Source organism: Oncorhynchus mykiss, chromosome 2 (genome assembly GCF_057628025.1).
Source record: "Oncorhynchus mykiss isolate SJ-2025 chromosome 2, ASM5762802v1, whole genome shotgun sequence".
Taxonomy (NCBI): domain Eukaryota; kingdom Metazoa; phylum Chordata; class Actinopteri; order Salmoniformes; family Salmonidae; genus Oncorhynchus; species Oncorhynchus mykiss.
Window position 1 is genome coordinate 24,432,326 of NC_143023.1, and position 72,089 is coordinate 24,504,414.

Below are 72,089 nucleotides of genomic sequence, written 5' to 3' on the forward strand. Positions count from 1 at the left end.
TCTGATTTCCTCCTAACTGATCATTTTCTGCAGCCAGCTCTGATTGTAGTGTAATAAGACAGACAGGGAGAGTCAGCTCGTCCGTGGTGGTCGGCGAACCCTCAACCTTCTGGCCCGTTAGCCCTGCGTGGCATTGACTGTGCCACAAAGCCATGCTGAAATGGTAAAGTCGATATCCACATTTATAAACACAGGGCTGCTATAGTTATTGTTATTCATGGTCGTAATAATTTGTTTTTAGTTAGTTGTATTGGGGGGAGGATGTGCCATTTTTTTTTTACACTAGTTTCCCTTCTGTCCTTCTCCACTTTCTAAAATTGCGAGGTCTCAAATTCAAAATGGCTGCTACTATTTCCTGCCACCAACATGTCTATCTTGTGCAGTAACTCTGTGATCTGAGTGCCATCACCCCTGTCCTCATTGCTGAGAACATGATATCTCCTCCCACATTTCTCTATACGCCGTTGGAGGGCCTCCTTCACCGTCAATGAACTGCTCAATGGTTGTCTCCCCCAGACAGTCCTTCCATGTGAACAGTATGATGGTGTAAGTCCAGACTCTCTCGCCAAAGAGCTGGACTTGATCCTACACTAATCTTCTGTAGGCATCAATGAATGGCAAGTCCACCTCAACCTCAAGGATGAATGCATGGGGTCCGGGGGGGCATAGAGACACACTGTTCTGCAGTCCATATTTAACAAGTGCAGCCGTATCAGACAAATGAAATTCCACCAGCCTGGACTGTCCACCAGAGTGACCTTCCTCCCGCAGACATCTCCCTCTCCCTTCTCACATGGGGCAGTGCTTCTGGGGGCATCCAAGGCCTCTTTTCCCAGAATGGTGTTCCCCACAAATTTCTTACCAGACCGGTTTGAATCCAGTAACACAGCCCTCAGCTCTGAAACAGAGAGAGAGAAAATCTTGCCACTCACTCCCTTACCAAACAAATCAGTAAACTAATCACAAGGGCCTTTTTACACTACACTAGTTTGATATCATACAAGTTCCAGGACACACATTTTAGTAGTGTAAGGAGACTGATATAGATTCAAATCTCTCTTTCCCAAACCACCTTCGTAGATAGTGTGGGACACATCTACACCACATACCCCCTTCTGAGTGGTACAGCGTAAAGATAATGGCTCTCCGGCGCCATATTTATCTGCAAGAATTCCCTAAATTAGGGGAGACCAGGGCTAAATGTAACACTTTTTGCCTTTTGCTTATTATGAAAAGACTGTTTTAGTTAGATGTATAATATTTTTACACCAACAACATACATGTCTCAGCTACTAATGCACACTGTGACTACTTTTATTTTTATTTCACCTTTATTTAACCAGGTAGGCTAGTTGAGAACAAGTTCTCATTTACAACTGCGACCTGGCCAAGATAAAGCGTAGCAGTGTGAACAGACAACAACACAGAGTTACACATGGAGTAAACAATAAACAAGTCAACAACACTGTAGGGAAAAAAAGTGTCTATATACATTGTGTGCAAAAGACATGAGGAGGTAGGCAAATAATTACAATTTAGCAGATTAACACTGGAGTGATAAATTATCAGATGATCATGTGCAAGTAGAGATACTGGTGTGCAAAAGAGCAGAAAAGTAAATACATAAAAACAGTATGGGGATGAGGTAGGTAAATTGGGTGGGCTATTTACAGATGGACAGCTGCAGCGAGCGATCGGTTACCTGCTCAGATAGCAGATGTTTAAAGTTGGTGAGGCAAATAAAAGTCTACAACTTCAGTGATTTTTGCAATTCGTTCCAGTCACAGGCAGCAGAGAACTGGAAGGAAAGGCGGCCAAATGAGGTGTTGGCTTTAGGGATGATCAGTGAGATACACCTGCTGGAGCACGTGCTACGGGTGGGTGTTGCCATCGTGACCAGTGAACTGAGATAAGGTGGAGCTTTACCTAGCATGGACTTGTAGATGACCTGGAGCCAGTGGGTCTGGCGACGAATATGTAGCGAGGGCCAGCCGACTAAGGCATACAGGTCGCAATGGTGGGTGGTATGAGGTGCTTTAGTAACAAAATGTATGGCACTGTGATTTTGTAGATGACATCGCCGAAGTCAAGGATCGGTAGGATAGTCAGTTTTACTAGGTTAAGTTTGGCGGCGTGAGTGAAGGAGGCTTTGTTGCAAAATGGAAAGCAGACAATAGATTTGATTTTGGATTGGAGATGTTTGATATGAGTCTGGAAGGAGAGTTTACAGTCTAGCCAGACACCTAGGTACTTATAGATGTCCACATATTCAAGGTCGGAACCATCCAGGGTGGTGATGCTAGTCGGGCGTGCGGGTGCAGGCAGCGAACGGTTGAAAAGCATGCATTTAGTTTTACTAGCGTTTAAGAGCAGTTGGAGGCCACAGAAGGAGTGTTGTATGGCTACGTTTCTGGGACATTCCAATCGTTTACAATTTAAACCAAAAGTGGAAAATACAACTAATTATTGTCATCAACTATACCAATCAAAGACCTCTTCTTATTGATAAAAATGAGGTATGATTAGATACATTGGGATTGTTCCACAGGTCAATAATAAAAAAGGAGAGGCGGAAATTATAAACTTTAGGCCTCAAAAAAAATGTTTTCAATAAAACAAAATAGATTTCATGGATTTATATAAAACGTATGTATATAGAAGACACTAACCAATAATTATTACATTGAATAACATCTTTCTGAGTGGTTTCTAAATTTGAGTTATTTAGCTGTTACAATTGACCCCGTGTTAGACTTAGCCCCAGTCTCTCCTACCTTAATACGAGTAGACAGCATTTTGATTCTGTCAGCCAAATAAAAAACATAATGGCTTTTAAAATGTGCACACACTTGAGAAGCGTTGCATTAATCAAGTGTGAAACATCACATGCAATATGGTGTAGGTGAGAAGCTCCTGTATAGAACCATTTTCTGTTTACGGTCAAACTTCACGTTCAAGTGATACGCGCTCATCCCTTGACTAACTTTCAGTGAGTGAGTGAAGACCATGAAAATACTCAAGACTGGTGATAATTTTTTAAAGTTTTTCTGGCTTTATCCGGTCTCTAATTTGTGGTATTTTACCTTGACTCGCTGGCTTGCTAGCTTGCTAGGTAATCAATCCTCTGACATCTGCTATGTAGTAGACGATAACCATCTTATTACGTTTGTTAACTCAATCCTATAGAACATTTGTGGGCAGAACTGAAAAAGCGTGTGTGAGTAAGGAGGCCTACAAACCTGACTCAGTTACCCCAGCTCTGTGAGGAGGAATGGGCCAAAATTCATCCAAATTTTTGTGGGAAGTTTGGGGAAGGCTACCCGAAAAGTTTGACCCAAGTTAAACTATTTAAAGGCAATGCTACCAAATACTAATTGAGTGTATTTAAACTTCTGACCCACTGGGAATGTTATGAAAGAAATAAAAGCTGAAATAAATAATTTTCTACTGTTATTCTGACATTTCACATTCTTAAAATAAAGTGGTGATCCTAACTGACCTAAGATAGGGATTTTTTACTAGGATTAAATGTCAGGAATTGTGAAAAACTGAGTTTAAATGTATTTGGCTAAGGTGTATGTAAACTTCTGACTTCACTGTATATACGGAATGTATTGAAAATGTGTATAGAGTGCATTCGGAAAGTATTCAGACCCCTTCACTTTTTCCACATTTTGTTACGTTGCAGACTTATTCTAAAATGTATTAAATCTGGGTTTTTTTCAAATGTATAAAAAAATAATCACATTTACATAAGTATTCTGACCCTTTACTCAGTACTTTGTTGAGGCACCTTTGACAGCGATTACAGCCTCGAGTCTTCTTGGGTATGATGCTACAAGCTTGGCACACCTGTGTTTGGTGAGTTTCTCCAATTCTTCTCTGCAGATCCTCTCATGCTCTGTCCGGTTGGATGGGGAGCATCACTGCTGTTTTCAGATCTCTCTGTTTGGCCACTCAATGACATTCAGAGAATTGTCCTGAAGCCACACCTGCTTAGGGTCATTGTCCCATTGGAAGGTGAACCTTCACCCCAGTCTGAGGTCCTGAGCGCTCTGGAGCAGGTTTTCATCATGGATTCTGACTAGTCTCCCAGTCCCTGCCGCTGCAAATCATCCCACAGCATAATGCTGCCACCACCATGCTTCACCATAGGGATGGTGCCAGGTTTCCTCCAGATGTGACGTTTAACATTCAGGCCAAATAGTTAAATCTTGGTTTCATCAGACCAGAGAATCTTGTTTGTCATGGTCTGAGGGTCTTTAGGTGCCTTTTGCCAAACTCCAAGCGGGCTGTCATGTGCCTTTTACTGAGGAGTGGCTTCCATCTGACCGCTCTACCATAAAGGCCTAATTGGTGGAGTGCAGCAGAGATGGTTGTCCTTCTGAAAGGTTCTCGCATTTCCACAGAGGACCTCTGGAGCTCTGTCAGAGTGACCATCGTGTTCTTGGTCACCTCCCTGACCTAGGCCCTTCTCCCCCGGTTGCTTAGTTTGGCCAGGAGGCCAGCTCTAGAAAGAGTCTTGGTGATTTCAAGCTTCTTCCATTTAAGAATGATGGAGGCCACAGTGTTCTTGGGGACCTTCAATGCTGCAGACATCTTCAGATCTGTGCCTTGACACAATCCTGTCTCGGCGCTCTACATACAATTCCTAACCTCATGGCTTGGTTTTTGATCTGACATGCACTGTCAACTGTGGGACCTTATATAGACAGGTGTGTGCCTTTCCAAATCATGTCCAATTAATTGAATTTACCACAGGTGGACTCCAATTTGGTACGGCGTATGGTTTATAATTTGACCAAGTGATGGCCTTATTCTAACCTGCTCATCAAAACAGTGTGCAATAAATTGGGCTATTGTATTAGTAGCTAGCTATATTGCTATAAAAGTTTTGGTCTACCTTCTAGCTCGTCTCCATCACTGATAAAAGCAATATTTGCTTTCCTTCCCAACAAAAATATTTGTGGCCAGCTGTTATATTGGTAATCTAGTAGCCAGCTAGTGCGCATACTTGTAAACATGACAGCTTGGTCGTTCCAACTGTTGTTTAGTTAGCTAGCCAGATTTTGTGTACAGTAGCTAGCGAACTACCTAACATTTTTGCTTCAGATAATGAGGATATCAAAAAACTGATGAAAGGTAGCTAGCATAGTTACAGATACTCTTATCCTTGAAACAACATTGGAAACAATTATCTACAGTTGCTAATAGTTACCGGTAGCTACCTAGCTAGCTAGCTTTATTGGTCCAGCGAGTAGGTTAGCTAGACTCTAGCTTCAACGGTAAAACTCCAATATTAGCACTGATCTCTGTATTCATCTTTGATCATTCAATTCCATTGCAGAAGATGTGGGGGGAGAGTGGATGGTCCTCCACCTTATCCTACCTACCAAGCTGTGCTGTGCTCCATAAGTTAGCGATTAGCAAAGCTACCCTGATCCTGTCTTTTTGGTGTGTTTACAATTTGCGGAGTGCCAGAGACCGTATGGGAAGGTGGAAATATGCACACCCGATTAATCAATATTTATAAGGACCCATACGTCGGTGTTGAGGGTGGAACTAGGACAGGAATTAAGTCGTAATAGTGACTCAAACTTCATCTGGAGGGATCTTTTAAGTATACCAATTATCAGTTCACTAAGATGCTAAATATAGTTGATATTCTGTTTCTGGTCTATCTGAATAACTAAGAGCTTAAAGCCACCAAACCTTAGTTAGTGATTACACAGATGATTTACAGCCACAACAGCACTCTGTTTGTCTCCCTGCAACAACACATGTACACACATGCAGGGACGAACACACATATACAATACATACATACACACACTCTCTCACACACACAAACACTGATCCTCCTCTAATGGATGGCTGTGTAGAAGGAAGCACTGTGCTGCAGAGACATCTGCTATGCGTTGAGGACGAGGATTACAGAACATTCCAGACTGCTGGCATTGACACGGCTGTCAGCCCACATTTACCGCTAAGTCCTGACCCAGGCCTCCCAGACCATACATACATACATACAGTTGAAGTCGGAAGTTTACATACACTTAGGTTGGAGTCATTAAAACTAGTTTTTCAACCACTCCACAAATTTCTTGTTAACAAACTATAGTTTTGTCAAGTCGGTTAGGACATCTACTTTGTGCACGACACAAGTAATTTTTCCAATTGTTTACAGATAGATTATTTCACTTACAATTCATTGTATCACAATTCCAGTGGGTCAGAAGTTTGCATACACTAAGTTGACTATGCCTTTAAACACCTTGGAAAATTCCAGAAAATTATGTCATGGCTTTAGAAGCTTCTGATAGGCTAATTGACATAATTTGAGTCAATAGGATGTGTATCTTTGGATGTATTTCAAGGCCTACCTTCAAACTCAGTGCCTCTTTGCTTGACATCATGGGAAAATCTAAATAAATCAGCCAAGCCAAGGTTCATCCTTAGGAGCAATTTCCAAACGCCTGAAGGTACCACGTTCATCTGTACAAACAATAGTACGCAAGTATAAAAACCATGGGACCACGCAGCTGTCATACCGCTCAGGAAGGAGACGCGTTCTGTCTCCTAGAGATGAACATACTTTGGTGCAAATCAATCCCAGAACAACAGCAAAGATGCTGGAGGAAACGGGTACAAAAGTATCTACATCCACAGTAAAACGAGTCCTATATCGACATAACCTGAAAGGCGGCTCAACAAGGAAGGCTGCTCCATAAAAAAAGCCAGACTACGGTTTGCAACTGCACATGGGAACAAAGATCATAGTTTTTGGAGAACAAAAATTGAACTGCTTGGCCATAATGACCATCGTTATGTTTGGAGGGAAAAGGGGGATGCTTGCAAGCCGAAGAACAACATCCCAACCATGAAGCACGGTTGGCAGCATCATGTTGTGGGGGTTCTTTGCTGCAGGAAGGACTGGTGCACTTCACAAAATAGATGGCAACATGAGGAAGAAAAATGATGTGGATATATTGAAGCAACATCTCAAGACATCAGTCAGGAAGTTAAAGCTTGGTCGCAAATGGGTCTTCCAAATGGACAATGACCACAATTATACTTTCAAAGTTGTGACAAAATGGCTTAAGGACAACAAGTCAAGGTATTGGAGTAGCCATCACAAAGCCCTGACCTCAATCCTATAGAAAATGTGTGGGCAGAACTGAAAAGGTGTGGGTGAGCAAGGAGGCCTACAAACCTGACTCAGTTACAACAGCTCTGTCAGGAGGAATGGGCCAAAATTCACCCAACTTATTGTGGGAAGCTTGTGGAAGGCTAACTGAAACGTTTGACCCAAGTTAAACAATTTAAAGGCAATGCTACCAAATACTAATTGAGTGTATGTAAACTTCTGACCCACTGGGAATGTGATGAAAGAAATAAAAGCTGAAATAAATCATTCTCTCTAATATAATTCTGACATTTCACATTCTTAAAATAAAGTGGTTATCCCAACTGACCAGGTACAGGGAATTTTTACTAGGGCTAAATGTCAGGAATTGTGAAACTGAGTTTAAATGTATTTGGCTAAGGTGTATGTAAACTTCCGACTTCAACTGTACATACATAGACACACACACAACACACATATTGTGTTATGTAAGTATTGTGCTACTTAACATATTGTGTTATGTAGCACCATTCGTTATACTTCAAGCTCTACATATCCTTTCAGCCTGTCCTATTTTTTTTGTTCAAGAGTTGGTTTAGTATCGGCAATATCAGGTGATTTATGGGTTAGATATGTGTACCACCCAACAGCACATTGTCACAGCTGTATTTTATATATGGCCAATTGGCCATCTGATCTGTCCTGCAATCCCTGGAGACGGTCACCTTGTCACCGGCCGTTACTCATGGAGACATGATTGACTGGAGAGGCTTCTATCCAGTGCTGCTACACACATACACACACCATAAATGTGTTTGTGCAGCATCAGGAGTCTAATGTTGATGATTCTAATGGACATGACTTAATCAGACAGCCCATAACACTCTCTCTCACACACACTCTCTCACACCCCAGTACAGAGCTGTGAAATGTGGTCAGCAATAAACGCATTGGCTGCTGGGCTGTGTTGACATGTGGAGTGATGATAATGACGTCCATACTTAACATTAAACCCACATTAAGTATGGCCGCCGCTCCCCAACTGCTGTTTCCGTTTCGACGCTGCATTATTTTCCAATGGGCTCTGTGTTTCTCCCCCCACCCCACACCTCCTCTGGTTTTCAACAGAACAACAGATGATTGTGAATAATAATCATGGGAGGATTGTTTTATGCAAGTGTAACGTGAGGAGTGGGCTATGTCAGTGAGTGGTTCCATGTTTACATACATTATTATACATCAGTATGGAGGCAACTGTCAAATTACCTTCATTAAGCATCCTTCTACCTGTTAACTGAGCCATTGGTATTCATCCTCCATCTCTCTTGCACACGCTCGTTCTCTCATCTATCTCTCTCTCTCTCTGTCTATCTCTCTCTCTCCCCCTCTGTTTGATTCTCATATTATTTCTCAATTTCCTCTCTTCTGCAGATGACCTGTAATAGCTTGAACTCATCAGAATGCTATATAACCATCACATCTTTCATACCACTAACTTTAAAGCTTTACACACACACAACCAAACACACCTACACACACACCCAAACACACCTACACACACACACCCAAACACACACGCCCACCCCCAAACACACACACACACTCAAATGTAATTTGTCATTAGAAGTTAATGAAGCGCATAGTTGTGTGCACTTATGGCCATGTCTCATGTGGTAGCTCTTACCCATTAGAGCCGCTGAGCCATGCATGGAAGCCATTTTGGCTGTGCGTTGTCTTAGCTCAGCAAATACTGTATGGCCCAAAACCTGGGAATCATTTTGTGATGAGGGTATTTTGTTTGTTCCAGGCTGTGGACTGGCATAGCCCAAGGGCAAGGTTCCTCTAGATCTACAGTTTGTCTAAAGTCTTAATAATTATCTGTTACCTCAGTTTTACCCTTAAAACAAACCCAGAGAAAACAAACAGGCCTATTCTGTGGTATTATTGATGCTTATGATGCAGTGGCTTTTGATTCGATGTGTGCCGTTTATTCTGTGTATTGATTTTTATGTGCTAGCTAGAGAATATACTGTGTGTGTGTGTGTGCTGTGAGGTGTGTTGATAATATACGTTATCTGTATAGATGAAGTGTATCTGTGTTAGTGTGGGGAGCATGGAGTCGTTACTATGGTCAGCGCAGGGTTATGAGTAAATCAATAAGCAGTAAAAACATACATATATTACAGACTCCCCATAGACTCCTTTGATACCGCTGAGTTATTACTGCCACCGGCCACATCTTAAACATGTCCAATAGTATTTATCTGTTTTAGCATAACTTTGCAGCAGCTACAGAGGGTTTATTAGAGAGAAGGGAGAGGTAGAAAAGCATTGTATGACGTGTCAGCTGTTTCCTTAAAGATGGACTCCTTTTTAGGGACTTTTAAAAGGATTTTCCTTGCTCATGTGGTGTTTTGGACCTATCAGAGGTCGCTTGATTTGGGAGTAATAGTCGGGAACTAGATATGAAACTGATATAACGTTTCAATTTCCTCTATTAAATAGACTAGGATCTTTTATAAACGTGGCTGCTGCTTTTTTGTTGTCTGTTTCCTAAATGTTATATAACATCTCTCTTCCTAGTTTCTGTTACATGTACACTACCGTTCAAAAGTTTGGGGTCACTTAGAAATGTCCTTTTTTTTTGCTTTTCCTTTAAAAAACGGGTCCATTTAAAATAACATCAAATTAATCAGAAATACAGTGTCGGCATTGTTAATGTTGTAAATGACTGTTGTAGCTGTAAACGGCAGATTTTTTTATGGAATATCTACATAGGCGTACAGAGGCCCATTATCAGCAACCATCACTCCTGTGTTCCAATGTTGTGTTAGCTAATCCAAGTTTATAATTTTAAAGCTAAGTTTGCAATTATGTTAGCACAGCTAAAAACTGTCCTTCTTTAGACTAATTGAGTGTCTGGAGCATCAGCATTTGTGGGTTCGATTACAGGCTCAAAGTGGCCAGAAACAAAGAACTTTCTTCTGGAACTCGTCAGTCTATTCTTGTTCTGAGAAATGAAGGCTATTCAATGCGAGAAATTGCCAAGAAACTGAAGATCTCGGGCAACACTGTACTACTCCCTTCACAGAACAGCACAAACTGTCTCTAACCAGAATATAAAGAGGAGTGAGAGGCCTCGATGCACAATTGAGCAAGAGGACAAGTACATTAGAGTGTTTAGTTTGAGAAACAGAAGCCTCACAAGTCCTCAACTGGCAGCTTCATTAAATAGTACCCGTAAAACACCCGTCTCAATGTCAACAGTGAAGAGGCGACTCCGGGATGTTGGCCTTCTAGGCTGAGTTGCAAAGAAAAAGCCATATCTCAGACTTGCCAATTAAAATAAAATATTAAGATGGGCAAATGAACATACACTGGACAGAGGAAGATTGTAAAAAAGTGTTATGGACAGACGAATCTAAGTTTGAGTTGTTCGGATCACAAAGAAAAACATTCCAAATAAAAAATGAAGATACTGGAGGAGTGCTTGACGCCATGTGTCAAGCATGGTGGAGGCAATGTGATGGTCTGGGGGTGCTTTGGTGGTGGTAAAGTGGGAGATTTGTTCAGGGTAAAAGGGATCTTGAAGAAGGAAGGCTATCACTCCATTTTGCAACGCCTTGCCATACCCTGTGGACGGCGCTTAATTGGAGCCAATTTCCTCCTACAACAGGACAATGACCCAAAGCACAGCTCCAAACTATGCAAGAATTATTCAGGGAAGAAGCAGTCAGCTGGTATTCTGTATAATGGAGTGGCCAGCACAGTCACCGGATCTCAACCCTATTGAGCTGTTGTGGGAGCAGTTTGACCGTATGGTATGTAAGAAGTGACCATCAAGCTCTGCAAGGCTGTAATTGCTGCAAATGGAGGATTATTTGATGAAAGCAAAGTTTGAAGGACACAATTATTATTTAAATTAAAAATCATTATTTATAACATTGTCAACATCTTGACCATATTTCCTATTCATTTTGCAACTCATTTCATGTATGTTTTCATGGAAAACAAGGACATTTCTAAGTGGCCCCAAACTAACCATGGTTGTTGTGTGTTGTCCAGTTACTACAGCCTGGATGACATCAGCCACGAGACCATCAACAAGTACCTGTCCAACCTGGTGGAGAGGAGTCTCCGAGACCTGGAGTGTTCCTACTGTATGGAGATAGGAGAGGTAGGGGAGTGTTTGTGTGTACGACATGTATTCATATTAATTAATTTGCCTGTCGTAGTAAGGCAGTGTGAAGATATAATGCACACCGGTACATACTGAGGGAACCATTGTGTTTTGTGTTGATAGATTTAACATGAATCGGTACAGTTGACCATGTCTTCCCTCCTGTCTTCTCGCCCCTCTTCCTCTTTGTCTTCTTTCCTCTCCGTCTTCCTCCCCGTCTCCTCTTATTTTCCTCCCTGTATCCTTTCATCTCCTCCCTGTTTCTTCTCCTCTCTGTCTTCCCTCCTCTCTTCCTCCGTCTCCTCTCCTACGGTCTCCCTCCCTCCAGGATGATTGCACCATTGAGGCCCTGACGTACGGTCGTATCTCCTCCTACTACTACCTGAAGCACCAGACAGTCAGGATGTTCAAGGAGAGGCTGAGGGCTGAGCTGCCCATCCAGGACATCCTCTCGGTCCTCACGGTATGTCTGACTGACTGCTGGGAATGACCACAGAACATGATGACATTGTCTTCATCTGGGCATCAATCACCTCTACTATAGACTGCCCTGGGCATCTGGACAGCCCTGGGCATCTGGACAGCCCTGGGCATCTGGACTGCCCTGGGCATCTGGACTGCCCTGGGCATCTGGAGTGCCCTGGGCATCTGGAGTGCCCTGGGCATCTGGAGTGCCCTGGGCATCTGGAGTGCCCTGGGCATCTGGAGTGCCCTGGGCATCTGGACTGTCCTGGGCATCTGGACTGTCCTGGGCATCTGGACTGCCCTGTGCTGTACTAGACTAGGCTGTACTAGACTGTACTCCATCAGGGTGGGACTACAGCCATTGAATTACATTTTATTTTCTAAATGTTTGAGTGTGTAGTTTATTCTTCTAGTCTATTGGGCATTGTGCAGGCCGATGTCATTTGTTTACCATACTACTGTGCTTCTACATGTGCTTCTCCCATTGTGTTCACATTGAGAGAGAGAGGGATAGACTACTGGACAGTAGGATAGGTAGATGATCATGATTGAGGTCTGGATCTCAGTTCTGTCAAATGAACACCTCTTTATCTGGGCCTCATTAACTCTCCTCATTACTCCTGGGTCTTTTTTTCTCTTCCATATGGTTTTCTTCCTCTTTTTCCCTGTTAATAGCGAGAACCTATTCCTCCTCTCCCTCTACTCCCTGTTTTTGTCTGTTATTCCTAGTGAGGCTGTTGATTGGTGGCTGGTAATTGGTGGGATCATTAGGACATAGTGGTTTCACACCTCTCCTCAATGTCGTTCGTAGCTGTATCAGATAACCCGCCGTGCCCCCTCCACCCTCTGACCCCCCCCAATGATGGCTCTCACCCAGACATTTCGACGAGATGGGAGGGTGAAGGATCACAGATTAGAGAGGAACTGTCGGGAAAGAAATGTGTTGAAAATGCAGAAAAGATTTAGACATTAGCTTCCCCTCTTTTGCTCCCACAATGGTCCCAGACAGCCCCCCCCATCCCTTGTCCACTCCCCCAGCTAGATCCCCCCCCCACCACCACCACCCTTTGAAGGTCTACTATTTCCTCTTCTTTAAGTTCACAAGGGACCTACTATACACACACACACACACCAACCTTCTCCTTTCTTTCCCTCCCTCCCTGTCTGTAAATGTCACTAAAGAGAAAGTGTGCAGGAGAGATGGATGAAGGGAGAGAGGCAGGGATGGATTGCTGGATGGAGTGAGTAGGGGAGTTAGCAGTTAGTGTGTTGTGATGATCTCTGTATAAAGATCTATTGTCTTTATCCCCTGCACATCTGCATGCAGACACTAAACCACTGCCATTTCAATCATTTTAGTCCTGTTTTTCCCCTCATCGTTCCCTCTGTTCCTCAATCCCCCTCTTTTCTAACACTGCATCTCTCTGCTGATGGATGTCAGCTTAACAGTCCAGAGCAGGGTAGGCCCAATGACAAATGTCTCCGCTGGTCCTCTGTTGATGGAAGTGCGTTGGGGAAACTTAACGTACTGCAGTGAATTAGAGTAACACAGAAAAAGAGCCATGCGTGTCCATGCATCTGTCTCTCCTGAACAAGCCTCAACTCAGAACACACCGTCAGCACTAAACACAGCCCGATTGATATGGCATTGTGGTTTTATATTAGACCAAATGGTTTTATATTAGACCAAATGGTTTTATACTAGACCAAATGGTTTTATACTAGACCAAATGGTTTTATACTAGACCAAATGGTTTTATACTAGACCCAATGGTTTTACACTAGACCCAATGGTTTTATATAGCCAATATATATCCTATGAGGAGTGAAGAATAGAGATGTGGGTAGACATTTAGACATTCAACCTAGACTGAGTGTTTGGCTGTTCGACATCAGCCATTCACAGTTTAGCACAGAGTCTAACAATATGAAAGGGAACCACCACTGTACATTGTATTAAAAAATTAACTTTATATTGTGGAAAATTGCTGTGTAGTTGCTGACTGTTCATAGGGTTTTATGAGCAGGTTTGGACAGTTGTAACTTAACGTTTCTTCATTCGCTGAGAGGTTTTTCTGTTAAATATATTTCGGGGGGACAGCTCTCTTGGGTGAGGGGAGCCTGTGATCCTGATGCAGCTGTTTTAACGGAGATGACTGAAACAAAGGATCTAACCACAGAACCACAGCAGGGAACTGACTTCCTCCTCACTTACTTCCATGTCTCTCCTTCTCTCTTTTTCTTTATATCCCCCTCTCTCTTCCCCCTCCCTTCCTCCCTCACCCCCTTCCCTCCCACTCCCCCTTCCCTCCCTCCCTTCTCCAGGATGCTGAGGAGTACGCGGAGCTGCCCGTCAGGCACAACGAGGACCAGCTGAACAGTGAGCTGGCTCAGCGTCTCCCCCTGCAGGTCAACCCCCACAGCTACGACAGCGCCCACACCAAGACCCACCTGCTGCTGCAGGCCCATTTCAGCCGCGCACAGCTGCCCTGCTCCGACTACGGCACCGACACCAAGACCGTGCTGGACAACGCCATACGCATCTGTCAGGTTAGTGGCTGACTATGTGTGTGCAAGATCTGCTGTGTAGGTTTATGTACTGTACCACACACTGCATCCCTCTGGGGACATCCGCCACCCTGCTCCTTTCTGAACAGTGCATCTCTGAAATACTTCCTCTGTTTTCTTGTCCTTTTGTTCCCATCAAAAAGAACAGCTTGCTTTCATACATCCCAGAATGGATCCTCTCTCAGCCCTGGGATTCAGACCCTGAGCACATTGCCATGTGTCAGTCAGAGCACCAGTACTTAGATGTTCTGGGTGGAAGAAAGCTCTTCCCTGTTCATTCAATATGGGAAATGGAAGGCTTGTCTAAAGACACAGAGGCAGTTTCTGCTTAGTGCTTGGAGCCACTTTGTAGCATGGTCAGGACAGAGTGCAGTCGAGGTGACATAGGGATGACATAGAGAAGATATAGACAGGGCTCTAAATTAATGTTTTTTATTGGTAGCACTGGTGCTCCCAACTTTTAAGAAGTTAGGAGCACAACATAAAATCTTGGAGCACCAAAATATATATATATGATTTAATTGATTGAGATATAGCATATTGGGCCTATATGAATTCTAGCTACTTTTGAGGCACATGTTGTGGTATATAACTAATATTTAACCCTGTAAGACATTTGTTTATTGTCAAAAGCTCAAATGTTGATACAAAAACCTGTCATTTAAATGACAGTGTTTGGCAGGTGGGGTTTGTGTACTGCGTGTGTAATAGAGTTTGCAAAAAAAAAGACCACTTGATTGATACAAATCATCAAGATATCATATCATATCATTCATTCTTCCAGGTAAGTCTACTTTGCAGTTAACATTTAAGTTGGAAAGTTGTATGGAAAGCCTTTGGAAATGACTGTTTCGGCGTCGCTAACTGGTTACAGGAAGTGGTAGACAATGCACACAGGCGTTCCCATGCCGTCACGTCTTCACAAAGTTGAAGGGAAAATACAAATCACTGATGCATACTTGAAAATTCTTCAATATTCTTTACTTTGGATTAAACAAATAGGCTTTGGATTGAAGGAATCTACGCTAGGGCACTCAGAAACAATTGGCACAGTGAAGCATGTCATTACAACCATTATTATCTCAAAGATTTTATTTAGTTTTTTTCTGGTTGCACTGGTGCTCCCAAAATAAAATGTCAGATCGCACAGCAAAATATCCAGCAGCATGTGCCACCAAATGGTTGCACTTTAGAGCCCTGGGCATAGACATGTCATGGAGGTGTCTTGGAGGTGTCATGGAGGTGTCATGTGTTGAAACTATTTACATTTCAGTGTGATAATGGATCAGGATATGTTTTTGCTGTTGTTTTTAAAAGACAAATACTGTATCTATTTTGGGTTTCTGACTTCCTAGCATGAAAGTGTTGAGTGTGATGAGGAAGACTGTCATGTTTGATCACAGGACCTCACAGGGACAGCACAGCTTTATCAAGACAGACTGCACTGTCTGCCACTAACCTAACCACCACACACACACTTACTGCTGATAGTTCCAGTACATACACAATACACACACACACACACACACACACACGCACATAATCTTAGAATACACACACACACAATGTGGATCCTGAAGAGCAGGAGGCACTGTCACTCAGGAGGCTGTTGAGGTGTGCAGATAAGTTGTAACTCCTTGTAAAAATGAGCCTTATCAGAGATTCCTCCTAACAACCAGGCCTGCCCAACAAGTGCCCTGGCCACCAGATCCCAGGTCTGCTGGTGATTGGCCATGCCTGGGAGAGATTTGGTCCATGTCTGCCTGTAGGGTCTGGTTCTGTAACCCATTGTTGCTGCCTTTTTATGTGTGGGGGGATGATCTGCGAAGCGCTGACTGTGTGTGTGTCTGGTAGTGATTGTCCGTTGCTCGTTCACAGGCTAACAGAGCCTTTTTCCTCATGTGGCGAGGGTATCATATTCATTAGAGCCAAACGTTTTGCAACGGAAAAGGAAATCAAGTGTCTCTTTTTGGACTGAAGTTTCAGTCCGTTTTCTTCCGTTTGGTGCCTAATGAATATGGCCCAGCTAACGGGGACTCCAGTGACATCAGCCGTAGTTCTGTCACCATCCATTTGCTTCTTCAGCTTCTGTGAAATGTTAATCAGTACTACTTTAATTTGTACTGCATTAGCATTTTGATTAACTCTGCCGGGGCTTCGCCTGTGCACTCAAGGTCCTCTTTAGTCATAGTTACTGCCGGGGAATTACTTTCTGATTAATTAAGTTTGTTAGAATGCAGCGGAGCTTGGCAAACTCTACCTTATGAGGGAGGGAGGGAGCAGGTTAGCGTTTTTCATCTTGTTCTGGAGGGATCTCTGCGGAGTGGTCACTAGCTGGCACAGCAACAAAGTCATAAAATATGATTTTAAACTTAACCTTAACAACACTGCTAACCCTGATGCCTAACCCTAACCTTAAATGAACACCAACAAGCAATATAGCCAATTTTTACTTTCAGCTTGCCCCAGTTCTGCCTCCAGGACAAGACTCAATAAATGTCAACCTGCAAAGGAGGGGGGAGGAGTGTGTTAGAGATATTGAGGGGTGTATTTATTGTGTAGCTGTTTAGCATATGTGCATGAATGTGTAAAGACATATTGAATTTGAGTGTGCAAAAGTGGCTCAATCGTAACGTAACTCATTGTGAGTAAATCTCACACTGATGTCAGTGGGGGATGTTATATAGTCATATAAATGTATGCATTTTTCAACTACAGTATTTCCTGTCTGTCTACAGGCCATGCTGGATGTAGCAGCCAACGAGGGCTGGCTGGTGACTGCTCTCAGCATCTGTAACCTGGTGCAGATGATCGTTCAGGGCAGGTGGCTCAATGACTCCTCTATACTGACCCTACCTACCATAGAGCAGCAGCACCTCTACCTGTTCAGGTAGACATGACTCTACTGACCCCCCCCCCCCCCCACACACACACACACACACACACACACACACAGGATGAGAATGGTGCTAGGACTCTTTAATTAACGCTCTATGGCATGGACCATTTTATAATCCACAGACACTATCAAACTCTGCAAGCATTCTTATCATCAAGCAGCATCAGTTACATTCTGCGCGTGCACATACACACACACACATACACACTAACACACACAGAGAGAGGAAATTCAAGAGTGAGTGTCCAAAGCAATCTTAATTATTTTTACATACACACCATGTGGATTTGAGACACTGTGTCCTGCAGTGAAGAATAATTTTGTGCCAACTCAATAAATATGGTAAGGAGAAAGAAATGAGAGAGGATGAGAGAGGACAGAGGTTCCAGTGGTGACGACACAGCAGGAAGTGTGGTTAGGATTTAAAATCACATGACTAGATCTGCCCCCTGATGTTCCCCGCAGCAGGTGGAGCTCCAAGGGAGGGAAGGGCGGCGCGAGGGGCTTCCACGGACCAATAGAAGGGCTCCCTGAGCTGATTGCCACCTGCGAGGGGCGGGAGAACACCTTCGCTGCCATTGTGGGGGAGGAGCTTCAGCCCCATCAGATCTCCCAGGTAACAACCTTCTAACATTCTGCGTTCCTTCACCTCACTGTTATAGGACACATGCAGATACTGGATGTGTAAAGTGACACTTTCCATTAGAAACAGATGCTTTCTAGGGGTTCATACTCTTCATCATGAACCCTCCCGTCTCCATTGTCCTCCACCACAATGAAATCATGTGAAATACTTCCAAGGTGTCGGCCTCATCTCTCTATTCATGTAACGTTCTCAAATACACTACCAAACAACATATACACACACTCTACCAACGTCAGCCCACACACACACACACACACACACAGTGAGAAGCATCAGTCTGTCGCAGTGGTCCAAGGTACCTCCAGGATCTCCTATTACGGTCCAATGCAAGGGTTTACAGCACCAATCTAAGTGCTAATTGCAGCTGTAATGAGAGCGTCCAGGCGCCACTGCCAGCCCAGCCGCCTTGCCCAATCAGTGTCCCCGCTCCCCCTCCTCCCAGCCCCTCAACGCTCTCCCCCCCATGGCATCGCAGCCTGGCTAATTAAATAACTAGATGCGTGGCAACGTCCCAGTCTGATTCGCCAGGGGACAGTAATCCTTACATAAATAGCTTTTGTTGGGTGAATCTGAGAGGCTTTTCTCCTTCTCTCATCCCAGTCCCTCCCTGACACTGACAGGGTCTTCAGGAGGAAAACACACACACTCTCACACACACACACATACTCAGACACACACATTCACACACCTATCATCCATACGCTCTCTGTCTCTACCTTCCCTCTACCTCTCTTGCTCTCTATCCCCTTTTGGATTTGTGTTCTCCATTTGAGTCAGAGATGTTAAAGTCACCATGACAAAGCTTTAAGAGGCACCTAAGACCATGGGAATTATGTGTGTTTGAATGAATCAAGCTTTCATCAAACGCTCTAGTCTTACCAGATAGATATGTCCATCTTAAACAAGGGTCTCTCTTAAGTCTGATTCTCTCTCTCTTCACCTCTGGCTCTTTGTTTCTCTCCCTCCTATTTTCTATCTCTCTGCACTCCGGTCTGACACATTCTCTTGTCTCTTTCTCCCTCTCTCATTTCTCTGCACCCCTCTCTGTTTCTCTCTTACTATCCCTCCTCCCTCTGCTCTCTCCTCCAGGCCTGGTCTTTCCTCAGCCATCTGCCGGTGGTGGAGGTGCGTCTGAGTGTGAAGGGTTGGTGGGAGGGGTGTGGGGAGCAGACAGAGCGCCCCCTCCCTGCGGCCGGGGGGAAGCTCAGGGATGACAGAAGCTGGCTGGAAGTCCACGCTGACCAGGAGTACGTCCTGCAGGTCTCACTGCAGCGCATTAACACCGGCCAGCAGAAGGTACGTACACACATGTATAAAGGAGCTCACACACATTATTGATGTTAGTTGACTGCTGATAAGTTGATTTGTCGTCATATTTTCCAGAGGAAGCATGACACTAAGGCCCAGGCCCCCAGGTTCCCCAAGAGTAAGGATGAGGGCTGGTTTCTGGTTCTAGGAGAGGTGGAGCGCAGAGAGCTACTGGCCGTCAAACGCATCGGATACTGCCGACACCGCAGCACCGTTTCCCTGGCCTTCTACACCCCCGTGAAGACCGGAAAGTACGTACAGAAATGTTAAAAAGAATTGGAAAAAGTTAAACACATTTTTTATTTGGTGTCTAAGCCCGGTTACTTTAGGCATTTTGGGACAGCTGCCGGTGTGAAAGGGCTTTATAATAAAGTTTGATTCATTGATATATATCCCACCACAAACTCTTACTTCCCCTAGTGACCCTCTCCTCTCCCTCCAGGTGTATCTACACGCTATACTTGATGAGTGACAGTTACCTGGGTCTGGACCAGCAGTATGACCTCCACCTCAACGTGACCCCTGCCTGCATCGCTGCCCAGGTCAACAGTGAAGTCACTGAGGCCATGGGAGGCATGTCCGTCAAGTGATACGTCAACATGATGACGTCATCATGAGTGACATGATGACAGTGACTGAAATGAGCATATACAAATGACAAGACAATGGCCATGAGCGTCTTTAGACGCCAATGTTCGGTATGTTTACACTGATGATGTGATGGTTGGGATTGTGTGACTGGGGGTTAGCCTTAAAGCAGGGATGTCAAGCACATTCCATGGAGGGCCTAGTGTGTGCGGGTTTTTGGTTTTTCCTTTCAATTAAGACCTTGACAACCAGGTGAAGGGAGTTCCTTACTAATTAGTGGCCTTATCAATCAAGGACAAGGGATGAGACAAAAACCCTCAGCCACTTTGCCTTCTGTGGAATGAGTTTGACACATGTGCCTTAAAGGGTTCCATGCCTGTCTGGTAATATAGAGGGAGGGAATGAGGATACAGGGTTAAGGAACTAGGGAAAGTCTGGGTCATGGGCTATAAGAAACTGTTGGGCCTAATGGGACCCTCCTGTACAATGATCAGTCAGTCAATAGAAATACTCATGAAAGACGGGGCTGTGATGTTACCTCATCAACATTGTGTAATACAATGAATACCTATTTTGTTGCAGTATATCATATCATTCCCCAGTCATATTATGTCAATTATATTTCCAGGCATTGGCCTACTATCTAAAACTCCCCAAATCCACCAACTTTTGAACGGGTATTGAGAAAAATAAAACCTGATAAACGGTGGCTTGTTTTACTCAGTTGATTTAGGGACTGGAGAGTGGGGGAGGGGTGGCGTATTTTATTGAGACGTTGTTGAGATGAAGAATAACAGTAGTAAGAGAGAGCAACACAAAGCGTGGTGGTTAGCTGCAGGAAAAACGTGGCATCACTGTGTCCAACAGGGAAAAGCTGCTCCCGGAGAGTTTAGTTTATTTAGGCTGGCGGGGTGGAACTGGAATTCTGTGCAGGTGTGTGAAACATGCTTCCCTGTAGTGCTGTGGGGCTACAGGTACTGCCCCCCACCTCCACAAACCTTAGTTGCCTCCTCCTTTCCTTCTTCCTCCTCCTCTTTCTTTGTGGAAGATTCATCTATAGAAGCTGATCAAACTGACGTAGACAGTCATACAAGGAACAGAAGAACAGAACCATAATACATAGAGGTAAATGTGTAAAGGTGTCTCAAATTGTTTCATTCATTACTATGTTGTAACTGTGTTTATTTTCTTGGGAGAGCTGACAACTATATTTTAGAACCAAACTTATGAGACAAATTCAGCTGCGTCTTTGTTCTGATTTTTGGATTGTCCAATCAATCGAAGCAGATGTAACTTCTCTGTTGATAGAATATAATGACTTTTGAAAAATACTTTTGCTTGGTTTGAAAAGTCTTGAAATAATTTGGGGGGTTTTTAACTTTGAGATAGTGAACTATATATTGTTATGTTATATATATTACACTTACTATCAATGCCAAAAGACATATCATGCAAATAATTACCAATAAAACCTCCTTATATAAAAAGCACACCATTTCATCTCAAACTACACCGCATGTGCAAATACTTTCTCTACTGACACTCTGTCTGGTTCCACCACCATGTCATTTCTATAGGATACAGTCTATCACTGGGGCCATTTTCCTCTGCTAAGGTTTCATCTGAATATGGTCCTAAAGAACAACTCTGTCGGTCAGACATGGGTCAAATAAACATGTCAAACAGTTTCATGTATTTGGTAGTGATTGTGGTGAGCATCATTTAGATGTGTACTTACACCCCTGCGCTGGACTCTCCTCTCCTGTCGTGGTCAGGTTCACCACGTGATCGCCATATTTCCACCTCTTCACTATTGGATCCAGATTTGCAGAATGCTAATAGGCCTATTGTATGGGAATTAAACCATAGGAATGCATTCCCTATGTCTCTGCAAAAAAATAGCATAAGCTACTTTTTTTCAGTCTATGTAGGGTATCCCATATTTGAGCTTAATTCAATACGAATATAATTGTTACTTTATAGCCCAAGTGTGACAGGGACTCCAATGTAATTTGATGATTTTCATCTGAGTAGGCCATATAGCTAAATAGTGGGCTGTGCAGGGCTCAGTGCTAGACCTGTATTTTATTATAGGTGTAGGTTGTTTGGTAGTGTAGCCTACTGCATTAAGGTTAGTTATGGATATTAGCCTAGCAGTGCCTAATGTGATCATCCACATTTTCGAGTTAAAAACTATAGTCTAATCTAATTAATTAGCATAATGAAAAAATCCTCATCAAAATCCTTCTGTTTAAGCTAGCTAGAGGTATCTGTTTATATCTGATATTTTTGCATGGGCTGCGTCTCAATCTACTGCATTGGCCAATGGCGGCCTTCTGCATCTGTGGTGGAAGGTGGTCGAGCTCAGCTGTGTTTGTCAGATCATGAGACATCTCACAAAGACGTCTCTATCATCCTAACGGTTTGGTCTACAAATCAATTTGTTCTCCGTTTTTCTCTACTATCCCCCACAAGTGTCGCTTCATGGAACTCATCTGAAGTCTTACCACTGATCTGCCAACTTTCATCTGTATTATCAGTTAGTGTGTAGCCCAATGACCCCTCTATAGAAAGGTGAGGCTATCATGAACACACACATGTTTTGCTCTTGGACACCTACAAGCCTCACAAGACTCATCTGAAGGTAGCCCAGTACCAAATTGATCTAAATAGTTTAGGGCCCAAAATGTTTGTTTTTTATTTAAAAAATATGTGTTAAAATATATATATTTCCTGATCTTTAATCTATCATATATAGGACAGACACTTTAAAATACACATGACTTTGATTAACTTTTTGATAATCGTTTTTTTCATGTATGAATCTGTTATTCAATGCTTTTCTATAAGCTAATAGCAGTAAGGCCAAATCCAATGTTTCATCAAGTGAGTAAATACTCTTTTTTTTATTAGCCTACCTAAAGGGGTCTTAAAATCCCTAACCAAAGCTAAATGATCCTTGGTATGACCATCTTAAAACATGTTATGTTAGTCAGAGTCGTGTTATCTTAGTAGAACCCCTGCTTTGACTCTTTAAGAATGATATTTTCTGTTAATTTCACAGTGAAATGTAGGCTATCTCTGTGTGTAGCCATTTAGACCAAACGTCGTTAGATTGCCTGACTTGAGGCATACCACCTTACTCTCGATTAAGGACATCAATGACAGGGGGATATGTTACTGTGAATTTCGTCATGTTAGGCTAATAATGCCTACCCAGTGGAGGTAGCCTAGGTAGATGTTTTACTGTGTGGCATCATTTTGAGTCCATCCTGGGGACTTAATAAGCTCGACTATTTTCTATTGTTCTCTTTTCCACAGATATTTGCAGTCTAATTAGTAGTTTTTTGTTTGTTGTTTTTTTAAGGTTAAACTGGCGTCAACTATTCCGTGCATGCACCGCATCCTGGGTTATTTTTCTTCCCCGCGCGCCGCAGGCGATATCTTATCATCCAGGGGGCCGTGTCGAAGTGAAAGAAATACGAACACAAAACATGATGAGAGAAATACTAGAAGAGTCTGGATGGGGTGGGAGAGAGTGCATGGGCAAGGGCACACTTGTCTTTCCGTTGACTTATCCCAATATGGTGTCCACATCAGAGAAAAAAACGGTATATTACGTTCCAAATTTATTTCGCATAGGCTTAGTTGTTTAACCCTGGGTTACAATGCATTAACTAATTATTATTTTGTATATTAACTGCTGTGGCTATAATTAAATATTTTGCCGTTAGTCATAAGCGATTTTATTTTGTGCAATTGTCTGTTTTATCGGAAATTAAACGGAAAGGTTGACATATGGGAAACACTCTTTTCACGCCACTTTGATACTGAAGTGACATTTTCGTAGCAGGTAAGGAGGCTGAGGTTAGGAAAATGGTTGTTAGGGGTAAGCGAAAATACTCACCTAACCTCATACGAAAATCACTAGGTATCGAAATGGCGTGAAAAGTGTCCCGTCGATATATAATCTAGGCCTATCTTTTCCCGTTTTATAGGCCTATATTTTCAACAAAGAATCACTTCAATATTGCAACTTTTGCAATTTTATTAAATATCACAAACGTACATTATTAATCTGTATTGCGTAAAATGTACCCTATATGCGCTAGACCTCTAGCGTTTCAATATCTGCCATCTCGTTTGGCAGTTTATCAACTGCATCAATTGAATAAGCTCCGCGGACTAAATGCGTTGTGGCACTGGTCTATCAACATACATCAGGTTATGTCATGGAATTGAAGTCCATCTATAGTGCATGGTCATCTAACCTGCTATCCCCGAGATATTACATTTGAAAAACATTTTGCATACCTACATTTTTGAACCACTTGACATTTTGAAATTTTACCATAACCGTGTTTATACTTTTTGGTTATTAACCTACTAATTTATTCATCCATAGCCCTAAACGTAGCCTCGATTTCCTTATCATTCCTATCAAATATGAAAGCTTTCATTTTAATCTGGAGAATCAGAAGATAACGTTAAACGACTAGCCCTATATGCTAAATTTGCGTCACACAGCATTAAAACAAGTATCTAAAACAATGTATCGCTATAAAAAAAAAAGTGTATATATCAACGTATAAGCCTACCTAATAAACGAATAACATGAGCCGTATGGCTCTCTATAGTGTCCCAGGATGATTTCAACAAGGCTAGAGGTGATGATCTATACGAGCAAATCCCGGATTCACATCGAGCACTGACACGTTTATAATAATAATGCCCAATAGGGAAATGGAACAGACTACTTACTGCCCAATGAGGGACAGGCTGGCTGGTAGAAACGCGGGGGTGGGCTGTTCTCAGATTATACGGGAGAAATAGGGAGATAGAGTTAAAAACAGAGGAGGGTTTGTAAATTATTTTTGATACACTCGCATCCATAAAGCAGAGATGAGGGAAGTCTAGTGTGCCTCTGCTGTCGTAGTTGAAGTTCTACTGAGGATTTTCGGGGAAACTAGGACATAAGAACAGAAGTGAGAAGAGGTAATATTGCTGCAGATTTCTGGAAAAAAAGTTGGGTTTGGTTGTAATCCGTGCTCCGAGGTAGGTTGATAATCTAGCATGTTTCGATTACTGTATCTGACACTGCCTTGAAACGAAGATACAGTCATTATAGACTAATAAAATGAGTGTGCGTATTGGCACTCTGTCTCTAGGCTAATTACTAAAGTTTAGTAAACCAACCTAATTGGTGCGTAATGCGCATTGCAATCAATGGTCACCACAAGTGTGATGTTCACATTTTACAAGGCCTATCTGGTGCAATTGAACGTATGCAAATCACCATTTTACATCAGTTGGCCTATGCCTATTTGAACAATATTAGGTTCAAAGTGTTAATGTATTCTCGCATATTATTATTATTTTTCTTCAGAAGGACATGATATCTTCGGCAACGGTGTGAAGGACCTGAACTCCTCACAGAGATGTTGGGCCCAAGTGGATGTCATGTACAATGAATCTGGAGCTATGGCCGATTACTCCTCATAATATACAGGATACTCAGATCCTTCTTCGCCATCTTAATCTATCCTGGAAGTAACATGGGAATGTTCATATTTTATTTCTGGATTTAGTCAGGAAGGAGAACCGAGCCGCTACAGTGTTATCTTGACGCACCACACAAGTTATCCGCGCCAGAGAAATACAGTTCGTGAAGAGCCGGCGCGTAAAACAGAATGCATGGGAGTCAAAGCAGTAAAATGATATAGAATTGAGATCTATCTGTATGTTGACTGACTTTTATTGTTTGGTGAATTCACGCCAAGGTCGAAGAAAATAGAATTATTTGAAAATGAAAGAAAAATCGAAAAATGCTGCCCGGACTCGACGGGAAAAGGAAAATAGTGAATTCTATGAGCTGGCCAAACTATTGCCTTTACCTTCTGCTATCACGTCTCAACTTGATAAAGCTTCAATTATTCGACTCACAACAAGTTACTTGAAAATGAGAATTGTTTTTCCTGAAGGTAAGGTTCTCATATTATTACATTAAACGTTGTTACATTATGATGATTATTATTGGGCTATTATAACAACCAACGTTTATATTGATGTTATCTTAAGTGTTATTGGTATATTTAAAATTATTTTTGTGTTACAGTTACGCTTTTTGTTTTTATTTTGATGCTAGATATTCATGTTCTTATGCAAGGCTAATAATTCAATCATAATTCCAAATGTTGCCACATATTATCAAATTACTTTGTTGCCTCATCTATTCACTGATATACATGTGTAATGTGTTATATTATAATTATGTCTTATAATGATGAATCATGTCATGTTATTAACGTTTTTATTCTGCTCTCATTCTGCAAAACGCCTGTGCTGCCACTTCTCCTCATTTACACGAATCATTTGGGAATCAATAAGACTACAGTAATTACTGTGTTTACGTATGGGAGAGGTGTAGGCCTACATGAATCTAAATCAAGCTATATGTTGCATAACATACCTCGTTAGGCCCAATTAAATTCCATTCAATAATCTCTCCACTGTTACATGTGAAGGGAATACTTTTATTTACCTATGTTATTTCCCATACTGATATATGGAATAGTTCTATATTTTAGTTGGTTATATATTGTCAAATATAAGCAGTCCGAGAGAGAGTCAAAATGACATACGGATTTAAGATAACTTTTGTAGGCCTTTCGAAATTGTGGCAATATTATTAACTAGGACTAAAAATACAATTCATTTGAATTTATTCTATCAAAATCTACCATGTTTTTCCAAAACAAACTTGATTCATGCCTAAGTAGCCTAAAGATGGCAACTTTATGCACACAATGTCCTGTGAAATAAGTAGTGTGCGCGCATACATGGATAACTGACCGTTGTACACACCTCTTTGTCTGTGAAGAATACACTGTGCGTGTATTTTTATATTTATACACGTGTAGTCCCCTTTCAGAGTCAGGCGACCATGATGCCCCTGGAAGACGATTAGCCGTCATTTGCCACCTTCTCCCCGCGGTCTCAACGGGCCCCTGTTCTGCGTGACCGCTACAGAGCCGCGCCAATTAGCGTCACCCGAGCGACTAGCGGTCTGATCCTTACGAACATATGGGGGCCTTGTAACACTGAGGGAAAGAAAATAAGCGACTTCTCAAGAATGACTTCTCAAGCTCAGGCTGTTAAGACACACACACAACAAACAAAATGCACGAGAGTATATGGATTGTGGATTTTGCTTAAAATCGATCCCCCCTGTGTCGAATGTTGTTTTTAGGCCTATAGGCCTAACCTATGTATGACGTTGCAGGTGATCAACGATTCATCGCATGCACAGGCGTCTTGGGCGTACCCGTAGATATTATCATATCAATAATGTTAATGCAGTCAGTATAAGAAGTGGAACATATTTCATCTAAATTCTATTTGACAAATTCCATAAGCACAGGCGATTGGTTGTTTTGACATTGTGACAAGTGTCATATCTCGTCTACAGTTATTTTTTATCTTCATCAGTGTTTTACTGAGTTGCGGAAGGACCGCATATCTGGTTTACACTATACATCTACTTCAAATTGGGGGATTCCTCACGAACTAAAAACAAAAATATACCCTGATTTGGGGAATTTTCACGAAATTGAATCCGTAGAAGGGTCCTTTGGAGGAAGAATTGTTGACATATATTTGACATTTGTATATTATAGCATAATTGAGAAATAAAGACTTGAATGTCGAATATTTGTGACATTTTCGACCTTCCCAGGCCTTCTTTAAGGCTCTATAATGTTTCATCTGTAGGTGCTACAAAGCAGAAATTGGTTTCATATGAAGCTTTGCCACTTGCTCTGTGATAATAGTAGTATTTTGATTTCAATGACAATTTTATTACATTAATTTATAACAATTTAACATTTTAGATTATTATAATTTTTTTCAATATAGGCCTATATAGATCTACCTACTCTACAGGCATATCAAAATTCCATAGTGTTAGTTTTACATTTATGGACCATTTTATACAGTGAAATTGACAAAGTAGGCATTGTAGCCAATCGCAGCCCTCCTTTTACTTGCATCATTGCACATCCTGCAAATCACCAGCAGAGGGCGACCATTTTGAATCCATTTTCACATTCCCTCATTGATAATACTTACAAATTACTCTAAAAGTAGCAGAGATCCCACTCTGGAACTTTGATAGCCTGTAGAGTATATTATGTTCAGCCATATATAGAGAAATTAGCCAAATCCAAATTGGTAACCTACATTTTCAATGTTCATGTTTATTTTTCAATATTAATACATTTGTTATACATTTTTATAAAAAATAAATAGCTGATATCACAGAGCTAACAGTAAAGCTTCATATGACACCAATCTTTGCTTTGTAGCACCTACAGATGAAACATTATGGAGTCTAAAAGGAGGCCTGGCTAAGACAAATGTCAGAAATATTCCAACTTCAATTAATTATTTCTCAATCATGCTTTAAGATACAAATGTCAAATATATGTCAACAATTATTTCTCCAAAGGACCCTACTTTCGATTACATCTAGTGAAAATTCCCAAAATCTGGCCACTCCAATCTGCCCCCAATGCATTTTCAATCGATGAGCCATGATCACCATTGAAGTTAAATTGGTACAGAATTCAGGGGTGCAACACATATAGCCTCTCATAGCTTCCTCAACATATGTTAATGAGCCAGAAACAACAATAAGCCTGCCATGCACCCACTGGTGGTTAAAAGGTTTTGGCGCTCCAAAGATACGTTTTTTAATTTTTACTGTTGATAATACCTAAAATGTCAGTTTTCCGTAACAGTGTAGGCTAAAGGCTATCATAGGTTATCAATTTAAGCTCGTTATAGATAGGCCCGCCTACTCTTTAATAGTGATAAAAGAGGAGAGTAGAAAAAAATGTAAACCAGAAATAGTCTATCTAGTGTTACCAGAAGCTCATTTCAGTCACAGTTTGTCTGGGTGAATATAATGATGAGGAAATTCTGACAGACCTATGCTTAATTAGTTTTTTTTTAATCGCCGTTTTAATAGGCTACCGCGCACGGTTTCCACACTTGATAAGGAAACAAAGCATGCGGTCGTTTCCCAACACAAGCATATGGTAAAATAAACTGATGAATAATTGAAGATACAGTCTCAAAGGGAGGGGGGGGGGGGGGGTAGTGGCTGTATCGGGGAATATTCTGTATACTCAGTTTAGGAGGGTCCTGTCACTGATGCGTTTTACGATCCGTATTGCGAGCCATGTGCGTTCCTCATTAAATTGCCTCTGCTGTTTTAAAGGGCTGTCCAAACACACACTGCTGCAAGGAGTGCAAAACAAATCGCCTTGAAACACATAACACAACGTCGAATTAGGCCCGGAAAGTGACAGCGTGTATTGCAAAGAAAGTGTTCCGAGTATTCGCCAGTAAAAGATTATATGAAAATGTATAGAGGTGAGAGGGTTTTATGGCCTTTATTGACAGCGAGCGGTCAATAACCTTTGCTCCACCCCATGTGGTCCCACCGAGTTGAATTACAAGTCACATCAGAGAGAGAGCGGGAGAGACGTGTTGATGCGTTTGTTTTTCTGAAGTCTTCCGCCGCTGTTAGATCAATCGAAAACACAAACAGACGTACAATGCGTATTTGGGCCACCTCACATTTTATTTGGTTCAAGAAAATGTTTTGGCATTAAATAATCAACAGCAAACCATGTGTCTGGTTTATCAGGCGTTACTGACGCAAAAAAAGGCTATATTAAAATCATAATTCCAATATAGACATTATTAGGCCTAGCCCATTTCTTGGAAGGATTTTTAAGCTTTTTGTATTCCTATACCTTGTTGAAACCTGCACAATTAACGGAACACGATATATGTGTGTGTAGACCTACAAAACATAGTATGCTTCTTCTAAGAGGCCCGTGTAAATAATGATCTAAATCTGTTGTAGACGCGCACGTGAGCAAAATAACAAATTGAGCTCAGAGAAACTGGGAGCTTTTTCAACTGCAATTTTATAGGAGACGAATACAATTTTCTAGCCATGCATGCGAGCAATTGAACACTCTTTCAGGACAGGGCTCTCCAGACTAATCTTTGAGTCGTCGCTAACGCCTCTTTTGTTTGAAATGTAGGCCTACTTTTGTTCGGTTTGGAGCACTTCATGTCGCAGGAGTATCTTTAGATCCTATTTCTGAATGTAATGCCCAATTTGGTGATTATCTTAAGCGCGCGTTGATGTCGAAGAGAGCCTAATTCCCTGCGGTAGGTCAAGTGCGAGAACCTAAAGGCCCCAGCTCGAGCTCCCACACAGATTACCATGGCGCGGAGAGGAACAGACAGTCCCACCTATGGGGTCATCACTAGTTACCACAGCCTATTTGTACAATTATACATGTTTTAAATGTGATTTTAAATCTAACCCTTATCTTAACCACACTGCTAACCTTATGCCTAATCCCAACCTTAAATTAAGACCAATAAAACTAATGTATTTTTTTCATACATTTTTACAATATAGACAATTTTGACTTTGTGGTTTTGGTACCTAGTGGTACCTATGGCCCTGCTTACTTGTAATTAGCTTAAAACGTGACGTATTGACACACTAAAAACGGGCCCAGTATGATTATAGTTTTCCCCCCAACAAGCTTCCACATGTTACGTTATTGCCAGTAGGCCTATAGGTCTATCGGTGATAGTCATTCATCAGAAAGATATAAAATGCTAACGGTTAAGAGATTTAGATTAAATCATTGTCTATCGAATAATATATGATTTTCCATATGACACTGAATGGTCGGTCCAGCTCCTGTAGTGAAGAAGCTGCATATTTGAGTTGTGGTTAAGGAGTAATTTGTTTGTTTCAGTTGTGTAAACGTGAAGTGCATTTTTGGTTAATATTAAAATGCGAAACGTTTTTGTTGTTGTTGTGATCTTTGCACGGGCACGTGTTTGTTTTCGTATGGATTTTGCATTGCAATCTCCTCCACCGCACACCCGAAGGAAGGTTTAAACCTTTACCGGGGACAGGAACTCTTATTTGCTTTATCGAATTTAGTTGGTTCTTTCGGGTGTGCGGTGGAGGAGATTTGCACGTCCAATGTCTTGCCAACCTGTTTACAGTCCAGTCATCGCTGTGAAATCAGGTGTGCTCAACTGAACGAATAATATTAGGTTTTTAAATATATACCCAAACATTATATTTATTTCAAGTGTGAATATGAATATTATTATTCACACTAAAATAATTGATTTTAACGCTGATAGCCATATTATTACATTTACACAATTACGTCGAAAATGAATAATGCATCTCAAAGGCATCCTCTCTGTTATGATGATGAGTATTATTATGTCGCTTTTATTATTTTGTCGATTTTATTTAACTTATGTGCATTCATTCTAAAATACAAACTGATATTCACTTATTTTCCCATGTGTGTTGCAGGGCTGGGAGAGTCCTGGGGCCACGTGAGTCGGACCAGATCTCTGGATAATGTTGGGCGAGAGCTGGGATCACATCTGTTACAGGTGGGATCACATATCCTACAGGTGCAGACTTATTTGAATTATGAACGCCATTTTTATCTTTGGAATATAATAGAAATGTAAAAAAAAATGTCGAATGGTAAAGTGTTTTTATTATTGTAAATTCTGTACAGATGGCTTATTTTTTTATTGTATTATTATTATTATTATTATTATCATCATTATCCCACGCGACAGCAGCAGTTGTCGCCCGTTATCCATATTTTAAAGGGAGAGTGATTTTCTTTCTCACATCTCCCTCCTGCTGCTCTCATTCTTGTGGATATAAATCTGGAAATATCTTCAACGCATTCATAGTCACGCGCTGCGCCTCTCTTCTCTCCTCCAGGAGTCTCTAGTTAACAAGGGTTCGTTCCTACATGATCTTAACAACACTAAATGCAACACAGCAAAAGTACCATGGCCTAGTAGTTATAGTATAGTCGAAGTTCTAGACTATAATAATGATATTAATAAGTATGCAGACATTATTAGTGTGTTTCTATTGATAATTTCAAAGTTATTAATAATTTCAAGATAATGAATTTGGATACATTGAACAAAATGTTATTATTATTATTATTATGCTAATTGGTAACAACCTTTTTGATAGTCAACCGATAAAAAAAACACAATGCTACGATGATGTCATAGACGTGTCTCTGGTATTTTTCTTATTTTGTATTGACAACAGATTGATTGATTATTAATTTGAGAAATTAAATAATCGAATAACCTGTATAGTAGCATTAATATGTAGGCCTAGCTAGGCAAAGATCCACGCACATTTTGTCCACATTTGACCTAATTAATATATACATTACATTTATTTTTCAGACGTTGGACGGGTTCATTTTTGTGGTTGCTCCTGACGGGAAAGTAATGTACATATCTGAAACAGCATCGGTCCATTTGGGCTTATCACAGGTAGGCTGCTGCACAATCCGTCTTTATTTCGATTAAATTGATTGCTTTATTTTGCATTCGATTTAAATCGATCCTTGTACTTTGTGCTACAGTAGACATAGGACTATAGGCTATGTTTTACGTTTCTTGAAAACAATGACTAAACGTGTATTTTAACAGGTAGAGCTGACCGGAAATAGTATTTACGAGTACATCCACCCCGCTGACCACGACGAAATGACAGCCGTGCTGACAGCTCACCAACCCTGCCACTCGCACTTTGTCCAAGGTATGGTAGCCTGTGTATGCTATGTTGATTGACTGACTGAGCACTGAATCACGTGTCATGGTATTAACATTATATGGTCGTCTTTAATTGCGTTTTCTCTCTGTCTTTGAAGAATATGAAATGGAACGTTCATTCTTTTTGAGAATGAAATGCGTCCTAGCGAAAAGAAATGCTGGTCTGACATGTGGTGGATACAAGGTAGGCCTATGTTGCTGCCATCTTTCTCAGTGTCAAAGTTGTTCGATTATATTCAGCCATTCCAGTTTATGTTGATGGTGTGACTGAATTGTTGATAGTTGGCACAGGGTCTTTATAATTGAAGCCTATATTTTAAACTTCTCTGGCAAACTGCACTTGGTTTTTGAAAAATCTTTCAAACTGTAGTTTTAGCCCTGCTAGAAACTCTCCGTTCCCATGCAGTCCGTAATAACAGAAATCTCTTGCAATACCTCTAAACTGATTGAATACATATTTCCATATGTGTATTCTTATATATATTGTAGGCCTTCATGCATATTTGTGTGTACAATTCTGTCAGGTGATCCACTGCAGCGGGTACCTAAAGATCCGTCAGTACAGCCTGGACATGTCTCCATTTGATGGCTGCTATCAGAATGTGGGCTTGGTGGCGGTGGGCCACTCTCTACCCCCTAGCGCTGTCACTGAAATCAAACTACACAGCAACATGTTCATGTTCAGAGCCAGCCTGGATATGAAGCTCATCTTCCTCGACTCCAGGTAAATACAACATTTAACCCAACTCACACACTGGAGATGCTTAGTGGTCCCAAATACCTAAGGTTCCACTTTAAACAACTTCTAACGGCTTTGTTGAGCATTCATAACGTCTTCATAAACACTACATAGATGCATGAGTAGTCATACACATCTGAAATAATGAGGAAGATGCAGAAATTGGGTACGTTCTCTATGCATATGTATCAGTAATTCTGAGCGTGTGTATTTAATATTGTGTATGTCCCAGGGTAGCTGAGCTGACAGGCTATGAGCCCCAGGATCTTATAGAGAAGACGCTCTATCACCATGTCCATAGCTGTGACTCCTTCCACCTGAGATGTGCACACCACTTGTGTGAGTTAGGTTTGTTTTGCTCTCCTACAGTTACTATCTCCCAGTCCTCAGAACTATAATTTTCTATCTGTGATATATTAACAGTGTAGTGGCAATAGTAATACAAAAGGCATAACTAACACCACTGTCTGTGCTGAATGTTATACAGATATCTAATGTATTTACAGTGCATTCAGAAACTATTCAGACCCCTTGAATTTTTCCACATTTTGTTACGTTACAGCCTCATTCTAAAATAGATTAAATCGTTTTTTCCCCCTCATGTAAATACACGCAATACCCCATAATGACAAAGCAAAAAATGTTTTTTAGACACTTTTGCAAATGTATTAAAAATAAAAACTGATATCATATTTACGTAAGTATTTAGACCCTTTACTCAGTACTTTGTTGAAGTGCTTTTGGCAGTGATTACAGTGTTGAATCTTCTTGGGTATGATGCTACAGGCACACCTGTATTTGGGAGTTTCTCCCATTCTTCTCTGCAGATCCTCTCAAGCTCTGTCAGGTTGGATGGGGAGCGTTGCTATCACAGCTATTTTCAGGTCTCTCCAGAGATGTTCGATCAGATTTTAGTCTTGGTTCTGGCTGGGCCAGGTCACTCAAGGACATTCAGAGACTTGTCCTGAAGCCACTTCTGCGTTGTCTTGGCTGTGTGCTTAGGGTCGTTGTCCTGTTGGAAGGTGAACCTTCACCCCAGTCTGAGGTCCTAAGTGCTCTGGATCAGGTTTTTATCAAGAATCTCGCTGTACTTTTCTCCGTTCATCTTTCCCTCGATCCTGGCTAGTCTCCTAGACCCTGCCACTGAAAAACATCCCCACAGCATGATGCTGCCACCATCGTGCTTCACCTTAGGGATGGTGCCAAGTTTCCTCCAGACATGACGCTTGGCATTCAGGCCAAAGAGTTCAATCTTGGTTTCGTCAGACCAGAGAATCTTGTTTCTCATGGTCTGAAAGTCTTTAGGTGCCTTTTGCCAAAGTAGGCTGTCATGTGCCTTTTACTGAGGAGTTGCTTCCGTCTGGCCACTCTACCATAAATGCCTGATTGGTGGAGTAATGCAGAGCTGGTTGTCCTTCTGGAAGGATCTCCCATTTCCACAGACGAACTCTGGAGCTCTGTCAGAGTGACAATTGGGTTCTTAGTCACCTCCCTGACTAAGGCCCTTCTCCCCTGATTGCTCAGTTTGGTGGTTCCAAACTTCTTCAATTTAAGAATGATCGAGGCCACTGTGTTCTTCGGGACATTCAATGCTGCAGACATTTTTTGGTGCCTCAACACAATCCTGTCTCAGAGCTCTGTGGACAGTTATTTTGACCTCATGGCTTGATTTTTGCTGTGACATGTACCGTCAACTGTGGGACCTTATATAGACAGGTGTGTGCCTTTCCAAATCATGTGCAATCAGTTGAATTTACCACAAGTGGACTCCAATCAAGTTGTAGAAACATCTCAAGGATGATCAATGGAAACATGATGCACCTCAGCTCAATTTAGAGTCTCATAGCAAAGGGTCTGATTACTTATTTAAATAAGGTATTTCTAAAAACCTGTTTTCGCTTTGTCATTATGGGGTATTGTGATTTTTATTTAATTTAATACATTTTAAAACAAGGATATAACGTAACAAAATGTGGAAAAAATTCAAGGGGTCTGAATACTTTCCGAATGCACTGTAATTGTACTTTAATAATTGCTTTACATCACATGAAACAAAGTGCCTTTTTTTCCATTTCTAAATGCTTTATGAACTATCTGATTGATATTATAGTTTCACGTGACTCGAGTCTAAAATATTATCTGACAAATAAAATATAATCTTTTTTAATTATGTCTTATCAGTTCTAATATATTTTTTGTGATTGCAATAACCTGTTCTACTTAGAACAACATCCATCCTCTAACAAAAATGGCGGCGAAAGAAGTGACAGCAGTTTTACGGTCGCCCAACCAATTGTGCTATTATGTTTTTTCCCGCATTATTTGTAACTTATTTTTTACATAATGTTTCTGCAACCGTATTTTACGGCAGAAAAGAGTTTCTGGATATCAGGACAGAGATCACTCACCTCGGATTAGACTAAGAGCTTCTAGATATCAGGACAGCGATCACTATCTCGGATTAGACAAAGATTTTTTCAACAACAAGCAAGACTCACATGATATTCTCCAAACACCCGGCAGGGCCGACATCCCAGTTATTCGCAAGAGGAAGCGACGCAGGTACAGATGACGAAGAGCCGGATGCCTTGAAAGGACCTGCAGAAGGCGAGTAAGAAAGCTGTCGTTACCATCAATATTACTCGCCAACGTGCAATTGTTGGACAATAAATTAGGCGAGGTACGATCACGAATATCCTACCAACGGGACATCAAAAACTGTAATATCCTATGTTTCACGGAATCGTGGCTGAATGACGACATGGATATTCAGCTAGCGGGATATACGCTTCACCGGCAGGATAGAACAGCACACTCCGGTAAGACGAGGGGGGGCGGTCTGTGCATATTTGTAAACAACAGCTGGTGCACGAAATTTAAGGAGGTCTCTAGATTTTGCTCGCCTGAAGTAGAGAATATTGTGATAAATTGCAGGCCACACTACTTGCTTAGAGAGTTCTCAGCTATACTATTCGTGGCTGTTTATTTACCACCACAAACCGATGCTGGCACTAAGACAGCACTCAGTCATCTGTATAAGGAAATAAGCAAAAAGGAAACCACCCACCCAGAGACGGCGCTCCTAGTGGCCGGAGAATATAATGCAGAGAAACTTAAATCAGTTCTACCAAATCTCTATCAACATGTTAAATGTATAACCAGAGGAGGGAAAAAATCTAGATCACCTGTACTCCACACACAGAGTCGCATACAAAGCTCTCCCTCGCCCTCCATTTGGTATATCCAACCACAACTCTATCCTCCTGATTCCTGCTTACAAGCAAAAATTAAAGCAAGAAGCACCAGTGACTCGGTCTATAAAAAAGTGGTCAGATGAAACAGATGCTAAACTACAGGACTGTTTTGCTATCACAGACTGGAACATGTTCCGGGATTCTTCCGATGACATTGAGGAATACACCACATCGGTCACCGGCTTTATCAATAAGTGCATAGAGGACGTCGTACCCACAGTGACTGTACATACATACCCCAACCAGAAGCCATGGATTACAGACAACATTCACACTGAGCTAAAGGGTAGAGCTGCCACTTTCAAGGTGCGGGACTCCTAACCTGGAAGCTTACAAGAAATCCAGCTATGCCCTGTGACGAATCATCAAACAGGCAAAGTGGGAATACAGGGCTAAGATTGAATCATACTACACCGGCTCCGACGCTCATCGGATGTGGCAGGGTTTGCAAACTATTACAGACTACAAAGGGAAGCACAGCCGCGAGCTGCCCAGTGACACGAGCCTACCAGACGAGCTAAATCACTACTATGCTCGCTTAGAGGCAATCAACACTACGGCATGCATGAGAGCATCAGCTGTTCTGGATGACTGTGTGATCACGCTATCCGTAGCCGACGTGAGTAAGACCCTTAAACAGGTCAATATACACAATGCTGCGGGGCCAGACGGATTACCAGGACGTGTGCTCCGGGAATGTGCTGACCAACTGGCAGGTGTCTTCACTGACATTTTCAACATGTCCCTGATTGAGTCTGTAATTCCAACATGTTTCAAGCAGATCACCATAGTCCCTGTTCCCAATAACACTAAGGCAACCTGCCTAAATGACTACAGTCTGTAGCCATGAAGTGCTTTGAAAGGCTGGTAATGGCTCACATCAACACCATTATCCCAGAAACCCTAGACCCACTCCAATTTGCATACCGTCCAAGCAGATCCACAGATGATGCAATCACTATTGACCTCCACACTGCCCTTTCCCACCTAGACAAAAGCAACACCTGTGTGAGAAGGCTATTCGTTGATGACAGCTCAGCGTTCAACACCATAGTGCCCTCAAAGCTCATCACTAAGCTAAGGAACCTGGGACTAAACACCTCCCTCTGCAACTGGATCCTGGACTTCCTGACGGGCCGCCCCCAGGTGGTGAGGGCAGGTAGCAACACATCTGCCACGCTGATCCTCAACACTGGAGCTCCCCAGGGGTGCGTGCTCAGTCCCCTCCTGTACTCCCTGTTCACCCACGACGGCATGGCCAGGCACGACTCCAACACCATCATTAAGTTTGCAGACGACACAACAGTGGTAGGCCTGATCACCGACAACGACGAGACAGCCTATAGGGAGGAGGTCAGAGACCTGGCCGGGTGGTGCCAGAATAACAACCTATCCCTCAACGTAACCAAGACTAAGGAGATTATTGTGGACTACAGGAAAAGGAGCACCAAGCATGTCCCCATTCTCATCGACGGGGCTGTAGTGGAGCAGGTGTAGAGCTTCAAGATCCTTGGTGTCCACATCAACAACAAACTAGAATGATCCAAACACACAAAGACAGTTGTGAAGAGGGCACGACAAAGCCTATTCCCCCTCAGGAAACTAAAAAGATTTGGCATGGGTCCTGAGATCCTCAAAAGTTTCTACAGCTGCAACATTGAGAGCATCCTGACTGGTTGCATCACTGCCTGGTATGGCAATTGCTCGGCCTCCGACCGCAAGGCAATTCAGAGGGTAGTGCGTACGTATATCACTGGGGCTAAGCTGCCTGCCTTCCAGGACCTCTACACCAGGCGGTGTCAGAGGAAGACCTTAAAAATTGTCAAAGAGCCCAGCCACCCCAGTCATAGACTGTTCTCTCTACTACTGCATGGCAAGCGGTACCGGAGTGCCAAGTCTAGGACAAAAAGGCTTCTCAACAGTCTTTACGCCCAAGCCATAAGACTCCTGAACAGGTAATCAAATGGTTACCCGGACTATTTGCATTGTGTGCCTCCCCAACCCCTCTTTTTACGCTGCTGCTACTCTCTGTTTATCATATTTGCATAGTCACTTTAACTATACATTCATGTACATACTACCTCAATTGGCCCAACCAACCAGTGCTCCAGCACATTGGCTAACCGGGCTATCTGCATTATGTCCCTCCACCCGCCACCCACCAACCCCTCTTTTACGCTACTGCTACTCTCTGTTCATCATATATGCATAGTCACCTTAACCATACCTACATGTACATACTACCTCAATAAGACCGACTCACCGGTGTCTGTATATAGCCTTGCTACTGTTATTTTCAAATGTCTTTTTACTGTTGTTTTATTTCTTTACTTACCTACACACACACACACACACACACACACACACACCTTTTTTTTTCGCACTATTGGTTAGAGCCTGTAAGCATTTTACTACACCTGTTTACTACACCTGTTGTATTCAGCGCACGTGACAAATAAACTTTGATTTGATGTTGCACTACAATCATATCATCCAATTATATTATACAGTTGAAGTCGGAAGTTTATATACACTTAGGTTGGAGTCATTAAAACTTGTTTTTCAACCACTCCACACATTTCTTGTGCATGGCACAAGTAATTTTTCCAACAATTGTTTACAGACAGATTATTTCACTTATAATTCACTGCATCACAATTCCAGTGGGTCAGAAGTTTACATACACTAAGGTGACTCTGCCTTTAAACAGCTTGGAAAATTGCAGAAAATGATGCCATGGCTTTAGAAGCTTCTGAAAGGTTAATTGACATAATTTGAGTCAATTGGAGGTGTACCTGTGGATGTATTTTAAGGCCTACCTTCAAACTCAGTGCCTCTTTGCTTGACATCATGGGAAAATCAAAAGAAATCAGCCAAGACCTCAGAAAAAATTGTAGACCTCCACAAGTCTGATTCATCCTTGGGAGCAGTTTCCAAACGCCTGAAGGTACCACGTTCATCTGTACAAACATTAGTAGGCAAGTATAAACACCATGGGACCACACAGCCGTCATACCGCTCAGGAAGGCGTTCTGTCTCCTAGAGATGAACGTACTTTGGTGCAAAAAGTGCATATCAATCCCAGAATAACAGCAAATGACCTTGTGAAGATGCTGGAGGAAACAGGTACAAAGTATCTATATCCACAGTAAAATGAGTCCTATATCGACATAATCTGAAAGGTGGCTCAGCAAGGAAGAAGCCACTGCTCCATAACCGCCATAAAAAAGCCAGACTATGGTTTGCAAATGCACATGGGGACAAAGATCATACTTTTGGAGAAATGTAATCTGGTCTGATGAAACAAAAATATAACTGTTTGGCCATAATGTCCATCGTTATGTTTGGAGGGAAAAGGGGGAGGCTTGTAAGCTGAAGAACACCATCCCAACCGTGAAGCATGGGGGTGGTAGCATCATGATGTCGGGATGCTTTGCTGCAGGAGGGACTGGTGCATTTCACAAAATAGATGGCTTCATGAGGAATAAAAACTATGTGGATATATTGAAGCAACATCTCAAGACATCAGTCAGAAAGTTACAGTGGGGCAAAAAAGTATTTTGTCAGCCACCAATTGTGCAAGTTCTCCCACTTAAAAAGATGAGAGGCCTGTAATTTTCATCATAGGTACACTTCAACTATGGCAGACAAAATGAGAAAACAAATCCAGAAAATCACATTGTAGCATTTTCTATGAATTTATTTGCAAATTATGGTGGAAAATAAGTATTTGGTCACCTACAAACAAGCAAGATTTCTGGCTCTCACAGACCGGTAACTTCTTCTTTACGATGCTCCTCTGTCCTCCACTCGTTACCTGTATTAATGGCACCTGTTTGAACTTGTTATCAGTATAAAAGACACCTTTCCACAACCTCAAACAGTCACACTCCAAACTCCACTATGGCCAAGACCAAAGAACTGTCAAAGTTCACCAGAAACAAAATTGTAGACCTGCACCAGGCTGGGAAGACTGAATCTGCAATAGGTAAGCAGCTTGGTTTGAAGACATCAACTGTGGGAGCAATTATTAGGAAATGGAAGACATACAAGACCACTGATAATCTCCCTCGATCTGGGGCTCCACGCAAGATCTCACTCCGTGGGGTCAAAATGATCACAAGAACGGTGAGCAAAAATCCCAGAACCACACGGGGGGACCTAGTGAATGACCTGCAGAGAGCTGGGACCAAAGTAACAAAGCCTACCATCAGTAACTAACTACGCCGCCAGGGATTCAAATCCTGCAGTGCCAGACGTGTCCCCCTGCTTAAGCCAGTACATGTCCAGGCCCATCTGAAGTTTGTAGAGAGCATTTGGATGATCCAGAAGAAGATTGGGAGAATGTCATATGGTCAGATGAAACCAAAATATAATTTTTTGGTAAAAACTCAACTCGTCGTGTTTGGAGGACAAAGAATGCTGAGTTGCATCCAAAGAACACCATACCTACTGTGAAGCATGTTGGTGGAAACATCATGCTTTGGGGCTGTTTTTCTGCAAAGGGACCAGGACTACTGATCCGTGTAAAAGAAAGAATGAATGGGGCCATGTATTGTGAGATTTTGAGTGAAAACCTCCTTCCATCAGCAAGGGCATTGAAGATGAAACGTGGCTGGGTCTTTCAGCATGACAATGATCCCAAACACACCGCCCGGGCAACGAAGGAGTGGCTTCGTAAGAAGCATTTCAAGGTCCTGGAGTGGCCTAGCCAGTCTCCAGATCTCAACCCCGTAGAAAATATTTTTAAGTGGAAGAACTTGCACAATTGGTGGCTGACTAAATACCCCACTGTTTTTTGCCCCACTGTAAAGCCTGTTCACAAATGGGTCTTCCAAATCGACAATGCAAATCGACAAAGCATACTTCCAAAGTTGTGGCAAAATGGCTTAAGGACAACAAAGTCAAGATATTGGAGTGGCCATCACAAAGCCCTGACCTCAATCCCATAGAACATTTGTGGGCAGAACTGAAAAAGCGTGGGTGAGCAAGGAGGTCTACAAACCTGACTCAGTTACACCAGCTCTGTCAGGAGGAATGGGCCAAAATTCACCCATCTTATTGTGGGAAGCTTGTGGAGGGCTACCCGAAACGTTTGACCCAAGTTAAACAATTTAAAGGCAATGCTACCAAATACTAATTGAGTGTATGTAAACTTCTGACCCACTGGGAATGTGATGAAAGAAATAAAAGCTTAAATAAATAATTCTCTCTACTATTATTCTGACATTTCACATTCTTAAAATAAAGTGGTGATCCTAATTGACCTAGTTAGTACAGGGACTTTTTACTAGGATTAAATGTCAGGAATTGTGAAAAACTGAGTTTAAATGTACAGTGCCTTGCGAAAGTATTCGGCCCCCTTGAACTTTGCGACCTTTTGCCACATTTCAGGCTACAAACATAAAGATATAAAACTGTATTTTTTTGTGAAGAATCAACAACAAGTGGGACACAATCATGAAGTGGAACAACATTTATTGGATATTTCAAACTTTTTTAACAAATCAAAAACTGAAAAATTGGGCGTGCAAAATTATTCAGCCCCCTTAAGTTAATACTTTGTAGCGCCACCTTTTGCTGCGATTACAGCTGTAAGTCGCTTGGGGTATGTCTCTATCAGTTTTGCACATCGAGAGACTGAAATTCTTTCCCATTCCTCCTTGCAAAACAGCTCGAGCTCAGTGAGGTTGGATGGAGAGCATTTGTGAACACCAGTTTTCAGTTCTTTCCACAGATTCTCGATTGGATTCAGGTCTGGACTTTGACTTGGCCATTCTAACACCTGGATATGTTTATTATTGAACCATTCCATTGTATATTTTGCTTTATGTTTTGGATCATTGTCTTGTTGGAAGACAAATCTCCGTCCCAGTCTCAGGTCTTTTGCAGACTCCATCAGGTTTTCTTCCAGAATGGTCCTGTATTTGGCTCCATCCATCTTCCCATCAATTTTAACCATCTTCCCTGTCCCTGCTGAAGAAAAGCAGGCCCAAACCATGATGCTGCCACCACCATGTTTGACAGTGGGGATGGTGTGTTCAGGGTGATGAGCTGTGTTGCTTTTACGCCAAACATAACGTCTTGCATTGTTGCCAAAAAGTTCATTTTTGGTTTCATCTGACCAGAGCACCTTCTTCCACATGTTTGGTGTGTCTCCCAGGTGGCTTGTGGCAAACTTTAAACAACACTTTTTATGGATATCTTTAAGAAATTGCTTTCTTCTTGCCACTTCCATAAAGGCCAGATTTGTGCAATATAGGACTGATTGTTGTCCTATGGACAGAGTCTCCCACCTCAGCTGTAGATCTCTGCAGTTCATCCAGAGTGATCATGGGCCTCTTGGCTGCATCTCTGATCAGTCTTCTCCTTGTATGAGCTGAAAGTTTAGAGGGACGGCCAGGTCTTGGTAGATTTGCAGTGGTCTGATACTCCTTCCATTTCAATATTATCGCTTGCACAGGGCTCCTTGGGATGTTTAAAGCTTGGGAAATCTTTTTGTATCCAAATCCGGCTTTAAACTTCTTCACAACAGTATCTCGGACCTGCCTGGTGTGTTCCTTGTTCTTCATGATGCTCTCCGCGCTTTTAACGGACCTCTGAGACTATCACAGTGCAGGTGCATTTATACAGAGACTTGATTACACACAGGTGGATTGTATTTATCACCATTAGTCATTTAGGTCAACATTGGATCATTCAGAGATCCTCACTGAACTTCTGGAGAGAGTTTGCTGCACTGAAAGTAAAGGGGCTGAATAATTTTGCACGCCCAATATTTCAGTTTTAGATTTGTTAAAAAAGTTTGAAATATCCAATAAATGTCGTTCCACTTCATGATTGTGTCCCACTTGTTGTTGATTCTTCACAAAAAAATACAGTTTTATATCTTTATGTTTGAAGCCTGAAATGTGGCAAAAGGTCGCAAAGTTCAAGGGGGCCAAATACTTTCGCAAGGCACTGTATTTGGCTAAGGTGTATGTAAACTTCCGACTTCAACTGTCCATGACCACTAATTAATGCTTCATTATTTTTTGGAACAATGATATAAACAAGAATTTCAGTTTCCCTCTAACTCTCTCTCCCCCTCTATTTGTCTCTGTGTCTCCCTCTCTTTGTCTCTCTCTCTATCTCTCTCTCTCTCTCTGTGTCTGTCTCTCTCTCTCTCTCTCTCTCTCTCTCTCTCTCTCTCTGTGTCTGTCTCTCTCTCTCTCTCTCTCTCTTTGTCTCCCCCTCCTTCCCTCTCTCTCTCTCTCTCTCTCTCTCTCTCTCTCTCTCTCTCTCTCTCTCTCTCTCTCTCTCTCTCTCTCTCTCTCTCTCTCTCTCTCTCTCTCTCTCTCTCTCTCTCTCTCTCTCTCTCTCTCTCTCTCTCTCTCTCTCTCTCTCTCTCTCTCTCTCTCTCTCTCTCTCTCTCTCTCTCACTCTCTCTCTGTCTCCCCCTCCTTCCCTCTCTCTCTCTCCAGTGCTGGTGAAAGGCCAAGTGACCACTAAGTACTATAGGTTCCTGGCTAAGCAGGGTGGCTGGGTTTGGGTCCAGAGCTATGCCACCATCGTACACAACAGCCGTTCCTCCAGACCCCACTGTATCGTCAGTGTCAACTACGTCCTCACGTAGGTGCCTCAGCAGAACCCCAGAGGATAACACATGAAAGCATTGTACAACAGTTATTTCTTATGTGATCATTGGTGGATGACATACAGGGCAAACACATCAGTGGGTCATAATATGTGTGCAAGACCCACCGTGTGTATTAGAGGTCAACCGATTATGATTTTTCAACGCCGATACCAGTACCGATTATTGGAGGACCAAATTAAAGCCGATACCGATGAATCGCCCTATTTTTATATATGTATTTGTAGTAATGACAATTACAACAATTCTGAATGAACAATGAACACTTTTATTTTAACTTAATATAATACATCAATACAATCTATTTAGTCTCAAATAAATAATGAAACATGTTCAATTTGGTTTAAATAATGCAAAAACAAAGTGTTGGAGAAGAAAGTAAAAGTGCAATATGTGCATTGTTAGAAAGCTGACGTTTCAGTTCCTTGCTCAGAACATGAGAACATATGAAAGCTGGTGTTTCCTTTTAACATGAGTCTTCAATATTCCCAGGTAAGAAGTTTTGGGTTGTAGTTATTATAGGACTATTTCTCTCTATACCATTTGTATTTCATATACCTTTGACTATTGGATGTTCTAATAGGTACTTTAGTATTGCCAGCCTAATCTCGGGAGTTGATAGGCATGAAGTCATAAACAGCGCAATGCTTGAAGCATTGCAAAGAGCTGCTGGCCTACGCAGGAAAGTGCTGTTTGAATGAATGCTTACGAGCCTGCTGCTGCCTACCACCGCTCAGTCAGACTGCTCTATCAAATCATATACTTAATTATAATATAATAGCACACAGAAATACGAGCCTTAGGTCATTAATATGGTCAAATCTGGAAACTATCATTTCGAAAACAAAACGTTTATTCTTTCAGTGAAATACGGAACCGTTCCGTATTTGATCTAACGGGTGGCATCCATAAGTCTAAATATTCCTGTTACATTGCACAACCTTCACTGTTCTGTCATAATTACGTAAAATTCTGGCAAATTAGTTCGCAACGAGCCAGGCGGCCCAAACTGTTGCATATACCCTGACTCTGCGTGCAATGAACGCAAGAGAAGTGACACAATTTACCTAGTTTAACATTGCCTGCTAACATGAATTTATTTTAACTAAATTTTTAACTAAAATATACTTCTGTGTATTGATTTTAAGAAAGGCATTGATGTTTATGGTTAGGTACATTCGTGCAACGATTATGCTTTTTTCGCAAATGCGCTTTTGTTAAATCATCCCCCGTTTGGCAAAGTAGGCTGTGATTCAATAATAAATTAACAGGCACCGCATCGATTATATGAAACGCAGGACAAGCTAGATGAACTAGTAATTTCATCAACCATGTGTAGTTAACTAGTGATTATGTTAAGATTGATTGTTTTTTATAAGATACGTTTAATGCTAGCTAGCACCTTACCTTGGCTCCTTGCTGCACTCGCATAACAGGTAGTCAGCCTGCCACAGAGTCTCCTCGTGGAGTGCAATGTAATCGACCATGATCGGTGTCCAAAAATGCCGATTACCGATTGTTATGAAATCTTGAAATCGGCCCTAATTAATCGGCCATTCCGATTAATCGGTCGACCTCTAGTGTGTATAGCCTACCCTTTAGCTTTTTCTGTACATCACCAATAAGTCTGTAGTACTGTCAGTGGAAAGAATGGTGCTTTAGGTCTAGGGTGTCTGTTATTTTTTCAGTGGATGGTTATATCTCCTAGCGGGAGTCATGGCACCGCAGAGAGAGATCAGCAGTCACATCTGTCCTTGATTGGTTTGGTCTGATGTGACACCTGGCTCTGGGAGGGTCAGGCCAGGCTTGAGCCTGTTCAAATTTTTACACAGCACCACACACACACACAGACTTCTTTGTAGCTCAGCTTAGCTGTCGTTTCCCTCTCTGATAAGATAATGAGTATTGGCACCCGAGGTTTACACAAGCCTTCACTGCAAATCAATTAACGAGAGGTTAATAAGAAATATATTTATTTTTAGGTTAATAAGAAACATGACACGTTTTTTTTGTTAATTTGCTTAAATTACTTAAGTGTAGTAGATGAGGAGTTTTGACAGGATTGTAAATAGGATCTTTTTATTTGTTGAGTTCATTTATAATGGAACGAAGTTGTGTATTTTCATCTCATCAAAGCCTGTCGACTGTGTTTTTTGTTGTTCTGTAGATGTTAGGATGAAATGTTCTGTTAGATTTCTCTGTCTAATAGGGTGAGAGTTTACAGTAGCTGACAGGAAGGCTGCAGCGTTCTGTCACTGTTTTCAATTAGAATCATAACTTCTTGAAAAACTGAAAGTTGTTTACTGTGACTTTCTTCTTCTGTAGAAAAGTTATGATGTGTGGTAGTGTGGATGTCTGTGTGTAGAATAGTTATGATGTGTGGTAGTGTGGATGTCTGTGTGTAGAATAGTTATGATGTGTAGTATTGTGGATGTCTGTGTGTAGAATAGTTATGATGTGTGGTAGTGTGGATGTCTGTGTGTAGAATAGTTATTGTGTAGTAGTGTGGATGTCTGTGTGTAGAATAGTTATTGTGTAGTAGTGTGGATGTCTGTGTGTAGAATAGTTATGATGTGTGGTAGTGTGGATGTCTGTGTGTAGAATAGTTATGATGTGTAGTATTGTGGATGTCTGTGTGTAGAATAGTTATGATGTGTGGTAGTGTGGATGTCTGTGTGTAGAATAGTTATTGTGTAGTAGTGTGGATGTCTGTGTGTAGAATAGTTATTGTGTAGTAGTGTGGATGTCTGTGTTTAGAATAGTTATGATGTGTGGTAGTGTGGATGTCTGTGTGTAGAATAGTTATGATGTGTAGTAGTGTGGATGTCTGTGTGTAGAATAGTTATTGTGTAGTAGTGTGGATATCTGTGTGTAGAATAGTTATTGTGTAGTAGTGTGGATGTCTGTGTGTAGAATAGTTATTGTGTAGTAGTGTGGATGTCTGTGTGTAGAATAGTTATGATGTGTGGATGTCTGTGTGTAGAATAGTTATGATGTGTAGTAGTGCGGATGTCTGTGTGTAGAATAGTTATTGTGTAGTAGTGTGGATGTCTGTGTGTAGAATAGTTATTGTGTAGTAGTGTGGATGTCTGTGTGTAGAGTAGTTATTGTGTAGTAGTGTGGATGTCTGTGTGTAGAATAGTTATTGTGTAGTAGTGTGGATGTCTGTGTGTAGAATAGTTATTGTGTAGTAGTGTGGATGTCTGTGTGTAGAATAGTTATTGTGTAGTAGTGTGGATGTCTGTGTGTAGAATAGTTATGATGTGTAGTAGTGTGGATGTCTGTGTGTAGAATAGTTATGATGTGTGGTAGTGTGGATGTCTGTGTGTAGAATAGTTATGATGTGTGGTAGTGTGGATGTCTGTGTGTAGAATAGTTATGATGTGTGGTAGTGTGGATGTCTGTGTGTAGAATAGTTATGATGTGTAGTAGTGTGGATGTCTGTGTGTAGAATAGTTATGATGTGTGGTAGTGTGGATGTCTGTGTGTAGAATAGTTATGATGTGTGGTAGTGTGGATGTCTGTGTGTAGAATAGTTATGATGTGTGGATGTCTGTGTGTAGAATAGTTATGATGTGTAGTAGTGTGGATGTCTGTGTGTAGAATAGTTATGATGTGTGGATGTTTGTGTGTAGAATAGTTATTGTGCAGTAGTGTGGATGTCTGTGTGTAGAATAGTTATTGTGTAGTAGTGTGGATGTCTGTGTGTAGAATAGTTATGATGTGTAGTAGTGTGGATGTCTGTGTGTAGAATAGTTATTGTGTAGTAGTGTGGATGTCTGTGTGTAGAATAGTTATGATGTGTAGTAGTGTGGATGTCTGTGTGTAGAATAGTTATTGTGTAGTAGTGTGGATGTCTGTGTGTAGAATAGTTATTGTGTAGTAGTGTGGATGTCTGTGTGTAGAATAGTTATTGTGTAGTAGTGTGGATGTCTGTGTGTAGAATAGTTATTGTGTAGTAGTGTGGATGTCTGTGTGTAGAATAGTTATGATGTGTGGATGTCTGTGTGTAGAATAGTTATGATGTGTAGTAGTGCGGATGTCTGTGTGTAGAATAGTTATTGTGTAGTAGTGTGGATGTCTGTGTGTAGAATAGTTATTGTGTAGTAGTGTGGATGTCTGTGTGTAGAATAGTTATTGTGTAGTAGTGTGGATGTCTGTGTGTAGAATAGTTATTGTGTAGTAGTGTGGATGTCTGTGTGTAGAATAGTTATTGTGTAGTAGTGTGGATGTCTGTGTGTAGAATAGTTATTGTGTAGTAGTGTGGATGTCTGTGTGTAGAATAGTTATGATGTGTGGATGTTTGTGTGTAGAATAGTTATGATGTGTGGTAGTGTGGATGTCTGTGTGTAGAATAGTTATGATGTGTGGATGTTTGTGTGTAGAATAGTTATGATGTGTGGTAGTGTGGATGTCTGTGTGTAGAATAGTTATGATGTGTAGTAGTGTGGATGTCTGTGTGTGGAATAGTTATGATGTGTGGTAGTGTGGATGTCTCTGTGTAGAATAGTTATTGTGTAGTAGTGTGGATGTCTGTGTGTAGAATAGTTATGATGTGTGGTAGTGTGGATGTCTGTGTGTATAATAGTTATGATGTGTAGTAGTGTGGATGTCTGTGTGTAGAATAGTTATGCTGTGTGGTAGTGTGGATGTCTGTGTGTAGAATAGTTATGATGTGTGGTAGTGTGGATGTCTGTGTGTAGAATAGTTATGATGTGTGGTAGTGTGGATGTCTGTGTGTAGAATAGTTATGATGTGTAGTAGTGTGGATGTCTGTGTGTAGAATAGTTATGATGTGTGGTAGTGTGGATGTCTGTGTGTAGAATAGTTATGATGTGTGGTAGTGTGGATGTCTGTGTGTAGAATAGTTATGATGTGTGGATGTCTGTGTGTAGAATAGTTATGATGTGTAGTAGTGTGGATGTCTGTGTGTAGAATAGTTATGATGTGTGGTAGTGTGGATGTTTGTGTGTAGAATAGTTATTGTGCAGTAGTGTGGATGTCTGTGTGTAGAATAGTTATTGTGTAGTAGTGTGGATGTCTGTGTGTAGAATAGTTATGATGTGTAGTAGTGTGGATGTCTGTGTGTAGAATAGTTATTGTGTAGTAGTGTGGATGTCTGTGTGTAGAATAGTTATGATGTGTAGTAGTGTGGATGTCTGTGTGTAGAATAGTTATTGTGTAGTAGTGTGGATGTCTGTGTGTAGAATAGTTATTGTGTAGTAGTGTGGATGTCTGTGTGTAGAATAGTTATTGTGTAGTAGTGTGGATGTCTGTGTGTAGAATAGTTATGATGTGTGGATGTCTGTGTGTAGAATAGTTATGATGTGTAGTAGTGCGGATGTCTGTGTGTAGAATAGTTATTGTGTAGTAGTGTGGATGTCTGTGTGTAGAATAGTTATTGTGTAGTAGTGTGGATGTCTGTGTGTAGAATAGTTATTGTGTAGTAGTGTGGATGTCTGTGTGTAGAATAGTTATTGTGTAGTAGTGTGGATGTCTGTGTGTAGAATAGTTATTGTGTAGTAGTGTGGATGTCTGTGTGTAGAATAGTTATGATGTGTGGATGTTTGTGTGTAGAATAGTTATGATGTGTGGTAGTGTGGATGTCTGTGTGTAGAATAGTTATGATGTGTAGTAGTGTGGATGTCTGTGTGTGGAATAGTTATGATGTGTGGTAGTGTGGATGTCTCTGTGTAGAATAGTTATTGTGTAGTAGTGTGGATGTCTGTGTGTAGAATAGTTATGATGTGTGGTAGTGTGGATGTCTGTGTGTATAATAGTTATGATGTGTAGTAGTGTGGATGTCTGTGTGTAGAATAGTTATGATGTGTGGTAGTGTGGATGTTTGTGTGTAGAATAGTTATGATGTGTAGTAGTGTGGATGTCTGTGTGTAGAATAGTTATGATGTGTAGTAGTGTGGATGTCTGTGTGTAGAATAGTTATGATGTCTAGTAGTGTGGATGTCTGTGTGTAGAACTTGGCTGTTACCTTTGGAACCCTCACCCGGGAAGGGAAAGTCACTTGGCAAGGTGTCTCTGGAATGAACAACATGTCCATCTGTCTGTCTGCAGACTGTCAACTGTCTCAGTCAGGCATGGGTTCACAAAGTATTTTTTTTCTTCCTAATAGTTTTAATTTGTTTGGTTGAGTCAACCTGGCCTGAGGTGCACTGTTGAAGGGGGTGCACTGTTGGCACGATTCCATTGTCTCTATTGCCCTTGGCAAACCTCAATCCAGTCAAGCTTAAGTATTAGAAAGAAAACTAATACAGTTTGAACCCAGGTCTGGTGGACTGTCTTTCTCAGACAGTGGTATTGAGTGTAGGCCTCCGTCATGCATGAGCACTGATAAGCACTGATAAGCAACACAATTTGCTTCAACCCAGTTTTCCACTGGAAATGTCACCATAATGTTCAATCCTCTTTTCACTCAGCATGCGCTTACTTTATCAACTGAACTGCAAACAGTCCAGATATAGATGAAGTCTGAGTCAAGCTCTATTGGTTCTGTGAGTGTTAGTATTGGCTCAGTACAGATGTAGGATCTTAATTTGATCACTCTGTTGCAGGAGAACTTTCCTACAATGCAGGAAATGTAAAACTTGTAATGTATTTGAGGTTTAAAAAGTATTCTGAAGTTTGTAATTTTCACTTAGAAATCTTATAATTATAATCCACATCATAATTCACATTTCCTGTTTCTGCAGGATTATTTTTCTGCTGTAGCAAACTGGCTCATATTAAGAACCTACATCTGTACCTTCTGGTTAGGTCTGTGAAAACTGTGCCACTGCCTTCTAGGATGGGACATTTAGCCTATTTCCTGGTGTGCTGCTGTGTGTAATGTGTATTGCTGCAGATGTAAAAGTGTTCCAGTAAATTAATTAGGCCCATAAAACACTCCATTAACCAGAGGAGGCAGAAGAGGCTGCTCCGTACAGAGGAGAGAAGAAGGAAATGACTCGACATGCACAGCCGCAGACTACCCCCCTCCCCAAATCCATAACGGTGTTTATGAGGTTTTAATTGATAGGCCATAAAGATGAGGAGCGTTTATGGCTGCCAGCTTGGTGAGAGAGTAGGGAGTTTAGAATTTGTGGATGAAGATTTCTCATTCCCCCAATGTGATCTTTTTTTTAAAACAAATGTTTTACTTTTTATTGAATCACATGTACTGTACAGTCAATTAGTACTGTCTTGTGATCTTGTTGAGATGTTTTATCGTGTGAGACATTAAGCTGTAATGAGACATTGTGCAAACGTGTTATTTGCCTCAACGTATCTGTGAGAATAGCATCAGTCAGTCAGTGAATTCATAGTAACTCAGTTCATTAGCAGAGAGAGAGAGATAACAATACAATGTCATCCACTGAGTGTTCATGTCCTGTCTGAGGCTAAATAATAATGATAATAATGAGTTCATTATTTCCCCATACATTTCTGAGAGAATGGCATGGGATTTAGTCAGTTCATCAGAGAACTATCACAGCACCTTTCTCACTGTTCTTATCAGAGGCAATGGTGGGTGATTCACACAGTAGCAGGTAGAGGTGTACTAGTCTACACTGATTAACACACAGCTAGTAGGGAACACAGAAGTTCACCTCTGGTTGAACTGCCTCTATGTGTACTAGTACTGATAACCTCTTTGCCTTGTCCTATTGGCTAGTACTGATAACCCTTCCACCTTCCGTCCCTTCCTATTGGCCAGAGCCTGTCCCTGTGATCCCTGACCTTTCTTAGGCAATACTCTGTGTTTACAGCAAGATAAGAACACTTTATCACATAAAGGAGTTGGTGTGTATGTCATGGACTGAAATGCGTGACCTGACCTGATCCTAGGAGAATACTATTCTGTATGTTTTTGATAGTGTTTGTATAGAACATGTATTTCTTGATTGTGATTGTGTGTATTTTAGAAATCAAAGTTTTGTATGTGTATGTATGTGCATGTGCCTGTATATGTGTCTGTGTGCGAGTGAGCGTGTGCACATGCATGGGGTGTGCGTGCGTGCGTGCGTGCGTGGGTGAGTGGGTGGGTGGAATGGATCAGTGTTTGGCCAGAGTAAACCCTGTCCAGGCTTTTCCATCCATCTTCTCCAACTTGATTCATCATAGTGAACAAAATCCATACAGGGAGGCCTGGGACCTGAAATTGGCCCTGGCATTTCTAACACACTGGCCCATTTTCTTCCTTGACGCCCCTACACCTGACCATTTTTTCCCTTGATGCCACATTATTATCCAGATAATTCTTATTATTTGTGAAAATAAATAAAGTTGGACAGTCCCACTCAGCTAAAAATGTACCAGCCCATCTGGCATTTGCCCGAAATGCCCGATGCCCAGTCCACCCCTGCTTTACAGAGAAATCAATTCCCATTTCCAAGTACTGTCTCCTGGCATGGTGTTCCTGTGGGCTTGGTTTAGCCAGACATAGCCCTTAATCGCATGTGTATTTGAACGGACAGCCTCCCCTCTGTTGTATGTTTGTTATAGGCCTTGTTACAATCCTGATGGAGAAACAAGTCCTTCCGAAAGCCTCTCTACCGCTCTTTCTCGCTCTCACTCTCGCTCTCTTTCACTCTCTCTTCTCTCTCTCTCTTCTCTCTTCTCTTTCTCTCTTTTCTCTCTCACACACAGACACACACACACCATGCTCTAATTACCAAACCGATGTTAGTGTGTATTTGCACCCTGAGAGTGAAAAAAATAAAATCCCCAGGTAGACAAAATGCACAAGCCACACTTGGATAAACAGTCTTATCAGTGGAGCTATCTTGTCTTGTTTAATGATGATCTTTATGTAATCCTAACACATAGTTAAATCAGGAATATACCTGTGTATCTACATGATCTACAGTCCATACTGTATGTGTATGCTTCTGTAGGGATACTGAGTATAAAGGACTCCAGCTGTCTCTGGACCAGGTTACAGACACCAAGCCCTCCTTCCCCTTCAGCAGTGCTCCCACCAGCCTCACTGAGAACCGCAGAGCACCCAAGAGCAGAGTGTCCCGAGCTAAGGCCAAGGCTCGACTGTCCCCCTACACACAGGTGAGGCTCTATAGGAACATACAGCGCTGGTCCTGTACACATCCTTCACAGATGCAACTCGCTATTTGAGCCAGGATACTGCATGATCTGTCAGTGATGGGAGGTGGCTTATACCTGATTTTTCACTTCTTGATTACCTGGGTAATGACTCTTATTTCTCCTCTCTCGCTCTCTGTCTTTCTCTCTCTCTGTCTCTCTCCCTCTCTCCCCCTATTGCTCGCTCTCTCTATCTGCAGTACACTGGTTTCCAGGCCGAGCGGTCAGAGTCGGACCAGGATAGTCCTTGGGCAGGATCTCCCCTCACAGACTCCGCTTCCCCTCAGCTGCTGGAGCAGGGGGAGGGGCTTGGCGCCTCCTGTGCCTACAGGCAGTTCTCAGAACCACGTCCCCTCTGCTACAGCCTCCCAATCACTGAGGAGCACCACCACCACATCTCCAGCGAAAGCCACCCCCACCTCGACAGACACGGCCACAACCAGACGTGCGAGCGGGGCCGCTGTGAGGCAGGGAGGTACTTCCTGGGTGCTCCCCAGGGTGGGACAGAGGCGTGGTGGGGAGCTGCCCGCTCTGTGCTGCCCCTGGTCAAGACCTCGTCCCTGGAGAATGGAGAGGGATACGAGAGCAGCGTGCCCCACATCACCTCCATCCACAGTTTGCATAGTAAGTCCCTATCCCTGGCCCTTTAGCTTGTATTACTGTAGGAGGCTGGAGATGGGTGAACTCCACTGTTGCAGGCTCAAAGACACACAGATTTGATTCGGGTTGGTACAAAAGCCTGCTCACACTTCAGATCTCCCACCTCTGCTTTATTTAACCTTTATTTAACCAGGAAAGAATATTGTGTTTAAAAAACACTTTTGCAATGGTGACCTGGAAGAGGTCAGCAGGAAAATACAGGTTAGTTTTAACCCTTAACCTGTAGGATAACATGCTGCTAGCGCTGCTTAGCCCTGGATATAGCTTCCTGTTGGCTCTAAGATCAGTGTCCTGTCCCTCCCTCTACAGACCGTGGCCAATGGGACCAGGACAGTGTGGTCAGCTCGCCAGACGGGGGCTCCGCCAGTGACTCAGGGGACCGTTACCGCGCAGACTACTTCCGGGTCAGCCCCCAGGAGCCGAGCAAGATCGAGACCCTGATCCGAGCCACGCAGCAGATGATCAAGGAGGAGGAGAATCGTCTGCAGCACCGCAGCAAGCTCCACCCAGGCCCCGACACTCCTCTAGGTCCTGCCAATGGCCTCCCGAAGGGCCCCGGACCCAGCTTCACCACTGACTACCCCCAGGGGGTGCTACATAGCGTGTTGTGCCGTGGCCTGGGTCAGGTGATCAGCACCGCATCAAGCCCTGCTCCTCTCTCCAGGCTCAGCAGCCCAGGGTCTGATCCCCTCCTCCCCAAGCCCAAAAACTACCTCCAACAGACAGGACAGACAGACTTGTCCCCTCTCCCCCAGCCCCTGCACCACCAGCTTGGCTGTCCAGGCCCCTGCTCAGACTCCTCCCCTACCCCTGCCCCAGCCCTCTACCCTTCCCACCCCCAAACCCAAATGGGGAGGCCCTATCTGGACAAGCAAGCTGCTGCCTACTCCCTGACGGGCTATGCCCTGGAGCACCTGTATGACCCCAAGAGCCTCAGGGACTTCTGTTCCTCCGCTGGCTCCACCCACTACGACGTGACTTCACACCTGCGCATGCAGGCAGAGCAGGGGCCGGGACACAAGGGGACCTCCGTCATCATCACCAACGGCAGCTAACGCCTGCTTGTCCAATAACACTAAAGGGATGTCTAAAATGTCAGCCTATTCCCTGTATAGGGAATAGTGTGCCATTTCCCTACATGCTATTTTTGACCAGAGCCTGCGTAGGGCTCTGGTCAAAAGTAATGCACTACATAGGGAATAGGGTGCCATTTCAGATGCACACTAAAACACATGAAGAAGAAACTGGATCCATGGAATATTCATTCTATAGCCCAGCCTCAACGGCCTCTTCTGTGTCTTATCCAGCAAAAACATGTTTCCTTTTCTTTTAATCATTACAGAGCTACATTATTCCATTTGCACTGCCAGAAATAGAGTTTAATTGTGGGAACCTCACCCCTATGGTTGAAGCTGGGTTGTGGATATGTTTTGAGTTAACAGGACAGGGTTCAACGTTAGTGCACTTTTTAGTGTTGGTCAGAATCCCCTTATCACAACACAACTCTAGAGTTAAAGTCAACTAGACCTGGTTAAATTGCTATATTTTTTGTCCGTGCTACAGACGGCTATATCTGTCTGCTAATACAGGACTAGTAAAGGCCCAGTGCACTGCTTTTAAGATAATAATTCAGGGGGTACTACAGCATCCTCAGCACCCCTACTTTCCGTACCTATGATTAAAGGTGTGCAGTATAGAGATGAAGCAAAAATGACACAAAAAAAACTTCACAGACATCAACAATTATGCAAATTCATTCTATCTATGTTCTCCCTAGTAGGTAAGCTATGGATTAAGGGAAGTGTACCCACACTTTCAGAGAAAGCAAAGGGGGGCTTTTAAGGGATACATGCAAGAGATACATATGCCTACATTTACATTGAGACACACAGCAGTTCACCTGGACTGTCAGGTAGCAGGCTTTACTTGGACTAAATGTCTTGTTGGCGTGGATAACAACATTTATTAGTGATTTGGTCTGTAGGGGTATAATATCACCTCAGTGAGGATACCAACATTATATACAACCTCTAATGAACAACCTTATTGAGATGTGATTACTGGTAGGCTAAGGATCAATATGATGGCATGGATTGTCTCATTTGCCAAGTGTAGTGGTAAACACTGAGGGGGAATTTAGCATGCTTTCAAGGTAAACACTGAGGGAGTTAGCATGCTAGCAAGGCTGAGGTGTGAGTTAGCATGCTAACAAGGTTGAGGTGGGAGTTAACATGCTAACAAGGATGAGGTGGGAGTTAGCATGCTAACAAGGCTGAGGTGGGAGTTAGCATGCTAAGAAGGATGAGGTGTGAGTTAGCATGCTAACAAGGCTGAGGTGGGAGTTAGCATGCTAAGAAGGATGAGGTGTGAGTTAGCATGCTAACAAGGATGAGGTGGGAGTTAGCATGCTAACTAGGCTGACGTGAGAGTTAGCATGTGTACCTCCGAGGCATGTCTTGTTAAATTGTCAACAAGGGTAATTGTACAGTTATTGTACTGGAAAGAGATGCCCATTGTTTATTGAACATATGATGAGATGAAGGAAAAATCAAGTGAGGTGAAATGGAGAGATTGTGTCTGATGTGGTTGATCGACTTGTGCACTGTTCTAATATTACAGAATGATGTAGTGGCAACGCTTGCTTGTACCAACATGACATTAGTTAATATTACCATAATAATGAGTTATATGACAATTCATGAAATGTTTTCACAAAATCATGATACATGCAGCAATATGCAATCCAACCAGTTGGGTAGTCAGTTAGACAGCCTAAATCATTATCACATCTGATCATGATAATGCTTGTTTGTTATAAACTGGCATTACCTTTCTCTAACACTTCATATCATGTTTATTATACTGTTTTGTAGGCAGTGTGACACATTTCTAGCGTTCCCCTGGATTCTGTTGTAAATGTGGTTACCATATCTCTTATATTTATAAGTTTGGATTTGTTTTTGTTTTTGTCAGAGTCTGAATTGCGCTTTTCCAAAGTTATTTATGATGTAAATATGCTGAGAAAAAGACACCACTTTGAAGCACAAGGGAAAAGTTGTATTTATTCAATCAAAACAGTCTGCTTGCATATGAGTGTGTTTGATTTAAACAAATTCTATGAAAAAAATTAATAAACAACACTTTTTCCAAAGACAAAATGCTCATTATTTACATGTGTGTTTTCTATTGTAGGCTACTGTAGGCATTTGAGTGTACATGCAATAATGAACTTATATTGGCTATACAGTGCCTTGCGAAAGTATTCGGCCCCCTTGAACTTTGCGACCTTTTGCCACATTTCAGGCTTCAAACATAAAGATATAAAACTGTATTTTTTTGTGAAGAATCAACAACAAGTGGTACACAATCATGAAGTGGAACGACATTTATTGGATATTTCAAACTTTTTTAACAAATCAAAAACTGAAATATTGGGCGTGCAAAATTATTCAGCCCCCTTAAGTTAATACTTTGTAGCGTCACCTTTTGCTGCGATTACAGCTGTAAGTCGCTTGGGGTATGTCTCTATCAGTTTTGCACATCGAGAGACTGACATTTTTTCCCATTCCTCCTTGCAAAACAGCTCGAGCTCAGTGAGGTTGGATGGAGAGCATTTGTGAACAGCAGTTTTCAGTTCTTTCCACAGATTCTCGATTGGATTCAGGTCTGGACTTTGACTTGGCCATTCTAACACCTGGATATGTTTATTTTTGAACCATTCCATTATAGATTTTGCTTTATGTTTTGGATCATTGTCTTGTTGGAAGACAAATCTCCGTCCCAGTCTCAGGTCTTTTGCAGACTCCATCAGGGTTTCTTCCAGAATGGTCCTGTATTTGGCTCCATCCATCTTCCCATCAATTTTAACCATCTTCCCTGTCCCTGCTGAAGAAAAGCAGGCCCAAACCATGATGCTGCCACCACCATGTTTGACAGTGGGGATGGTGTGTTCAGCTGTGTTGATTTTACGCCAAACATAACGTTTTGCATTGTTGCCAAAAAGTTCAATTTTGGTTTCATCTGACCAGAGCACCTTCTTCCACATGTTTGGTGTGTCTCCCAGGTGGCTTGTGGCAAACTTTAAACAACACTTTTTATGGATATCTTTAAGAAATGGCTTTCTTCTTGCCACTCTTCCATAAAGGCCAGATTTGTGCAATTTATGACTGATTGATGTCCTATGGACAGAGTCTCCCACCTCAGCTGTAGATCTCTGCAGTTCATCCAGAGTGATCATGGGCCTCTTGGCTGCATCTCTGATCAGTCTTCTCCTTGTATGAGCTGAAAGTTTAGAGGGACGGCCAGGTCTTGGTAGATTTGCAGTGGTCTGATACTCCTTCCATTTCAATATTATCGCTTGCACAGTGCTCCTTGGGATGTTTAAAGCTTGGGAAATCTTTTTGTATCCAAATCCGGCTTTAAACTTCTTCACAACAGTATCTCGGACCTGCCTGGTGTGTTCCTTGTTCTTCATGATGCTCTCTGCGCTTTTAACGGACCTCTGAGACTATCACAGTGCAGGTGCATTTATACGGAGACTTGATTACACACAGGTGGATTGTATTTATCATCATTAGTCATTTAGGTCAACATTGGATCATTCAGAGATCCTCACTGAACTTCTGGAGAGAGTTTGCTGCACTGAAAGTAAAGGGGCTGAATAATTTTGCACGCCCAATTTTTCAGTTTTTGATTTGTTAAAAAAGTTTGAAATATCCAATAAATGTCGTTCCACTTCATGATTGTGTCCCGTTTGTTGTTGATTCTTCACAAAAAAATACAGTTTTATATCTTTATGTTTGAAGCCTGAAATGTGGCAAAAGGTCGCAAAGTTCAAGGGGGCCGAATACTTTCGCAAGGCACTGTAGATACTGAAAAACATATAAGAAAAAAAATCTATTAGACTACATGAAACTGTATCTTTACTATTGCATTTACCCATAAAAAGAAAAGTATTACATTCTGTCCAGCTAATAATACACTAAAAAACTGAAGTGAATTGCAAGTTGTTGTTTTTTAAAGGCAAAAAAGACACCCCAAAACTGTGATGTTTACTTAAACCATTTTCTGCAATTCAATTTAATCACATTCCAGAGATTGGACATTTTAGCAGTGAGAAGCACACTAAATGTCCCCTGGTTATGTGTGGCTGCTATGGCAAATAAAGAGACTGATGAAAATCGATACGGGACAATCTCCAATTAAGCGAAAAGATTTGTGGGTCTAGAGAGGTCAGTGATGAGGAGCTTCCTCACTCTCTTTCTCCCTCTTTTTCTCTATCCCCCCCTCTCCTCCCCCTCTCTCTACTGTCTGATGGATGTTTACTGGGTGTTTGCTATAGTCGTTTCAACCCTAGACAGCTCAGGCTCCAGCACTGCATCACTCTCCCCATCTCTGTGCCTCTGTCTGCCATAGCCATTACATGGACATTAATACCCTTTAGGTTCTTCTTCACTTTGCTTCCTCAGCTAGGACCAGAAGGAAGGAGATATTTGTCATGGTATTGGACTTCTTTTTTTAAATCACAAGTTCATACAAAATAACATAGGTTGATAGGCAGGCTAGAGAGCTGATTTATAATCCCTTGTTAATAAATCATTAACAAACTAAGATTTCTCCTGAAATGTCAGAATACACAAAAAAAGAGAAAAAAACAAGCACTTTAGAATCTAAATTATTACCATAGCGATCTAAAAAAATGAATATTCCCCTACAGGAATCCCGCATGAAAAACATCTGCGGGAATACAGCAGAAAATACTGTATAGGATAGGAAGTCCTGCAGGATATTCCACAGGATTTTTGGGGCCACTTTCCTCTAGGACAAACCTGCTGGATCCTTTCCTCATCCTTCAGAGAATTTCATGTAGGACAATGCACAATCTTTCAAAAGAATGAACAGAAAGCACAATAAAACAGACAGCATGGTCATTTTATTATCCAATGTTTGATTGTCCATTTCACCATCACTGCATAAAAGATGATTCGTAGGATCATGATAAAAGCAGATTTTGTAACAAGAGTGTGAGTAATGGTGACACTACATGAACAGCTTTGTGCATTGTTGTGAAGTTAAACAGTTGTCTGCAATGATAAACTTAGTAATAGTTGGTTTAAATATGGCTGGTACATCAACATCTGTGGGTATGCATATGTGTGAGAATCATATACATTTTTTCTATTTTACCCCCTTTTTCTCCCCAATTTTCGATCTTGTCTCATTGCTGCAACTCCCCAAAGGGCTCGGGAGAGGCGAAAGTGGAGTCATGTGTCCTCTGAAACATGACCCGCCCTACATGACCCGCCCTTAACATCCGCCAGCTTAACGTGGAAGGCAGCCGCACCAATGTGTCGGAGGAAACACAGTTCAACTGGCTACCGGGGTCAGCCTGCAGCCACCCGGCCCGCCACAAGGAGCTGGTAGAGCGCGATGAGCCAAGTAAAGCCCCGGTTTGTATTTCTGCAAGAGTCATGTATGACTTTTTCTTATAAGAGTCAGCATATAACCTACCTACCTACCCACCCACCCACAATATAGATATATATATATATTGTATTTGAATAGTTATTTGTAAAAACCAAATAGTCTACCAAATAGTATTTGAAAGTATTTTCAAATTCTTATTTCAAATACTATTTTCAAATACCTGGGTTAAATGCATGGGAGTGCATTTGAGTCTGTGTATTTAAGTATTTCAAAATATTTTCCAAGTGTAATATATTCCAATATTCAACTACTGTTTAAAAAAAGAAAGGTGGTCTTAATACTTCTTTTGAAATGTGTTTAAAGGTAATTGAAATACCTGAAATATTATTTTAACGCAGGTCTGGCTCATACTTTTAACATTGGTTAGGGAGGAAAGCATACATGGTTGATAAAGATTGGATGTATGCAATATATTTGTTGGATTTATATACTTTATGCACAGTATTTTTATTATTTTCTTTTTAAAGAGAACACTATTTAGTCAACAAAATCAACTAGAATAATTGTATTTCGATAGTTAGATGAGGTTCAATGCATGGCCTCCTCAATGGCCTGGATAGCTACCAGATGCTAGACTGGAGGAGGTCTATGGAATGGATTTAAACACATTGCTATATTACTCAGGTATTATGTCCACTCTGGTTAGGGTTCCATTGTTAAATCTCCAACCGTTAGATGTTCTGATTGGATTAACCAGGATATTGAAATGACTGGGTGTTTCCCCATAGAGGAAATAAGAGTCATCTTTCACACTCCCCTCCCCCCTCCCTTTCCCTGAAGTATCAGTGCATGTCTAATGGTGGTCCAGTGGGGTTAATGACCAGCTTCATTTATAATGCTATCTTTCAATGTGACTAAACATCCACCCATGGGCTGGCTGTATACATCCATCCAACACTCCATAAACTCACTAATCATTTACAAATGCCTTTCCATTCTCAAGCTCTTGGGGAGGGAAACGACCAAGCCAATGTTGTGATATATTCTCAATGACCAAGGCAAATGGATCTGTTGGATTTAGGTCCTACCCAGCCAGAAAAGGACTGTTGGTCAGAACTGGTTGTTTGCTCATCATTTGTGGAAGAATAAGTACTGTTTGTTAGTACATGACCCCTCCTCCTCTCTCTCTGTTAACTTCCAGAAGCAACACACAGAGGTTAGCTTAGCCACCACAGTTGCCAACTGCAGAATATTGTCCAAACAGAAGGTGTCCATTTTGGTGGCACGTCCCTAAAGAAAGACAAGAAGGCACAAATTCTGATTGTCTAATCCTATGCTGTTTATGACAGGGCTTTGGAGCAGGCTCAGTGGGGAAACCAGAGCCCGTTGTTGTAGTGGAGCCCAGACAGGTGAGGGCCTGCTGTTGCCCCCAAGAATGTGACACACACACACACAGCATGTGTAAATAACACATTGTAACACACAACAGAAATAGTACTGTATGTTCATAGCCACCATAAGAAGTACACACACACACATGCAGCAGTTAGTGTTGTGGTTGAGGCTAAGGTTGAACAGCTCTAGCCCTAGCTTCATTTTTTAAATGTTTATTAATTTAACCTGGCAAGTCAGTTAAGAACAAATTCTTATTTACAATGGGGGCTTACAGTGAGTTAACTGCCTTGTTCAGGGGCAGAACGACAGATTTTTACCTTGTCAGCTCGGGGATTTGATTCAAAAACCTTCCGGTTACTGGCCCAACACTCTAACCACTACCTGCCGCCCCAAATCTGGTCCAAATCCCACTTCATGTCCACATCTGGTTCAACCCTACCCTAGCCTCAACAACAGCCCTAACACTAGCTTCATGTCCAAATCCCACATCACGTCTACATCCGGTTCAATCCTCGATAGTTTGGGTGTTAGCCATTCCTGTCTCTCTCACTGTAACTGTTATACATATATGTGATATGTATATGTCTGTTATACATAGATGTGATATGTATATGTCTGTTATATGTACATGTCTGTTATACGTAGATGTCTGTGATATGTAGATGTCTGTGATATGTAGATGTCTGTGATATGTAGATGTCTGTGATATGTATATGTCTGTTATATGTACATGTCTGTTATACGTAGATGTCTGTGATATGTATATGTCTGTTATATGTACATGTCTGTTATACGTAGATGTCTGTGATATGTAGATGTCTGTGATATGTATATGTCTGTTATATGTACATGTCTGTGATATGTAGATGTCTGTGATATGTACAGTGTATTCGGAAAGTATACAGACCCCTTGACTTTTTCCACATTTTGTTACATTACAGCTTTATTCTAAAATTGATAAGATTGTTTCTCCCCCTCATCAATCTACACATAATACTCCATAATAACAAATCAAAAACTGCAAATTCAGACCCTTTACTCAATACTTTGTTGAAGCACCTTTGGCAGTGATTACAGCCTTGAGTCTTCTTGGGTATGACACTACAAGATTGCACATCTGTATTTGGGGAGTTCCTGGCATTCTTCTCTGCAGGTTGGATCATCAAGCTCTGTCAGGTTGGATGGGGAGCATTGCTGCACACCTATTTTCAGGTTTCTCCAGAGATGTTAGATCGGGTTTGAGCTCTGGCTGGGCCACTCAAGGACATTCAGAGACTCGTCCCAAAGCCACTCCTACGTTGTCTTGTCTTTGTGCTTGGGGTAGTTGTCTGGTTTTAAGGTGAACCTTCGCCCCAGTCGGAGGTCCTGAATGCTTTGGAGCAGGTTTTCATCAAGGATCTCGCTGTACTTGCTCCGTTCATCTTTCCCTCGATCCTGACTAGTCTCCTAGTCCCTGCCGCTGAAAAACATCCTCACAACATGATCCTGCCACCACCATGCTTCACCTCAGGGATTGTGCCAGGTTTCCTCCAGATGTGACACTTGGCATTCAGGCAGAAGAATTCAATCTGGTTTCATCAGACCAGAGACTCTTGTCTCATGATCTGAAAGTCCTTTAGGTGCCTTTTGGTTAACACCAAGCGGGCAGTCATGTGCCCTTTACTGAGGAGTGGCTTCCATCTGGCCACTTTGCCATAAAGGCCTGATTGGTGGAGTGCTGCAGAGATGGTTGTCTTTCTGGAAATGTCTCCCATCTCCACAGAGGAACTCTGGAGCTCCGTCAGAGTGACCATCGGGTTCTTGGTCACTTCTCTGACCAAAGCCCTTCTCCCCCGATTGCTTAGTTTGGTGAGGAGTCAGCTCAAGGAAGAGTCTTGACGGTTACAAACTTCCAAACAGAAGTCACATAATTAGTTAGATAAAGTCCACCTGTGTGCAATCTAAGTGTCACATGATCTCAATATATATACACCAGGTCCGAAAGGCCCCAGAGTCTGCAACACCACTAATTAAGGGGCACCACCAACTAAGCGGCACCATGAAGACCAAGGAGCTCTCCAAACAGGTCAGTGACAAAGTTGTGGAGAAGTACAGATCAGGGTTGGGTTATCAAATAATATCTGAAACTTTGAACATCCCACAGAGCACCATTAAATTCACTATTAAAAAATTGAAAGAATATGGCACCACAACAAACCTGCCAGGAGAGGGCCGCCCATCAAAACTAATGGACCAGGCAAGGAGGGCATTAATCAGAGAGGCAACAAAGAGACCAAAGATAATCCTGAAGGAGCTGCATAGCTCCACAGCGAAGATTGGAGTGTCTGTCTATAGGACCGCTTTAAGCCACACACTCCACAGAGCTGGGCTTTACGGAAGACTGACCAGAAAAAAGCCATTGCTTAAAAAAAAATAAGCAAACACGTTTGGTGTTCGCCAAAAGGCATGTGGGAGACTCTCCAAACATATGGAAGAATGTACTCTGGTCAGATTAGACTAAACTTTTGCTTTTTGGCAATCAAGGAAAACGCTATGTCTGGCGGAAGCCCAATACCTCTCATCACCCCGAGAATACCATCCCCACAATGAAGCATGGTGGTGGCAGCATCATGCTGAGGGGATGTTTTTCATCGACAGGGACTGGGAAACTGGTCAGAATTGAATAAATGATGAATGGTGCTAAATACAGGGAAATTCTTGAGGGAAATCTGTTTCAGTCTTCCAGAGATTCGAGACTGGGGCGGAGGTTCACCTTCCAGCAGGACAATGACCTTAACCATACTGCTAAAGTTACACTCAAGTGGTTTAAGGGAAACATTTAAATTTCTTGAATGGCCTTGTCAAAGCCCAGACCTCAATCCAATTGAGAATCTGTGGTATGACTTAAAGATTGCTTTACACATGGAACCCATCCAACTTGAAGGAGCTGGAGCAGTTTTGCCTTGAAGAATGGGCAAAAATCCCAGTGGCTATATGTGCCAAGCTTATAGAGACATACCCCAAGAGACTTGCAGCTGTAATTGCTGCAAAAGGTGGCTCTACAAGGTATTGACTTTGACTTTGGGGGGGTGAATGGTTATGCATGCTCCAAAAAAATGTTTTTGTCTTATTTCTAGTTTGTTTCACAATAACACATATTTTGCGTCTTCAAAGTGGTAGGCATGTTGTGTAAATCAAATTATACAAACCCCCCCAAAAATCTATTTTAATTCCAGGTTGTAAGGCAACAAAATATGAAAAATGCCAAGGGGGGCGAATACTTTCACAAGCCACTGTAGACAGGTGTGTGCCTTTCCAAATCATGTCCAATCAATTGAATTTACCACAGGTGGACTCCAATCAAGTTGTAGAAACATCTCAAGGATGAGCAATGGAAACAGGATGCAGCTGAGCTCAATTTCAAGTCTCATAGCAAAGGGTCTAATAAGGTATTTATGTTTTTTATTTTTAAGACATTTGCAAAACCTGTTTTTTACTTTGTCATCATGGGTCATTGTGTGTAGATTGATAAGGGAAAAAAATATCTGATCCATTTTAGAATAAGGCTGTAATGTAACAAAATGTGGAAAACGTCAAGGGGTCTGAATACTTACCGAAGGCACTGTATATGTCTTTCCCTGTGACGAGCAGAGGGCCACTGTCTGTCCGTGTATGTGTGCGCGTGTGTGCGTGCGTGTGAGTGAGTGCGTCCATCTGCCTGAACAGAAGGCTTGTTTACTCCACCAACCTGTTATTCAACTGTGAAAAGATCATCTTGTCTATTATATCGATCCTAGTCACACAAGCACAAACTTCACTGTTAGTTTTAGGGATTATCTTGATGCTAGTCCAGATTATATATTCTTGTCCCATCTGAAATGTTTGTTCATATGCTCAAATGTCAGAAAATGTCACAGCAAACAACACAGTCCAGTTTGATATGACTGCACAAAGAAAGGTTACAGATGCAAAAACCAATAAGGCTTTAGATAAAATGTTTTATTGAATATATTTGAAAAGATTTGCTGGTGGTATTATTGTCTTCCATTGCTCACTGTGTAGTATAATGTAAGTGTATTATAAATGTATACAGATGTACTGTATATAGCCTAAATGTACAAGTGTACAATACTGTAAATGTACATTTTATGATGGTATTCAGACATGGAGGTTTGTTCAGGGACTGATCATGTGATTTTCTCTTCAACCAATCAGATGGCAAGTGGCAGGGCTTGCAAACTTTTACAGACTACAAAGGGAAGCACAGCCGAGAGCTGCCCAGTGACACAAGCCTACCAGACGAGCTAAACTACTTCTGTGCTCACTTCGAAGAAAAGAACACTGAAACATGCATGGGAGCACCAGCTGTTCCGGACGACTGTGTGATCACGCTCTTCGCAGCCGATTTGAGTAAGACCTTTAAACGGGTCAACATTCACAAGGCCGCAGGTCCAGATGGATTACCAGGATGTGTACTGCGAGCATGAGCTGACCAACTGGCAAGTGTCTTCACTGACATTTTCAACCTCTCCCTGTCCGAGCCTGTAATACCAACATGTTTTAAGCAGACCACCATAGTCCCTGTGCCCAATAACACTAAGGTAACCTGCCCAAACAAATCCACAGATGATGCAATCTCTATTGCACTCCACACTGCCCTTTCCCACCTGGACAAAAGTAACACCTACGTGAGAATGCTATTCATTGACCACAGCTCAGCGTTCAACACCATAGTGCCCTCAAAGCTCATCACTAAGCTAAGGACCCTGGGACTAAACACCTCCCTTTGCAACTGGATCCTGGACTTCCTGACGTGCCGCCCCCAGGTGGTGAGGGTAGGTAGCAACACATCCGCCACGCTGATCGTCAACACTGGAGCCCCTCAGTGCGTGCTCAGTTCCCTCCTCTGCTCTCTGTTCACTCTTGACTGCACGGCCAGGCACGACTCCAACACCATCATTAAGTCCCTCAACGTGATCAAGACTAAGGAGATGATTGTGGACTACAGGAACAGGAGGGCCAGGCTCAACCCCATTCAGCAGGTTGAGAGCTTCAAGTTCCTCAGTGTCCACATCACCAACAAACTAACATGGTCCAAGCACACCAAGACAGTCGTGAAGAGAGCACAACAAAACCTATTCCCCTCAGGAGACCGAAAAGATTTGGCATTGGTCCTCAGATCCTCAAAAGATTCTACAGCTGCACAATTGAGAACATCCTGACCGGTTGCATCACTGCCTGGTATGGCAACTGCTCGGCCTCCGACCGCAAGGCACTACAGTGGGTACTGCGTATGGCCCAGTACATCACTGGGGCCATGCTTCCTGCCATCCAAAGCCGCCCTAGTCATAGAATGTTCTCTCTGCTACCACACGGCAAGCGGTATCGGAGCACCAAGTCTAGGTCCAAGAGGCTTCTAAACAGCTTCTACACCCAAGCCATAAGACTCCTGAACATCTAATCAAATGGCTACCTAGAAAATTTGCATTGCCTCCCCCCCTTTTATGTTGCTGCTACTCTCTGTTATTATCTATGCTTAGTCACTTTAATAACTCTACCTAAATGTACAGTGGGGCAAAAAAGTATTTAGTCAGCCACCAATTGTGCAAGTTCTCCCACTTAAAAATATGAGAGAGGCCTCTAATTTTCATCATAGGTACACTTCAACTATGGCAGACAAAATGAGAAAAAAAATCCAGAAAATCACATTGTAGGATTTTTAATGAATTTATTTGCAAATGATGGTGGAAAAAAAGCATTTGGTCACCTACAAACAAGCAAGATTTCTGGCTCTCACAGACCTGTAACTTCTTCTTTAAGAGGCTCCTCTATCCTCCACTCGTTACCTGATTTAATGGCACCTGTTTGAACTTGTTATCAGTATAAAAGACACCTGTCCACAACCTCAAACACCCACACTACAAACTCCTCTATGGCCAAGACCAAAGAACTGTCAAAGGACACCAGAAACAAAATTGTAGACCTGCACCAGGCTGGGAAGACTGAATCTGCAATAGGTAAGCAGCTTGGTTTGAAGAAATCAACTGTGGCAGCAATTATTAGGAAATGGAAGACATACAAGACCACTGATAATCTCCCTCGATCTGGGGCTCCACGCAAGATCTCACTCCGTGGGGTCAAAATGATCACAAGAACGGTGAGCAAAAAACCCAGAACCACACGGGGGAACCTAGTGAATGACCTGCAGAGAGCTGGGACCAAAGTAACAAAGCCTACCATCAGTAACACACTACGCCGCCAGGGATTCGAATTCTGCAGTGCCAGACGTGTCCCCCTGCTTAAGCCAGTACATGTCCAGGCCCATCTGAAGTTTGTAGAGAGCATTTGGATGATCCAGAAGAAGATTGGGAGAATGTCATATGGTCAGATGAAACCAAAATATAACTTTTTGGTAAAAACTCAACTCGTCGTGTTTGGAGGACAAAGAATGCTGAGTTGCATCCAAAGAACCACATACCTACTGTGAAGCATGGGGGTGGAAACATCATGCTTTGGGGCTGTTTTTCTGCAAAGGGACCAGGACGACTGATCCATGTAAAGGAAAGAATGAATGGGGCCATGTATCGTGAGATTTTGAGTGAAAACCTCCTTCCATCAGCAAGGGCATTGAATATGAAACGTGGCTGGGTCTTTCAGCATGACAATGATCCCAAACACACCGCCCGGGCAACGAAGGAGTGGCTTCGTAAGAAGCATTTCAAGGTCCTGGAGTGGCCTAGCCAGTCTCCAGATCTCAACCCCATAGAAAATATTTTTAAGTGGAAGAACTTGCACAATTGGTGGCTGACTAAATACTTTTTTGCCCCACTGTAAAGCCTGTTCTCAAATGGGTCTTCCAAATCGACAATGACCCCAAGCATACTTCCAAAGTTGTGGCAAAATGGCTTAAGGACAACAAAGTCAAGGTATTGGAGTGGCCATCACAAAGCCCTGACCTCAATCCCATAGAACATTTGTGGGCAGAACTGAAAACGCTTGGGTGAGCAAGGAGGTCTACAAACCTGACTCAGTTACACCAGCTCTGTCAGAAAAATGGGCCAAAATTCACCCATCTTATTGTGGGAAGCTTGTGGGAGGCTACCCAAAACTTTTGATCCAAGGTAATCAATTTAAAGGCAATGCTCTTTAACTACTTGTTACTTTTATTTCTTATTCTCATTCGTATTTTTTAAATTGCATTGTCGGTTAGGGGCTTGTAAGTAAGCATTTCAAGGTCTACAAGGACCCTGTGACTATTACAATTTGATTTGATTTGAAGTGGGATCATACATTTGAATTTCATACAGTGTCTATTGTCTTGCTTGCGTGATGACATCCCTCACAAACCACCTAAGGCCACACAGCAACGAAACCTAAATATCAAACCTTTCAGGTTGTGTTTTTGGAATAAAGCCTTATTGTATTTTATTTTCCACTTTATTCATGCTATATGAGGTCACTCTCAAAGAATCCTTGAAACCCCCTCTCTTCCAAAAGTGGGACAGACATTTTTCTGTAAGACTTGTGCAGCATTGGGTTGGCTCACACATATGAAAGGAGTGGTCCTCCTAAAGGAGTGGTCCTCCTACCACCCCGCCCGCCACTCTAATGCTTCTTTCACTGTCTCAATTAATCCCTCTGTTGGCGATTTCACACATGGGTCTCATACTCAGCTTTTGACTCCAGTGTTATTTTCACAACCTTTCCTCACTAAGTCCGACAGGATCCTGAAACAGAACACCTACATCCTCCTCCTCTTCTCCTCCTTTCCTCCTCTCCGGCTTCATGTGTCTCCCTCTGTTTTCTCATGGCAAGTCCAGCCTTATCTCTGATTCCCCTCATCAAAGATAAAGGCTAAATGGAAAGAGAGGATGAAAGCCCCCTCATCAGTTGTGTTCTGGGCCAGCTGCACCACAGCTTTACGAGGCCCAGTGGAGTGGCATGGTGCTACATGGACAGAGGGATACAACTGGAATGTTTACCTAAGGGAAAGTCAAACAAAGCCTGTCACGATCAATGGTTAGATACCAGCACCATACTTTCACACTCTCAGAGTCACTTACACAACACAGCCATGCATTTCTTGATTGTATTTTTATTTAACTAGTCAAGTTAGTGAAGAACACATTCTTGTTTACAATGACCTCATAGGAACAGTTGGTTAACTGCCTTGTTCAGGAGCAGAACAACATAGATATACTTTGTCAGCTCAGGGATTTGATCTAGCAACCTTTCGGTTACTGGCCCAACGCTCTAACCACTAGGCTACCTGCCACCCCCCGCTTGCCAGTATGTGACAAAATTAACAATAATGCATGCCCTATTGTTCCTGGTTGAGATGAAAGTGTGTAGAATCCACAGAGTGAAGTAGGTTCAGTACGCTCTGGCTCCACAGCGACTAAAGATTCTCTCTCCTGCTGTGATGAAAATAAACTTGATGAGTGTGACAAGGCACACAGGGTCACAAGCACTCAAACACGCACAAACACACACACACACACACACACACACACACACACACACACACACACACACACACACACACACACACACACACACACACACACACACACACACACACACACACACACACACACGCATACACACACACTCATTCTGTGTGTAAATTATGTAATGTATATACTAACATGGATTAAGGGAGTATAATTGATTTGAGGAAGAACGTGTTCAGGTGCTTGTTTAGAACAACATGCTAGGGTGAAAGTTCATGGTGTAGGAGTTTGACGAGAGAAATAAGGAGAAAGAAATACAGAAAACAAATAATCCCCCCCCCCCATCTATTTTACCCAACAAGGCGGCAATCAAAACTGGAACCTAAAAACTTAATTGAGTCAAAACATTTCCACAGTGAATTATTCTGAGAAGACCAGGGTTATTCTGAGAAGACCAGGGTTATTCTGAGAAGACCAGGGTTATTCTGAGAAGACCTGGGTTATTCTGAGAAGACCAGGGTTATTCTGAGAGAGCAGGACTGTGTGATGCAAAACCTGCTGAGTGTCGGCTGATGTATTGTAGAGGTCCTTAGCTTTGGAGAGGTCTTTAGCTTTTCCATTGTTGAAGTTATCTGCTCCGCCTGGTTGAGAGAGGTGGATTGTCCTGCCCTGGTTGATAAGCAATTACTGAGAAAAAATGTATCTCAAAACTTATCTTTTCTTTGAAAAATCAACAGTTAATGTTGCTGTTTTCCATCTGAAGATTGGATGTCTTGTAAATTGATTAATGCTGATTTTCGAACAATTCAATATAATGACGGTTTGAGGAAGTAGAAATGTCTTCTAGCCACTTGTATAGTTAAAAATAAATAGACATAAGTTCAATGGAACATGGCATAATTAGATTGTTTATGTATCTTGTTTGATAGATTTGATGAAAGTCTTGTTTGATGTACAGTACCAGTCAAAGGTTTGGACACACCTACTCATTCAAGGGTTTTTCTTTCGTTTGACTATTTTCTACATTGTAGAATAATAGTGAAGACATCAAAACTATCAAATAACACATGGAATCATGTGGTAAGCAAAAAAGTGTTAAACAAATCAAAATATATTTTAGATTTTAGATTCTTCAAAGTAGCCACCCTTTGCCTTGATGACAGCTTTGCATACTCTTGGCATTCTTTCAACCAGCTTCACCTGGAATGCTTTTCCAACAGTCTTGAAGGAGATCCCACATCTGCTGAGCACTTGTTGCCTGCTTTTCCTTCACTCTGTGGTCGACCTCATCCCAAACCATCTCAATTGGTTTGATTGTGGAGGCCAGGTCATCTGATGCAGCACTCCATCACTCTCTCTCTTGGTTAATTAGCCCTTACACAGCCTGGAGGTGTGTTAGGTCATTGTCCTTCTGAAAACAAATTATAGTCCCACGAAGAGGAAACCAGATGGGATGGGGTATCACTGCAGAATGCTGTGGTAGCCATGCTGGTTAAGTGTGCCTTGAATTCTAAATTAACCACAGGCAGTGTCACCAGCAAAGCACCCCTACACCATCACACCTCCTCCATGCTTTACGGTGGGAATTACACATGCGTAGATCATCCGTTCATCTACTCTGCGTCTCACAAAGACTTTGCGGTTGGAACCAAAAATCGCAAATTTGGACTCATCAGACCAAAGGACAGATTTCCACCGGTCTAATGTCCATTGCTCGTGTTTCTTGGCCCAGGCAAGTCTCTTCTTACTATTGTTGTCCTTTAGTAGTGGTTTCTTAGCAGCAATTCGACCATGAAGGCCTGATTCATGCAGTCTCCTCTGAACAGTTGATTTTGAGATGTGTCTGTTACTTGAACTCTGTGAAGCATTTATTTGGTCTGCAATTTCTGAGGCTGGTAACACTAATGAACTTATCCTCTGCAACAGAGGTAACTATGGGTCTTCCTTTCCT

At 42.1% G+C, this 72,089-nt stretch overlaps 2 protein-coding genes across 4 annotated transcripts in view; both read left to right on the forward strand.

Annotated features, from left to right (window-relative positions):
* Positions 1-21,267, forward strand: part of LOC110539034 (activating signal cointegrator 1 complex subunit 3) — a 142,391-nt gene extending 121,124 nt beyond the window's left edge. For both annotated transcript variants that reach the window (XM_090193702.1, XM_090193693.1), the window contains exons 36-43: positions 11,192-11,303; positions 11,635-11,769; positions 14,097-14,321; positions 17,078-17,229; positions 17,704-17,854; positions 18,974-19,180; positions 19,268-19,443; positions 19,635-21,267. In XM_090193702.1, coding sequence (XP_090049828.1) covers positions 11,192-11,303; positions 11,635-11,769; positions 14,097-14,321; positions 17,078-17,229; positions 17,704-17,854; positions 18,974-19,180; positions 19,268-19,443; positions 19,635-19,782 — 1,306 coding nt within the window. In that variant the 3' untranslated portion in view covers positions 19,783-21,267. The remainder of the gene's footprint in view (positions 1-11,191; positions 11,304-11,634; positions 11,770-14,096; positions 14,322-17,077; positions 17,230-17,703; positions 17,855-18,973; positions 19,181-19,267; positions 19,444-19,634) is intronic.
* Positions 21,268-24,594: 3,327 nt separating this feature from the next.
* On the forward strand, positions 24,595-57,043 carry LOC110534548 (single-minded homolog 1-A). Of its 2 annotated transcripts, none has more exons than XM_036943419.2 (12): positions 24,595-24,835; positions 25,167-25,761; positions 31,215-31,318; positions 32,132-32,221; positions 32,381-32,489; positions 32,602-32,687; positions 33,028-33,227; positions 33,475-33,581; positions 43,960-44,107; positions 53,024-53,189; positions 53,426-53,849; positions 54,195-57,043. In XM_036943419.2, the coding sequence occupies exons 2-12, from the start codon at positions 25,587-25,589 to the stop codon at positions 54,938-54,940; spliced, it is 2,355 nt and encodes a 784-aa protein (XP_036799314.2). In that variant the 5' UTR covers positions 24,595-24,835; positions 25,167-25,586; the 3' UTR covers positions 54,941-57,043. The 2 variants fall into 2 exon arrangements, with proteins under 2 accessions (XP_036799314.2, XP_036799330.2); XM_036943435.2 differs by having other exon boundaries at positions 31,215-31,297.
* Positions 57,044-72,089: the final 15,046 nt, after the last annotated feature.

What these genes read in the sequence shown, in the direction of transcription:
- LOC110534548 (XM_036943419.2), top strand. Translation starts at nt 25,587, where the DNA reads ATGAAAGAAAAATCGAAAAATGCTGCCCGGACTCGACGGGAAAAGGAA. An exon ending in CTCATCTTCCTCGACTCCAG is followed by an intron (nt 33,228 to 33,474) that starts GTAAATACAACA and finishes TGTATGTCCCAG; the next exon opens with GGTAGCTGAGCTGACAGGCT. An exon ending in GAGATGTGCACACCACTTGT is followed by an intron (nt 33,582 to 43,959) that starts GTGAGTTAGGTT and finishes CTCTCTCTCCAG; the next exon opens with TGCTGGTGAAAGGCCAAGTG.